A 72,089-nucleotide genomic window follows, 5' to 3' on the forward strand; every position below is an offset into this window, starting at 1 on the left:
GTTTGCTTATTATAGACCTCTGCAGAGTTGTTCCTAGACTTTGTTATCTCGAGTTCTCTCATTTTCCTTTTAAGCCGCTCTTGTCAAGGCCACAGGTGAATTTCAAATGTTTAACTCTGTGGTCAATTTTTAGTTGTTATCTTATTTAATTTATTGGCATCCTTTATCAGACTAGCTCATTTCCTCCTCCCTGAAAAAAATGTTTCACTTGGATTACAGAGTGCTTCTCTTTCCTGCTTCTCTTCCACCTACAGTTCTCCCACATACAAAGTGTGACCTTTGTGTCTGGCTTGATTCAGATGTCATATTTTCTTTTTCAATATTTATTTATTTAGCTCTGTGGCATGTGGGATCTTAGTTCCCAGGCCAGGGATGGCACCTGTGGAGAGTCTTAAACACTGGATCTCCAGGAAAGTCCCCTCGTTTGTGTACTTTCAAGATTCCTCCATTTCATGGCTGTATAGCAGTGAATGTTTTTGTTTTATTTTTATGGCTGCATATGGTAAATGGCTTCCATGCAGTCCGTTTTGAGCATATACCACAGTTTGTTTATCCATTCGTCAATGTTGGGTAATACGTGGATGGTGTACTCTTTGTGGCTATAGTGAGTAATGTTGCTGTGAACACTGATTTTGCATGGACTGAACATTTTCAGTGTTTGTGGATATGTACAAAAGAGGGAAATTCCTGGATCATATGGCTCCTCTATATTTAATTTTTGAGGTACTGACAAACCACTGCTGCAAGAGTGGTGGTACCATTTTACAGCAATTACCTCAACAATATCTGAAGATTCCTTTTCTCCACGTCCTCTGCAGCACTTGTTATTATTCGTCATTTTGATTGGGTGTGAAGTAGTATGGGTGTGAAATAGTATCTCAGTGAGACTGCTTTACATTTTGCTAGGGGCTTCCCTGGTGGCTCCGAAGGGAAAGTGTCTGCCTGCAATGTAGGAGACCTGGGATCAATTCCTGGGTCGGGAAGATCGCCTTGAGCAGGAAATGGTAATCCACTCCAGCACTGTTGCCTGGAAAATCCCATGAATGGAGGAGCCTGATAGGCTACAGTCCATGGGGTTGCAAAGAGTCGGAAATGTCTATTCAAATTCTTTTCCTGGTTGTTAAATGCTTTTCTTTTTTTAATTGTTGTAGAAAACATCTAACTTAAATTTTTACCAGTTTAACCATTTTTGCATGCTAAGTATTTCACACACTTTCATCAGCCTTTTGGAGAAAGAAATGGCAAGCCACTGCAAATCCGATGGAGAAAGGAACCTGGTGAGCTTTCGTCCATGGGGATGCAAAGTCGGGCACACCTGAGTGACTAACACATATACACACACATAGTCACAGTGTTGTTTTGTTGTCGTTGTCGTTGTTTTAGCTGTGCTATGCAGCTTGAATGACAGTTCCCTGGTTGAGGATCATACCCAGGCCCCTGATAGGAAACTGTGGAGTCCTAACCTCTGAACTACCAGGGACTTCCTTATCACATTGTTATGAAACAGATCTCTACACCTTTACATCTTGCAAAATCGAAACTCTGTGCCCATCACTTGTCCCATTAAACAGCAACTGCTCTTTTCTTGCCTGTTGACCTAGACCGTGGACTCCGTCGTTCTTTTTTGTTTCCTCTCGATTGCTTGACTGTGTTAGCTATTTCATACAGGTAGAAACTTACAGTATTTGTCTTTTTGTATGACTGGCTTATTTCATTTGGCTTGATGTCTGAAATGATCATGCATGTTGTAGCATGTGACAGAATTTTCTTTATATGGCTAAATAGTATTTCATTGTATGTATCTATGACATTTGATGGACATTTCGATGGTTCCACCTCTTAGTTGTTGTGCTTCGTGCTGCTGTGAGCACGGCTGTGCAGATATCCCAAGACCCCATGTTAACTTCTTTTGAATTTATATCCTGAAGTGGAATTGCTGAATCGTGTGTCAGCTCCAGATTTTTAATTTTTCGAGGAGCCTTTAAACTGTTTTCTGTAGCAGCTGCACCATTTTAAAATCTGTCCATAACACACAGGGATCCAGTTTCTGTACGTGCTTGCCAACAGTTGTCCTTTCCTTTCCTTCATATGTAAATTGTGTGTGTATATGCACACACAATTTTTTTCATGCCCTTTTCCATTATTGTTTTTCACAAATTATGAATATAGTTCCTTGTGCTATCCAGTACGATCTTGTTTGTCTATTGTATATATTACAGTTTGCATCTGCTAATCACCAGCTCCCAATCTATGCCTGCCCCACTTTTCCCCTCTTGGGAATCACATAGTCTGCTCTCTCTGTCTGTGAGTCTGTTTGTGTTTCATAGATAAGTTCATTTGTGTCATATTTTAGAGTCCATGTAAGTGATACCATACGAGATTTGTCTTTCTCTTTTTTTTTTTAATTTTTATTTTAACTTTATTTTATTTTACAACACTGTATTGGTTTTGCCATACATTGACATGAGTCCACCACGGGTGTACACGAGTTCCCAATCCTGTCCTCCTCCCACCTCCCACCCCATATCATCTGTCTGGATCATCCCTGTGCACCAGCCCCAAGCATCCTGTATCCTGCCTGGAACATAGACTGGCGACTATCTTACATGATAGTGTACATATTTCAGTGCCATTCTCCCAAATTATCCCACCCTCTCCTTCCCCCTCGGAGTCCAAAAGTGCGTTCTATACATCTGTGTCTCTTCTGCTGTCTCTCATACAGGGTTATCATTACCATCTTTCTAAATTCCATATATATGTGTTAGTATACTGTATTGGTGTTTTTCTTTCTGGCTTACTTCACTGTGTATAATCGGCTCCAGTTTCATCCATCCCATTAGAATTGATTCATACAAAGTCTGCCAGCAATAAATGCTGGAGAGGGTGTGGAGAAAAGGGAACCCTCTTACCCTGTTGGTGGGAATGCAATCTAGTACAGCCAGTATGGAGAAGAGTGTGGAGATTCCCTAAAAAATTGCAAATAGAACTGCCGTATGAGCCAGCAATCCCACTGCTGGGCATACACACTGAGGAAACCAGAATTGAAAGAGACACATGGACCCCAGTGTTCATCGCAGCACTGTTTATAATAGCCAGGACATGGAACAACCTAGATGTCCATCAACAGATAAATGGATCAGAAAGCTGTGGTACATATACACAATGGAGTATTACTCAGCCATTCCAAAGAATATATTGTCTTTCTCTTTCTGACTTCCTAAGTATTCTTTTTAATGCTAGTGTAGATTCAAGTATTTACTTAACAACATGTGTTGCTACTGTATAAAATGTGGTTGACTTTTAAAATATTTGTCTTCTATTCTGCAAGCTTTATATTAATTCTGATACTTGTGTTTTCTTCAAGATTTTCTATATACAAAAGTATGTTATCTCCAATATACTTTGACTGTTTCCTTTCCATTCTGAAGGCTGTTTTTTGTTTTTGTTTTTTCTTGTCTTTTTTTTTTTTTTAAACAACAGCAACATTTCTCTTTTGTTACCTGATTGCTCTGGTTATAGAACTGCCAGTATAATGTTGAGCCAAAGTGTGTAATAGACTTCCTTGTGTTGTTCCCAGTCTTAGAGGGAACGCTTTCAGTTTTTCATTATTAAGTGTGATGTTAGCTGTGGGTCTTTTTACAGGTGCCCTTTGATTGAGAAAGTTCTCTTCTGTTCTTAATTATTAAGTGTTCTTTTAAGCCTGGTTCTGAAAAGCTGCTAGATTCAGGGAAATGCTTTTTCTTCAGGCAGATGTGTTATTTGTTTCATTGTTTTAAAATGGCATAATGTTGAGTGACTTTCATATAATGAAGCAACTTTGCATACCTCCCTAAATCCCATGTGATCATGGTATACAGTCTTTTTTATATGTTGTTGGATTTCGTTTGCCAGTATTTTGTTGAGGACTCTTTCACCTGTATTCGTAAGGGATATCAAGGTGTGTGTGTGTGATGCCTCTGTCTGATATTGGTATGAGAGAAATACTGGCATCACTTTGCCTGCTATGTGGGGAAGAGACCTGTGGCGTGAAGGATGAAGCATTGTTGGATTTAAGTTTAGCCAGGATTAGAGGGAGAAATTTAGGATATATCGGTGTGGAATTGGGGTGAGATTATCAAAGAGAGCTCATTCTCAATTTCCTAGGCCTGTGTTAAGTGCTTGACATTGAATTATGCTGTTTGTTAACTAGGTATAGATAGATTATACTTTGAATTTGCTACCTATTTTCTTTGTAAACATTTATGAAATTAGAATTTGTGAATCAGGTGTAATGTGCATTTAAGATACATTTTCTTCAAATTTTACTACAAAACAAGATGCCCTTGAATAGCCGATGCCTTTTAAAAAGAGCTGGTAACCTTAAGTCTAAGAAATAAGCATGTTTGTCTTTAAGAGACAGAAACACCTTTAAAAGTTATAAATTTGCCCAAGAAGATGCAACTGGTGTGTGGTTAACTTAGAATTCCAACTTAATCTTCTTTGACTCCAAAGTCCATGTTTCTGAATGCTGTACAACAGTGCTTTTGTAAAAATACTCGTCCTTTACATGTGATTTCACCTAATGATCAGTCGTGGTGGGTTTTTGGGTTTTTTTTTTTTTCTTTATTTTTTTAAATAGAAGAGGTTAAAGTGAACATGGGACAAAGCTTATGATTCTAGAGACATGTAGACTTGTAGTCATAGGTTTTTCAGCTGTCACTGAGTCTCGTTGACACTCGGTGTCTTTGTCTGTAAGATAAGGATGTTTAAAACTACTCTAGAGTTTTGGAGATAATCAAATAGCCCATTTTTCTGTACTTAACTAATATGTAGTATGTTTATACTTAGGTGGCAGTTTGTATAAAGGAAGCCCTGGGACTTGTGGCCGCACCCTCTAAGAATAAAAAAGTACTCAAAATATGGAACTACCATGTATGTTACGTGAAGAAGAACAAGAGCCAGAAGTACGGAAAAGGGAGGGAGAAACCAAACAAGCAGATGATGATGATGATGATGAAGTGATCTTGGTCGGAGTGGAACATGTAAATGAAGATGCTGACGTGATCTTTGTTGGGATGAGCTCAGCTTCAAAACCAGTCGTTTCAAACGTACTGAGCAGAGATACCCCAGGTTCTTGTTCAAGGAGAAAAAGGTATGGTCACTTCAGGAAAGGTAACGCTGACAAATTACAGCCAGCTAGTCATGTGACTCCTACATCAGAAGCAAAGGCTGTCTTGCCAGTTTCTGACTCTGAATCAAGATCAACAGATAGTCCTATTATTATTGAACCTCCGTCTCAAGCTGATTGTAAAAATATTTCACCACAAAGAGTGCCGAAGTGCTTTTCAAAGGAGTCATGTTCTTCTTTGATTACCTTCACAAGTTCATTGCAGCATCCAGCAGAAAGAGCGGTTTCTGCAGGAGATATGAATAAAAGTCCTCATGTCTCAAAGGTACTTTCCACTTGTGAAACAAATAGCAGAAATCCCAAAAGGCCTAAGCTCAGTGATGGCATTATAGGGGAACATTCTTTAGGTTTTTCCCCTTCAGGTATTTTTCATACAGTGACCACTCAGCAAAGCACACCGGACCGTGTCCATACCTCACTAAGCCATGTTCAGAATGGAGAACCTTGTCCAACACCTTTTCCAAAGGACAGTGTTCATTGCAAGCCTGTAAGACCTTTAGGGGAAAATGGACTGACAAAAACTGATTTTCCAAGTTTATCAAGTCCAGACAAAATTGGTGATCCCACAGAAGGAAAGCTGACTGTGTTACTTGGTGACTTCTACTATGGAGAGCATATAGGAGTTGGGCAGCCAGAACCGAAGACCCACACAGCGTTTAAATGCCTCAGCTGCTTGAAAGTTCTAAAAAATGTCAAGTTTATGAATCACATGAAGCACCATTTGGAACTTGAGAGGCAGAGAGGTGACAGCTGGAAAACCCACACCACCTGCCGGCACTGCCTCCGCCAGTTTCCTACTCCCTTCCAGATGCAGTGTCACATTGAAAGTGTCCACACTCCCCAGGAGCCCTCCGCAGTCTGTCGCATCTGTGAGTTGTCCTTTGAGACAGATCAGGTTCTCTTAGAGCACATGAAAGACAATCATAAGCCTGGTGAAATGCCCTATGTATGCCAGGTTTGCAGTTACAGATCATCATTTTTTGCAGATGTGGATGCACATTTCAGAGCATACCATGGTGACACTAAGAATTTACTTTGCCTGTTTTGTCTCAAAATTTTTAAAACTGCAACAGCCTACGGACATCATCATAGAGGGCACTGGGAAAAGAGTTTTCGCCAGTGTTCCAAATGTCGGCTACAGTTTTTAACTTCCAAAGAGGAAAGGGAGCACAAGACCCAGTGTCATCAAATGTTTAAGAAGCCTAAGCAGCTAGAAGGATTGTCTCCTGAAACAAAAATTGTTATTCAGGTATCACTGGAACCCCTTCAACCAGGATTGGTGGAAGTAGCATCCATTACTGTGAACACATCTGATTTTGAATCATCACCCCCCAAATCTAAAAGTAGGAGGTCAAAAAAAGAAGAAAAAAGTTAATTCTGCTTTCAGTAAGTCTGAAGCAAGTATTTCAGTCAAAGTTAAAAACCCCATTAAAACCAAAAAGATCAAATTATAGCATTATTCAATAATATCAAATATAGGGAAACCGATGGGTAATTTATGTGATTTTGTTTTAAATACAGGAAGTACAATGTCGTTTGATCTGCGTATTGAGATGTTATTTAAAAATCTATTATCTGTTTTTCATATAATTGTCTTAACATGTAAAAAGAATGTGTGCACGCGTGTGTGAGAGAGAGAGAATGAGAGAAGTGGAGAAAGGAAAAGTAAGAACCTATTTCGGTAGCTGATGTTACTTGTAAGTTCGAAAGCTCTAGTATACATATAATCTGTAGAGTGTTTTAGCAACGTAATTTTCAACTGTTTTCATGCCTTGAAGTTCTCAGTATCAGCTATATAGCCAGATTTGAATGTCACTCTCTGAAGTGCCTCTTGGGCTGATCGAAGATAACCTGGCTCTGAAAGCGTGCAGTGGAGAAGTTGATGGAGAAGCTATGATGTGAGTTTGGACCAGACACGGGATTTAATCAGTGAAGAGCTGCGGCTTCTTGTCCCAGCTGAGGAAGAGGCATACATTCACTCCAGGCATAGAGCCAAGGTAGAAGAAACACTGTCTCAGAGTGCGTTTACCTAGCCCAGGGACATCTCAAGGAAGCCAACGGTTAAAATGCCTGTGTTTGGTGAGAGACCCTTGCAAGCATCAAGCAGGCCCTGTGTATCACTGACTGCAGTTGGAGAAGCAGAGATAGTTAATAGAATGAGACCTGGTGCCTGTGGACCTCCTGTTGAGTGATCAAAAGGGGAATTTGATTCCTGGCGTCCCCTTTGCCAGTTGGCTGGCCTGTAGTCCCAATGAGGTAGGCATATCTGTGTCAGACACAGTAGCAAAGCAAGTTAAAATTCCCAAAGGAAAGAGAGCCTTGACGTCCACTTTGATTTGTGCTGGACCCATAGTTTTAACTGCAAAGGATCAAACACAGGAAATCTGTTCAGCTTTTGAATTGGGCTAAATTGAGTTCTCTTACCCTTAAGCTACAATGGAGTTGTCCAAGAATAGTAAATATGGCGGATAAAAATAGTCCAGGGTGATTAAACCCTTTTTAGAACTCTTCCTTATATTTTCCAGTTACATGTGTCTTACCCTAGTTGAACATGTGAAGATTTCAGTTTTGTATCTTATCTTGCCTTGGACACAAATGTAGTAGCGTTAACAGCTAATTCTTGGCGTGTGTAATTTCCCATTGTATCAAACTAATTGAGTTTCAGTCTTTCTTGACACAGTCTGATGTGCAGGAATTGTCTCATGTATTTCAGTAATTATCAGGTCATAGAGTTATCCTTCCTCTAATCTCGCCAACCATCTAATCTGTGATTATACTTGTGGAAACCTTTTTTTCTTGCGGTCTCCAAGGGCTCTTTCACAGACCTGTGGGGTACAACCCCTCTAAGTATTGGTTCCTGAACATCAGCACACTTGGCTGCCTCTGTAGGTTCTTGGAGTTGAGTCTCCTCCTGGAGTTGAATGTCACCCCTTCTCCACTTCTGGCACAGATAGCTAGCAGTCTCTGTGCACCATTCAAGGAAGCTGGGATCCTGTCTGTAGACCTATGCCAGGAGCAATCTCTCCGTTTCCTCTTCCTTTCTCCTCCTCTTTGTCTCTCCCCACTCTCCCCACTCCTCAATTTATTTAAGTCCTCTAAGCTTTCCCAAAATGCTGGAAAGTGATAATCACCAAGGGGTTAGCATCCCTCTCAGAACTGAAGAGGAAGGACTACAGATGATTAAGCTGTAGTGAGTCTATTGTCTCCATTTTAGGTAATTTCCTGAGTGTAAATTCAAATTCAAATAAATTGTGTTTATTTACTCGAAGCTTGATTGGTTTATTTGCACTTTGAATATTTTACTAGGCCTTTCCAGTTAGTTTACTTGGGCCCAAGCACTTTGCTGAGTGTCAGCTTAAACCACTTTTAGCTGTATAAAGAGTGTGTGTGTATTCTGGTCTCAGGTGAAAACTCTGTGTATAAATAAATACGCAGACTATTGCATTCTTATCTCCTTTCTTCGATTTCTGTAGTAAAAAATACGAAATGTTTTAGTTATGTGTTTTTATTGTTGCTGAGTATTATCAACACTGTTACTGTTAGTTGCTGTGAAGTATGCTCCTAAGGAGGACAAGTTGTATTTATTGCCAAATTAAAAGGTTCCAGCAATATGGTCCCTGACTGCTTCCTCTCTTCCATTCTCTGTCCTTCTACTCTACTATTTTCCCCACGAATGTACTCTTTTTGACAACACTGGCCTTGGTTTTCCTGCATCAAATTCCATTTCTTCCCGATCCAGAGACTGCAAGTGCTGTTCTTCGGGAAATGCTCTTCCCGTAGGCCTGCATGGCTTGCTACCTCCCTTGTTTGAGCTTCACCAATGCTGTTCAAATAACACAATCAAATCTCCAACCCCCTCTCTTTCCTCCTCCTCCTTCAAGGCACTTGAAGTCTCTATCCTCTTCTTCCCTCTCCAGCCTAAATTTCCTAAATTTTCACACACACACACACACAGACACACACACACACACACAAACGAAGAGATAATAACCTCAGGGCTTTGCTTCTTAGATTTAACTTGAGTCAGATTCTGTGCCTGCAAATAAAAGATAGTTAATAGTGAGTTGAGTTCTTTCAGGAGCTTCCTCTGTTTTTCTATTGATACCTCTATATTTTGTTCACACAATGACACTTTGTTTTCTTTACGAATATATTGAAGATCTGTCAACATTACTATTTTGTTACTGCCCTTTGTGAATTTCCTTGTCTGCTGTGCTTGTTCTTTCGGGAAAAATTTATTATTTTATTAATGTTGCCAAACATTGTAAGTAAAATTAGTATTTGTAGAAATAATTTTTAAAAAATTATTTCTGCTGTCTTTTTATAAATAACATGGCATATTTTTATTTTTTTAAATAATCGTTTTGGTGTTGGCCAGTTCTGAACTTCTAAATAGTGATGTGTAAATGGGCTTTCTTGTTCTGAGTACCATCAAAAGCAGTGAGTATCTGGCTTAATAAATTTCCGTTTCTGTTTTTAGATCTTGAAGAGAATTGTTTGATTGGATAGTTTACAACATTTGTTGAGACATTTACTTTTCTTTCGTTCTCCGTTCGTTCCTTTCTTTTTCTTGCTTTGTTCCCTTGTCTCTCTTCCTCTTTCTTTCCTTCCCTTTCTTTCTCCAGGTTTTTGCTTGACTGGACCTTTCCTGAAACAAATGTAATTCCACTCAGAGTTGAATATTATCCTCTCAGAATCCCATAATTAACCTCCTTGTCCCCTTATTAGATTTGCCACAGTTGTATCAATGTTTCTGATTTTCTTTTTCCAAGAAGCAGCTCTTGCTTTATTATCCCAACAAGGTTTATTTTTGTTGTTTTCTATTTTTGTTTCAATTCATATATACTTTCTACATTCTTTAGGATTTTTTCCTTTGTAACTTTGTATTTTAGAAGCTTTCTTTACAATTTTTTTCTCTGTTAATGTATTAAATTTACAGTCTTGAATTTCAGATGTATATCAGAGTGATTTAGTTATGCAGATACGTATCTATTCTTTGGTAGGTTCTTTTCCGTTATAGGTTATTACATGATACTGAGGATTTCTTTTTTTTTTTCTTCTCATAGATGGTTTAGGGATTGACCTATCTTTATTTAGCAATTTTGTCTGAATCCCAAATATTTTTATGTATACATGGTTTTTAATTAAAATTTCATTGTCTAAGATTTTTGGCAAGTTGATTCCAAAGATTTCACTATTTTCAGGCTGAATGTTTTAATTTATCGTTTGCTGAGAATTAAGTTTTCCTTGGAGCTCTGAGGGTATGTGTGTGTATCCACTGACATGTCTATACACACATCCTTTTCAGATTCCTACATGTTTTAAGATATGTAAATGTAGTTTCAAAGATATTTTCTGTTTGTATGGTGAAACCATAAAATGTTTTAATTTTAGATATTTGTTCCCCCAAATGAATATAGTATAGAGAGTAAGGTATAAAACTATATTCCTTTGAGAATTATCCTTACTAACAGAACTTGGCAATGTTAAAAAATTATTCATAACACTTCCGAAAGGCGGTAAGGAAAACTTGTCAAGCGCTCAGGATTTCAGTGGGCCCCTGAGGTAAGGTGACAGACATCTTTACAATAAGGGACACAGTTGTGGCTTTCTTACTTTCCGTTTTTCTCCTTTCATTCGTCGGCTGACACGTTGGTGTTGAGAGAGAGTATTCCTGATTGGGGATTACCTGTCCCTGATTGCGGGTGCTGACTTCAGGGCAATCATGGTTTCAGGTTTGCAGCTTTCTGAGTGGCAAGCTTAAAAACAGGCAGGGTGACTTGCTTTCTCCTGCCTTCTTGAAAGAAAAAAAGTAAGAGCACCATGGGTCTTAAGCTGTGTAGAGCTAACTCCTACCACTTGGTGAGGCTAAAATTGGGAATGCACATATCCTAAATTTTTAGCTAGGAAAGCAAAGCAATGCAGGTGGGGGGGTTCCCTGGTGGCCTGGTGATTAGGAATCTGGGCTTTCACTGCAGTGGTCTGGATTCAATCTCTGGTCAGGGAAACGGGACCCTACAAGCCAAGCAGCATGGCCAAATGAATAAATGAATCAAGTGGTTCATTCAGAGACAATGTCCTGTGATTTAACATGTTCACGTGAGATTACTTGCTCATTTCTGTACCCTTAAGGGCTTTATTTCATTAAGTAAGTGAACTCCACTGGATGGGGGCGAGGCACCATCTGAGTTCATTTCATGCGAGTAAACAAGATCATAGGTAGCTCTATGCCCAGCAACTTGTGCCTACAGCTGTGTTGTATACTTATCTTGCTGGTACAGCTTTGAACTTCACAGCATGTTTTGTTTTGGTCACAACATGTGGCTTCATAGGATATTAGTTCCCCAACCAGGGATCGAACACAGGATCCTGGCTGTGAGAGGACTGAGTCCTAACCAAACCACTGGACTGCCAGGCAACTCCTGTGTTTCGGTGCTTTGGATTGGTGTGTGTGTGTGTGTGTGTGTGTGTGTGTGTGTTTAATTTTTGCTATATTTATAGGAGAACTCTTCTGTGTGTAAGTATGATGTGAATGGTATTATAACTTGAAATGTTTGTGTTGTACATACGATCTCAAAATTGAATAGTTTGAAAGAACTTCACACTTGTTATCTCTTGGCCTAGGATCTCTCCTGAGGTAGTAGTCAAGCTTTTGTCTGGCTTGGCCACCTCTGAAGACTTAGCTTGTTGAATCTAAGCTCTCTCACTTGTCTGTACTCATGAAGCCTCAGTTCCTCCTTCTGTGGGCCTCTCCAACGGGCTTCTCTTGTGGAGGCTGCTGTCTTTTCTCAGAATGAGTGATTCAGGAAAGCACTTGCACCCATGATAAAGTGCAGAGTCTTTTTTCAGATGTTACACGTCTTCAGTTGTGTATTTGCTTAGTCTCACAGGTCAACCCTGTGATAGATTGAGAGAGAACTACACAGGGGTGGGAATATCAGGAGATTCGATTCACTTGAAGGCTGGTTACTGTACCCATTAATCCACCATGCCAGCCTTTTTTTTCATATGACCTCAGCTCTGTCAATGTGAGCAAATTATTTGGCTTGCGTACCCTTCTTGTGTGCCGCTACTGCTGCTAAGCCGCTTGAGTCATGTCCGACTCTGCAGTCTCATGGACAGCAGCCCACAAGGCTCCCCCTTTTCTGGGATTCTCCAGGCAAGAGCGCTGGAGTGGGTTGCCATTTCCTTCTCCAAAGCATGAGAGTGAAGTCGCTCAGTCGTGTCCGACCCTTCGAAACCCCATGGACTGCGGCCTACCAGGCTCCTCCATCTGTGGGATTTTCCAGGCAAGAGTACTGGTGTGGGTTTCCATTGCCTTCTCCAGCTTGTGTGCTCTCTGGCTTGATCTACTCAATTCTTGATGTACTCAGTTCTAGACCTACTCATTTCTTGATATTCTAGCAAGTCTCCTCTTTGTCCTGGATTAAGTTTTCTGTTTCTCTGGATGGTTCCCATCAGCAAACAGACTGACTATAATGTGACCTGTCGTTAAAAATCCATCTTTGGGTGACACATCCTGCTTCTGCTGCTTTTTTTTCATGTTTGCTTATTATAGATCTCTGCAGAGTTGTTTCTAGACTTTGTTATCTCGAGTTCTCTCATATTCCTTTAAAGCCGCTCTTGTCAAGGCCACAGGTGAATTTCAAATGTTTAACTCCGTGGTCAATTTTTAGTTGTTATCTTATTTAATTTATTGGCATCCTTTATCATACTAGTTCATTTCCTCCTCCCTGAAAAAAATGTTTCACTTGGATTACAGAGTGCTTCTCTTTCCTGCTTCTCTTCCACCTACAGTTCTCCCACATACAAAGTGTGACCTTTGTGTCTGGCTTGATTCAGATGTCATATTTTCTTTTTCAATATTTATTTATTTAGCTCTGTGGCATGTGGGATCTTAGTTCCCAGGCCAGGGATGGCACCTGTGGAGAGTCTTAAACACTGGATCTCCAGGAAAGTCCCCTCGTTTGTGTACTTTCAAGATTCCTCCATTTCATGGCTGTATAGCAGTGAATGTTTTTGTTTTATTTTTATGGCTGAATATGGTAATGTATGGTAAATGGCTTCTATGCCGTCCATTTTGAGCGTATACCACAGTTTGTTTATCCATTCGTCAATGAATGGATAATACGTGGATGGTGTACTCTTTGTGGCTATAGTGAGTAATGTTGCTGTGAACACTGATTTTGCATGGACTGAACATTTTCAGTGTTTGTGGATATATACAAAAGAGGGAAATTCCTTGATCATATGGCTACTCTATATTTAATTTTTGAAGTACTGACAAACCACTTTTGCAAGAGTGATTGTACCATTTACAGCAATTACCTCAACAATATCTGAAGATTCCTTTTCTCCACGTCCTCTGCAGCACTTGTTATTATTCGTCATTTTGATTGGGTGTGAAGTAGTATGGGTGTGAAGTAGTATCTCAGTGAGACTGCTTTACATTTTGCTAGGGGCTTCCCTGGTGGCTCCGAAGGGAAAGTGTCTGCCTGCAATGTAGGAGACCCGGGATCAATTCCTGAGTCGGGAAGATCGCCTTGAGAAGGAAATGGTAATCCACTCCAGCACTGTTGCCTGGAAAATCCCATGAACGGAGGAGCCTGATAGGCTACAGTCCATGGGGTTGCAAAGAGTCGGAAATGTCTATTCAAATTCTTTTCCTGGTTGTTAAATGCTTTTCTTTTTTTAATTGTTGTAGAAAACATCTAACTTAAATTTTTACCATTTTAACCATTTTTGCATGCTAAGTATTTCACACACTTTCATCAGCCTTTTGGAGAAAGAAATGGCAAGCCACTGCAAATCCGATGGAGAAGGGAGCCTGGTGAGCTTTAGTCCATGGGGATGCAAAGTTGGGCACACCTGAGTGACTAACACATATACACACACATAGTCACAGTGTTGTTTTGTTGTCGTTGTCGTTGTTTTAGCTGTGCTATGCAGCTTGAATGACAGTTCCCTGGTTGAGGATCATACCCAGGCCCCTGATAGGAAACTGTGGAGTCCTAACCTCTGAACTACCAGGGACTTCCTTATCACATTGTTATGAAACAGATCTCTACACCTTTACATCTTGCAAAATCGAAACTCTGTACCCATCACCTGTCCCATTAAACAGCAACTCCTCTTTTCTTGGTTGTTGACCTAGACCATGGACTCCGTCGTTCTTTTTTGTTTCCTTTCGATTACTTGACTATGTTAGCTATTTCATACAAGTAGAAACTTACAGTATTTGTCTTTTTGTATGACTGGCTTATTTCATTTGGCTTGATGTGTGAAATGATAATGCATGTTGTAGCATGTGAAAGAATTTTCTTTATATGGCTAAATAATATTTCATTGTATGTATCTATCACATTTGATGGACATTTCGATGCTTCCACCTCATAGTTGTTGTGCTTCGTGCTGCTGTGAGCACGGCTGTGCAGATATCCCAAGACCCCATGTTAACTTCTTTTGAATTTATATCCTGAAGTGGAATTGCTGAATCATGTGCCAGCTCTAGTTTTTAGTTTCTCGAGGAGCCTTTAAACTGTTTTCTGTAGCAGTTGCACCATTTTAAAATCTATCTGTAACACACAAGAATCCAGTTTCTGTACGTGCTTGCCAACAGTTGTCCTTTCCTTTCCTTCATATGTAAACAACACATATGCACACACAGTTTTTTCATACCCTTTTCCATTATTGTTTATCACAAATTACGAATATAGTTCCTTGTGCTATACAGTATGATCTTGTTTGTCTATTGTATATATTATAGTTTGCATCTGCTAATCACCAGCTCCCAATCTATGCCTGCCCCACCATTCCCCTCTTGGGAATCACATAGTCTGCTCTCTATGTCTGTGAGTCTGTTTCTGTTTCATAGATAAGTTCATTTGTGTCATATTTTAGAGTCCATGTAAGTGATACCATACAAGATTTGTCTTTCTCTTTTTTTTTTTTTATTTTTATTTTTACTTTATTTTATTTTACAATACTGTATTGGTTTTGCCATACATTGACATGAGTCCGCCACGGGTGTACACGAGTTCCCAATCCTGACCCCCCCCTCCCACCTCACACCCCATATCATCTCTCTGGATCACCCCTGTGCACTAGCCCCAAGCATCCTGTATCCTGCCTGGAACATAGACTGGCGACTATCTTACATGATAGTGTACATGTTTCAGTGCCATTCTCCCAAATTATCCCACCCCACCCGCGCCCTCAGAGTGCAAAATTCCGTTCTAAGCATCTGTGTCTCTTCTGCTGTCTCTCATACAGGGTTATCATTACCATCTTTCTAAATTCCATATATATGTGTTGGTATACTGTATTGGTGTTTTTCTTTCTGGCTTACTTCACTGTGTATAATCGGCTCCAGTTTCAACCTTGTCATTAGAATTGATTCATATAAAGTCTGCCAGCAATAAATGCTGGAGAGGGTGTGGAGAAAAGGGAACCCTTTTACACTGTTGGTGGGAATGCAATCTAGTACAGCCACTATGGAGAACAGTGTGGAGATTCCTTTCAAAATTGGAAATAGAACTGCCGTATGAGCCAGCAATCCCACTGCTGGGCATACAAACTGAGGAAACCAGAATTGAAAGAGACACATGGACCCCAGTGTTCATCGCAGCACTGTTTATAATAGCCAGGACATGGAACAACCTAGATGTCCATCAACAGATAAATGGATCAGAAAGCTGTGGTACATATACACAATGGAGTATTACTCAGCCATTCCAAAGAATATATTGTCTTTCTCTTTCTGACTTCCTAAGTATTCTTTTTAATGCTAGTGTAGATTCAGGTATTTACTTAACAACATGTGTTTCTACTGTATAAAATGTGATTGACTTTTAAAATATTTGTCTTCTATTCTGCAAGCTTTATATTAATTCTAATACTTGTGTTTTTTTCAAGATTTTCTATATACAAAAGTATGTTATCTCCAATATACTTTGACTTTTTCCTTTCCATTCTGAAGGCTGGTTGTTTTCTTTTTTTTTTTTTTTCGTTTTTGTTTTTTAAACAACAGCAACATTTCTCTTTTGTTACCTGATTGCTCTGGTTATAGAACTGCCAGTATAATGTTGAGCCAAAGTGTGTAATAGACTTCTTGTGTTTTCCCCAGTCTTAGAGGGAAAGCTTTCAGTTTTTCATTCTTACGTATGATGTTAGCTGTGGGTCTTTTACAGGTGCCCTTCGATTGAGAAAGTTCTCTTCTGTTCTTAATTATTAAGTGTTCTTTTAAGCCCGGTTCTGAAAAGGTGCTAGATTCAGGGAAATGCTTTTTCTTCAGGCAGATGTGTTATTTGTTTCATTGTTTTAAAATGGCATAATGTTGAGTGACTTTCATATAATGAACCAACTTTGCATACCTCCCTAAATCCCATGTGATCATGGTATACAATCTCTTTTATATGTTGTTGGATTTTGTTTGCCAGTATTTTGTTGAAGATTCTTTCACCTGTATTCATAAGGGATATCGGGTGTGTGTGTGTGTGTGTGTGTGTGTGTGTGTGTGTGTGTGTGTATGTGTGTGTCTGTGTGTGATGTCTCTGTCTGATATTGGTTTGAGAGAAATACTGGCATCACTTTGCCTGCTATATGGGGAAGAGACCTGTGGCGTGAAGGATGAAGCATTGTTGGATTTAAGTTTAGCTAGGATTAGAGGGAGAAATTTAGGATATATCAGTGTGGAATTGGGGTGAGACTATCAAGACAGCTCATTCTCAATTTCCTAGGCCTGTGTTAAGTGCTTGACATTGAATTATGCTGTTTGTTAACTAGGTATAGATAGATTATACTTTGAATTTGCTACCTATTTTCTTTGTTAACATTTATGAAATTAGAATTTGTGAATCAGGTGTAATGTGCATTTAAGATACATTTTCTTCAAATTTTACTACAAAACAAGATGCCCTTGAATAGCCGATGCCTTTTAAAAAGAGCTGGTAACCTTAAGTCTAAGAAATAAGCATGTTTGTCTTTAAGAGACAGAAACACCTTTAAAAGTTATAAATTTGCCCAAGAAGATGCAACTGGTGTGTGGTTAACTTAGAATTCCAACTTAATCTTCTTTGACTCCAAAGTCCATGTTTCTGAACGCTGTACAACAGTGCTTTTGTAAAAGTACTCGTCCTTTACATGTGATTTCACCTAATGATCAGTCGTGGTGGGTTTTTGGGTTTTTTTTCTTTATTTTTTAAAATAGAAGAGGTTAAAGTGAACATGGGACAAAGATATGATTCTAGAGCCATGTAGACTTGTAGTCATAGGTTTTTCAGCTGTCAATGAGTCTCGTTGACACTCAGTGTCTTTGTCTGTAAGAATCGGGTGTTTATAACTACTCTAGAGTTTTGGAGATAATCAAATAGCCCATTTTTCTGTACTTAACTAATATGTAGTATGTTTATACTTAGGTGGCAGTTTGAATAAAGGAAGCACTGGGACTTGTGGCCGCACCCTCTAAGAATAAAAAATTACTCAAAATATGGAACTACCATGTATGTTACGTGAAGAAGAACAAGAGCCAGAAGTACGGAAAAGGGAGGGAGAAACCAAACAAGCAGATGATGATGATGATGAAGTGATCTTGGTCGGAGTGGAACATGTAAATGAAGATGCTGACGTGATCTTTGTTGGGATGAGCTCAGCTTCAAAACCAGTCGTTTCAAACGTACTGAGCAGAGATACCCCAGGTTCTTGTTCAAGGAGAAAAAGGTATGGTCACTTCAGGAAAGGTAACGCTGACAAATTACAGCCTGTTAGTCATGTGACTCCTACATCAGAAGCAAAGACTGTCTTGCCAGTTTCTGACTCTGAATCAAGATCAACAGATAGTCCTATTATTATTGAACCTCTGTCTCAAGCTGATTATAAAAGTATTTCACCACAAAGAGTGCCGAAGTGCTTTTCAAAGGAGTCATGTTCTTCTTTGATTACCTTCACAAGTTCATTGCAGCATCCAGTAGAAAGAGCGGTTTCTGCAGGAGATATGAATAAAAGTCCTCATGTCTCAAAGCGACTTTCCACTTGTGAAACAAATAGCAGAAATCCCAGAAGGCCTAAGCTCAGTGATGGCATTATAGGGGAACATTCTTTAGCTTTGTCCCTTTCAGGTATTTTTCATACAGTGACCACTCAGCAAAGCACACCAGACTGTGTCCATACCTCACTAAGCCATGTTCAGAATGGAGAACCTTGTCCAACACCTTTTCCAAAGGACAATGGTCATTGCAAGCCTGTAAGACCTTTAGAGGAAAATGGACTGACAAAAACTGATTTTGCAAGTTTAGCAAGTCCAAACAAAATTGGTGATCCCACAGAAGGAAAGCTGATTGTGTTACTTGGTGACTTCTACTATGGAGAGCATATAGGAGTTGGGCAGCCAGAACCGAAGACCCACACAGTGTTTAAATGCCTCAGCTGCTTGAAAGTTCTAAAAAATGTCAAGTTTATGAATCACATGAAGCACCATTTGGAACTTGAGAGGCAGAGAGGTGACAGCTGGAAAACCCACACCACCTGCCGGCACTGCCTCCGCCAGTTTCCTACTCCCTTCCAGATGCAGTGTCACATTGAAAGTGTCCACACTCCCCAGGGGCCCTCCGCAGTCTGTCGCATCTGTGAGTTGTCCTTTGAGACAGATCAGGTTCTCTTAGAGCACATGAAAGACAATCATAAGCCTGGTGAAATGCCCTATGTATGCCAGGTTTGCAGTTACAGATCATCATTTTTTGCAGATATGGATGCACATTTCAGAGCATACCGTGGTAACACTAAGAATTTACTTTGCCCGTTTTGTCTCAAAATTTTTAAAACTGCAACAGCCTACGGACGTCATCATAGAGGGCACTGGGAAAAGAGTTTTCGCCGTGTTCCAAATGTCGGCTGCAGTTTTTAAGTTCCAAAGAGGAAAGGGAGCACAAGACCCAGTGTCATCAAATGTTTAAGAAGCCTAAGCAGCTAGAAGGATTGTCTCCTGAAACAAAAATTGTTATTCAGGTATCACTGGAACCCCTTCAACCAGGATTGGTGGAAGTAGCGTCCATTACCGTGAACACATCTGATTTTGAATCATCACCCCCCAAATCTAAAAGTAGGAGGTCAAAAAAAGAAGAAAAAAGTTAATTCTGCTTTCAGTAAGTCTGAAGCAAGTATTTCAGTCAAAGTTAAAAACCCCATTAAAACCAAAAAATCAAATTATAGCATTATTCAGTAATATCAAATATAGGGAAACCGATGGGTAATTTATGTGATTTTGTTTTAAATACAGGAAGTACAATGTCGTTTGATCTGCGTATTGAGATGTTATTTAAAAGTCTATTATCTGTTTTTCATATAATTGTCTTAACATGTAAAAAGATTGTGTGCACGTGTGTGTGAGAGAGAGAGAATGAGAGAAGTGGAGAAAGGAAAAGTAAGAACCTATTTCGGTAGCTGATGTTACTTGTAAGTTCGAAAGCTCTAGTATACATATAATCTGTAGTGTTTTAGCAACGTAATTTTCAACTGTTTTCATGCCTTGAAGTTCTCAGTATCAGCTATATAGCCAGATTTGAATGTCACTCTCTGAAGTGCCTCTTGGGCTGATCGAAGATAACCTGGCTCTGAAAGCGTGCAGTGGAGAAGTTGATGGAGAAGCTATGATGTGAGTTTGGACCAGACACAGGATTTAATCAGTGAAGAGCTGTGGCTTCTTGTCCCAGCTGAGGAAGAGGCATACATTCACTCCAGGCATAGAGCCAAGGTAGAAGGAACACTGTCTCAGAGTGCGTTTACCTAGCCCAGGGACATCTCAAGGAAGCCAACGGTTACAATGCCTGTGTTTGGTGAGAGACCCTTGCAAGCATCAAGCAGGCCCTGTGTATCACTGACTGCAGTTGGAGAAGCAGAGATAGTTAATAGAATGAGACCTGGTGCCTGTGGACCTCCTGTTGAGTGATCAAAAGGGGAATTTGATTCATTGCGTCCCCTTTGCCAGTTGGCTGGCCTGTAGTCCCAATGAGGTAGGCATATCTGTGTCAGACACAGTAGCAAAGCAAGTTAAAATTCCCAAAGGAAAGAGAGCCTTGACGTCCACTTTGATTTGTGCTGGACCCATAGTTTTAACTGCAAAGGATCAAACACAGGAAATCTGTTCAGCTTTTGAATTGGGCTAAATTGAGTTCTCTTACCCTTAAGCTACAATGGAGTTGTCCAAGAATAGTAAATATGGCGGATAAAAATAGTCCAGGGTGATTAAACCCTTTTTAGAACTCTTCCTTATATTTTCCAGTTACATGTGTCTTACCCTAGTTGAACATGTGAAGATTTCAGTTTTGTATCTTATCTTGCCTTGGACACAAATGTAGTAGTGTTAACAGCTAATTCTTGGCGTGTGTAATTTCCCATTGTATCAAACTAATTGAGTTTCAGTCTTTCTTGACACAGTCTGATGTGCAAGAATTGTCTCATGTATTTCAGTAATTATCAGGTCATAAAGTTATCCTTCCTCTAATCTCGCCAACCATCTAATCTGTGATTATACTTGTGGAAACCTTTTTTTCTTGCGGTCTCCAAGGGCTCTTTCACAGACCTGTGGGGTACCCTCTAAGTATTGGTTCCTGAACGTCAGCACACTTGGCTGCCTCTGTAGGTCCTTGGAGTTGAGTCTCCTCCTGGAGTTGAATGTCACCCCTTCTCCACTTCTGGCACAGATAGCTAGCGGTCTCTGTGCACCATTCAAGGAAGCTGGGATCCTGTCTGTAGACCTGTGCCAGGAGCAATCTCTCCGTTTCCTCTTCCTTTCTCCTCCTCTTTGTCTCTCCCCACTCTCCCCACTCCTCAATTTATTTAAGTCCTCTAAGCTTTCCCAAAATGCTGGAAAGTGATAATCACCAAGGGGTTAGCATCCCTTTCAGAACTGAAGAGGAAGGACTACAGATGATTAAGCTGTAGTGAGTCTATTGTCTCCATTTTAGGTAATTTCCTGAGTGTAAATTCAAATTCAAATAAATTGTGTTTATTTACTCGAAGCTTGATTGGTTTATTTGCACTTTGAATATTTTACTAGGCCTTTCCAGTTAGTTTACTTGGGCCAAAGCACTTTGCTGAGTGTCAGCTTAAACCACTTTTAGTTGTATAAAGAGTGTGTGTGTATTCTGGTCTCAGGTGAAAACTCTGTGTATAAATAAATACGCAGACTATTGCATTCTTATCTCCTTTCTTCGATTTCTGTAGTAAAAAATACGAAATGTTTTAGTTATGTGTTTTTATTGTTGCTGAGTATTATCAACACTGTTACTGTTAGTTGCTGTGAAGTATGCTCCTAAGGAGGACAAGTTGTATTTATTGCCAAATTAAAAGGTTCCAGCAATATGGTCCCTGACTGCTTCCTCTCTTCCATTCTCTGTCCTTCTACTCTACTCTTTTCCCCACGAATGTACTCTTTTTGACAACACTGGCCTTGGTTTTCCTGCATCAAATTCCATTTCTTCCCGATCCAGAGACTGCAAGTGCTGTTCTTCGGGAAATGCTCTTCCCGTAGGCCTGCATGGCTTGCTACCTCCCTTGTTTGAGCTTCACCAATGCTGTTCAAATAACACAATCAAATCTCCAACCCCCTCTCTTTCCTCCTCCTCCTTCAAGGCACTTGAAGTCTCTATCCTCTTCTTCCCTCTCCAGCCTAAATTTCCTAAATTTTCACACACACACACAGACACACACACACACACACAAACGAAGAGATAATAACCTCAGGGCTTTGCTTCTTAGATTTAACTTGAGTCAGATTCTGTGCCTGCAAATAAAAGATAGTTAATAGTGAGTTGAGTTCTTTCAGGAGCTTCCTCTGTTTTTCTATTGATACCTCTATATTTTGTTCACACAATGACACTTTGTTTTCTTTACGAATATATTGAAGATCTGTCAACATGACTATTTTGTTACTGCCCTTTGTGAATTTCCTTGTCTGCTGTGCTTGTTCTTTCGGGAAAAATTTATTATTTTATTAATGTTGCCAAACATTGTAAGTAAAATTAGTATTTGTAGAAATAATTTTTAAAAAATTATTTCTGCTGTCTTTTTATAAATAACATGGCATATTTTTATTTTTTTAAATAATCGTATTGGTGTTGGCCAGTTCTGAGCTTCTAAATAGTGATGTGTAAATGGGCTTTCTTGTTCTGAGTACCATCAAAAGCAGTGAGTATCTGGCTTAATAAATTTCCGTTTCTGTTTTTAGATCTTGAAGAGAATTGTTTGATTGGATAGTTTACAACATTTGTTGAGACATTTACTTTTCTTTCGTTCTCCGTTTGTTCCTTTCTTTTTCTTGCTTTGTTCCCTTGTCTCTCTTCCTCTTTCTTTCCTTCCCTTTCTTTCTCCAGGTTTTTGCTTGACTGGACCTTTCCTGAAACAAATGTAATTCCACTCAGAGTTGAATATTATCCTCTCAGAATCCCATAATTAACCTCCTTGTCCCCTTATTAGATTTGCCACCGTTGTATCAATGTTTCTGATTTTCTTTTTCCAAGAAGCAGCTCTTGCTTTATTATCCCAACAAGGTTCATTTTTGTTGTTTTCTATTTTTGTTTCAATTCATATATACTTTCTACATTCTTTAGGATTTTTTCCTTTGTAACTTTGTACTTTAGAAGCTTTCTTTACAATTTTTTTCTCTGTTAATGTATTAAATTTACAGTCTTGAATTTCAGATGTATATCAGAGTGATTTAGTTATGCAGATACGTATCTATTCTTTGGTAGGTTCTTTTCCGTTATAGGTTATTACATGATACTGAGGATTTTTTTTTTTTTTCTCATAGATGGTTTAGGGATTGACCTATCTTTATTTAGCAATTTTGTCTGAATCCCAAATATTTTTATGTATACATGGTTTTTAATTAAAATTTCATTGTCTAAGATTTTTGGCAAGTTGATTCCAAAGATTTCACTATTTTCAGGCTGAATGTTTTAATTTATCGTTTGCTAAGAATTAAGTTTTCCTTGGAGCTCTGAGGGTATGTGTGTGTATACACTGACATGTCTATACACACATCCTTTTCAGATTCCTACATGTTTTAAGATATGTAAATGTAGTTTCAAAGATATTTTCTGTTTGTATGGTGAAAACATAAAATGTTTTAATTTTAGATATTTGTTCCCCCAAATGAATATAGTATAGAGAGTAAGGTATAAAACTATATTCCTTTGAGAATTATCCTTACTAACAGAACTTGGCAATGTTAAAAAATTATTCATAACACTTCCAAAAGGTGGTAAGGAAAACTTGATTCAAGGTAAGAGTACTACAGTGGGGTATTATAACATGGGAGAGAGATTGAGCTTATGTCTGACTCCAGCAGGGATGCAGCTGGGATTTATAGCTAAGGAACAGGGTGGGTCCATGGGATTACAAACAGAGATGGGAGACTGAAAAGCAATGGACAACAATAACAGAATGGGTGTCAGTGGACGGAAACTTATTAAGAGGACTATAAGGGTGAGGGTGGATTCTGGCTCAACTGAGAGGATCATTGCTGAGGCTAGGCAAGGCTGATAAGATATTCAGGTGAGTGAAATGATATTTGATCTGATACTGAGGGTGGTCAAATCAAGGGTGGGCTGTGTTTTCTAAAGTGAAGTAGCAGATTCTGGATTAGATTGGACTAGATGGACAGGCAGCCCTGAATAAAGGCATTGCCCAAAGTTGGCAGTGCATTAATGAACGAGTGCTGCATAACCAATTAGCCAAAACTAGCAGCTTGAAACAATATAGTTTCATACTGCTGGTGAAAGTTGGGAATCCAGGAGTAATTCAGCTGAGTGTTGTGGCTCAGTGTCTCATGAGATTGCCATCCTCTGAAGCCTTGCCATGCGCCGGTGGATTTCCTTCCAAGATGGCTTACTCACATAGCTGTTGAAACCAGTTTGCTTGCTGGCTGTTGGGAGAAAGCCTCGGTTCTTTCACATGGGCCTCTCTACAGGGCTACGTGAGTGTTCCCAAGATATGACTAAGCTGGCTTCTAGAGTGAGTGATCCAAGAGGATGAGCAAGGAGGCTGCAGTGCCTTTTATGACCTAGTCTCAGACGCTTCATTGTTCGTTTCTACAATATTCTAACATGAGAAGTGAGCCACTAAGTCCACCACACATGTGAAGGGGAGAAGGAAGGAACCGTGGACATAGTTTAAAACCGCGTGGTACACAGATGGCCGGAAACTGTTTACATGCTTGTATGTCCAAAATGCATTTTCCTGCCAATGCTTTCAAACGATTTATCTGTTATAGCATTAACTTGAAGTTCAGGACCTTGTCGTCTAAGTCAGGTCCAGCTATGGATCAGGGTCCACGTGTACAGTATCTCAAGTGTTCTGTTGCTCAGTTGTGTCGTATTCTTTGCGACCCCATGGACTGCAGCCCTGCAGGCTCCCCTGTCCGTCAACTCCAGGAGCTTGCTCAGACTCAAGTCCATTGAGTCGATGATGCTATCCAACAATCCCATCCTCTGCTGTCCCCTTCTCCTACCTTCATTTTTTTCCGCATCACGGTCTCTTCCAAAGAGTCAGTTATTCGCATCAGGTAGCCCAAGTGTTGGAGCTTCAGCTTCAGCATCAGTCCTTCGAATGAATATGCAGGAGAGATCTACTTTAGGATTGACTGGTTTGATCTCCTTGCAGTCCAAGAGCCTCTCAAGTCTCCAACACATCAGTTCAAATTATACAAGTGTAGTTCCTCTAGACCTGAGGATGTGTGAGCAAAAGAGATGAGTAAATCTGCTCCCTTTCACAGCCGACATACAGTGGTGGTATGTTGGGGCATAGATAACCTTCATAGACACTCCTGTTCCAGAAAGGGGAGGGGAGATGGGAGTCAGTAGTAGCAGTTGTGAAATCCCATGGGTTCTTGTGGGCAGTCCTTTGATTAGTATTTAAGGCCTGGAAACTTCCTCGGCTTCAGTCTCTGATTTTTTAACTCTACCCCCTGACGTGATGCCGTTGCGTGAAAGGTGGCTAGTATATGGTTACATGAAACAGTCTCCCTAGCCTGCTTCCTGCTTGTAGAAGGTAGAAGTCCAGAGCTCCTATTTTGTACTATTGCTGGTCCTTGCAGTCCGAGCTGAACTTAAATATGTTATCTTAAAACCTTGGTGTGTCTCCTGATACTCTTACTGGTGTTCATGGCAAAGCACCCCACTCCAAAGCCACAATCACACATGTCTTCATGATAAGGCTTACTCTGTCTTGGTTTTCTGCTGAGATAGCTGAAGGATAACACCCTGAACCTTGGTAGAAGTCTTACTGTGTGACTGAAAGGATCTCGGAGTGACACCCCTAAACTCTTTGGAGGGTATTGGCCTGACTAAATAATGCCATGAGGCATCCCCTTCCAGCTTTCTGAGGCTTACCAAACAATTTTACAGTCACACTCATCTTTAGAACACCTTTGTTTATAAAAAATAATACGAAGAAGAACTGGACTGTTGGTGGTGTAAAATGTTATATTTAGACCACCTAATCTCAATGCTCTGGATATGATCTTGTTTGAGAGTCATTAACTTTAACATCTTCTGTCGTCTTAAAAGACTGAAAAATTGCCAAATTTTTAGAAAAATTCCCTTCATGTTTTACTACAGGCAGCAAGAAGAGACCAGGAAGCACTTTTGGCTGTTTGGATGGAAATCCTCTTAGATAAGTCAATTAATTAAGTACAGTTTGTCCTCCCAGCACATTAGGTACATTTTCTAGTTTTCATAAACTGCAGGTGTAGTGGACTTTCCTCTTCACACTCCCCAGGCTCTTTCCTCCTGCCTCTCCTTTCTGCCAGGCATTCTAGCTGCACGACTGTGATTCCACTTAGAACGTGTTTGCTCAGTGAGATAACGGGGAGCGATTCCCTGGCTTCAGTGCTTCTGCTGGCCAGAGACTATGTACCTTTCCCTAAGAACTTCATGTTTTTGCTGTCCAACTTCTATCACCTGGCTAGGTCAGTTGCAATAGCTCATACTCTCAAGCGAACTGGCAGGGATTTCTGCCTGCAAATGTGCAGAAACATACATGTGTACACAGTAACATCGCTGAGAGGAAACTTGTCCATATGCAGAAGTACAAGCTTTCTTTTCCAGGAACATGAATTTTGATAAGCACTCAAATTTCTACGCACACATGTGCACAAACATACACGTGTACACAGTAACATCCCCGAGAGGAAACTTGTCCATATGCAGAAGTACAAGTTTTCTTCTCCAGGAACATGAATTTTGGCAAGCACTCAAATGTCCGCACGCACATGTGCACAAATGTATGGGTGAACACAGTAACATCACTGAGAGGAAACCTGTCCATATGCAGAAGTACAGTTTTCTTTTCCAGGAACATGAATTTTGGTAAGCACTCAAATTTCTGCGCGCACATGTGCACAAACATATGTGTGTACACAGTAACATCACTGAGAGGAAACCTGTCCATATGCCGAAGTACAAGCTTTCTTTTTCAGGAACGTGAATTTTGGTAAGCACCCACATTTCTTTGTCCTTGTTTTCTCACTTGCTCATCGATCATGTCATGTTACACTTCTACCTCTGTGCCTTATCCTCAAAGGTTCCAAAACCTTGGCATTTGCTATTGACAGGGACTGGCCTGCAGAGCAGCGGGCAGGGTTGGAAGTTCTTGGCATGAACAGCTGTATAACATGTGCCTGCCTTCTGCATTCTCCCATCACCTTGGACAGCTTCACAGTACCAGTCACGTTGGCCTGATCCATTGCCTGTGCATTCCTTCAGGGGACCAGAAAACAAGGACCTCTGAGCTCAGCTGACTTGAAGAACTGCTTTCTCGGTGTGCCCCTATCTAGGTCATTCCTTGTCAATGTTGTGCCCCTCTTGCTAGCCTACCACCCGTTACAGCCCCCAGCATTCTGAATGAGGCCCCCTGTTCTTCCTATCTGTGTAGCGTTCTGTGTGCACCATCTGCCTGTGCCCCCACGTGCTATCTCCACGTAGCAGGAAAAGGCCAGAAACGCCTGAGCCTCCAAAAGCCCCCAGAGACTGTGACAGGCCTGGGTCTGATGCAAGGTTGTGAAGAAGGTGCACATGGATACAGGGTCTCTTCCGATACCAAGAATGGAACTGGAGGCCATAAAAGTAAGGTGGCATCCCTACACATCTTCCTTTGTGTTTAACACTACCCATGCACATGGAGTCCCCCAACGGATGATGCCCGGGGAAACCTGCAGTTTCTGGGCCCAGAGCTAATGCCTCCGTTGGACAGAAAGCAGTGTTACTATCTGAAATGGACCAAGAGGGCTTGAACCACCCATGCCTCAGTGATTTGCTAAATGCCAAGGCTCTGTTTCAGTTGCTCTCATTAGGCCCAGGTCAGACTCCCTACAGTCATGCATCCCTGCTTCCCTACACAGCACCTGTTGCCAAGGCAGCCAGTGCCCGGTTGGGCCCAGGGACATCCAAGACGGTCACCTGGAAGGCAGCATCCCTCTGAGTGTCACCTGGGTGCAGATCCCCTACAACACAATCAGAGACTCTGCTTGAGCAAGACTACCAGAATCCTCCTTCAGGTGCAGACGTGCACCTTTGCCCTTCAGGCCCCCAAAGCCAGGGGCAAGACCCCAAAGAAAAGAAGGAATTCATGTCAGAACTTTCAGCATGGACCATGGGGTATCTTTGGCAGGACCGCTACTGCCTAGAGTCTGGACCCTGAAAACCAGCAGGCCCTGAACTGTGCCAGGGGCTTCTCTGTCTCCCTCTCCTGAGGTCCCTTGGGACATGCAGTTTACCTACCGCCCTTGTCTTTTCTCTGTTCCCTCCCTCACAGGCATATCCCGGCATAGGGTCACACAGGTAAGCCCACTTGCGCTTTCCTCGCCTTTGGGCACTGCCAGGGAGGCAGGCTGGAAGTGCCTGGAGGCATGCCACGCTCACAGCATGTCTCTCCTAGGATGCCTGTGGTTTTGCAGATACAGCATACTTTAGCACATCTCATGTTTTGTGTCATACCGTGCCAGTGTGTGCCACCCTCAGGGAGGGCGTGTGCTGGCTGCTGGGCTGATCTGGGGCAGCACTGGCCCAGGACCTTCCCAGTTCTCCTTGTCACATGTGTGTGGAACAAGTCTCCAGTGCAGCAGGCAATCTGTGACTCTTTCTCCTTCAGCTCTCTGCCCATCTCGGCAGGACCTTAGCCTCACCATCCCGGGTCTTGCCATAGGCACATCCATCATTTCCAGAGGCCAGCCCGTGGCCCCACACACTGAGGGCTCCACAGGCAGTGGTTTCAAAGCCCCACCCCACGTGATTTGCTCTGTGTGAATCCTTAGACCGTGAAACCCTTTTCCTGATCCAAACACACACAACAACACGGTAGAACTGATGAGCATGTTTTGTATCTGGTCTAATTGCAGATATCTGGAGCCACAGTCTGGAGTTATCACTGGCCATCCTTTCCTCGTTCCCATCCTGGGCAGGGTCAGTGCAGAGATACGGCGACTGACCACCTTCAGCCTGGTCGCCTCATGATTCCTCTTCTGGTTGCTCAGCACCTCCTCTCCTGCCGCCTTCATCTCTGCCTCTGCCCTGGGCTGGACACACACACACACACACAGGCAGCACAAATAAGCACGTGTGTATACACACACACGCTCAGCACGGGGACACAAATGCAAATAACGAACATAGGTGTTTCAGGAGGTGAAGGCGACCGAGGCCAGCAATGGCGGAGATGGCGACAGTAGGCACCATGTCCTGCCCTTGGGGCTCCCTGTTCACCTTCTCCACGAATTCTTCCGTATTTTCCCAAGGCAGCCTGAAGCCGCTTCCAGCGCAGCATGTGTGGTGGTGCTGAGCCACCAAGTGGTGGATGTGGAATTTCACAGAAGATCCCAAAGTCAGCACACAGGTGCACTGGGACCCCGGAGAGGACGCCCTTGCAATTTTAGGCCTTCCCAGGGTAAGGGGCGGGAGTGTAAGGCACAGGCAATCTCAAACTCAGTGAGCAACAGGAGGCCAGGAGATGGAAGGACCCATGGAAGGATGATTCTGACAAAGGAACTTAATTCACCCTGCCTCTAATAGTATCACCTAGCACTCTCAACTCTGCAACCACAACTGATTTGAGGGGACTTGCTTCACTCACAGACACACTGAATCCCCAAGCCCCCAGTCTCAGCAGGCCACTTGCTACATGCGTGGCCCAAATTCAGACTCCGCAGCCAGCGTGCATGAGACTGAGCAAGCCCATTTGGGAAAGGACAGTGTCCCGGCTAGCACAAGGCTGTCCCTTCATGGCCCACCTCCAGACCCCTTCACCACACGTGTTTCTGTCGTGGAAAAATCTTCTCTCCTGGGGTAGTCCTTCAGGAGATCATCCCACTGATCTTCGCTGATAATCTGCTGGCAACACTTTGCTGCTGAGCAAGCTTATCCCTGGGCTGACCAGGATCTGAACCCTCACACGAGCAGCCAAGAACTCCAACAACAATCATCAACTGTATGCAGGACCAAAACAATACCACCTCAGCAATCCTGTTTGATTCTGGGCAGTTGTGGCCTGACAACCAGTTGAGAAAGTTAAGGCTCCTGGTGTCCAGCCTGCAGCTGGTGCTCCCTGTTCAAAGTCCCAGAACCAACGGACTGGAGTGGAACGATGTCCCCTATACCCTGCAGGAAGAGAGGGGAGATGGGTGTGGATCCCAGAGGTGGATCATCCACACCCCTGCACACCCACAATCATCATTCCCGGACTCACGTGTTACCAGTGATGTCAAGGTAATACTCCTTTATGATCACTCTTTTCAAGAAATAGGGGTGGTCTCGAAAGGAAAAGATCAGCTTGCTGCATGACCGTGGACGGCTCGCACCTGTACCTGCTAGGACAGGGAGGAGGGAAAAGGTGCAAGCTTCTAGGGTCCTCAGCTTGCCTCCCAGGCAGGCATTAACACCTTCCACGAAGCCTCTCCAAACTCTCACAGTGTAGGACATGGATAACATGATCCTCCCACACCCCACCAAGTCCCATGCCCAGCTGTCCTCAGTCTCCCTCACTGACATTCAAGTCGATCATGTAGCTGAGAAAGTCTTTATCTTGGTCGCTGATCATGACAGGAACTTGAGGGTGGTTCATAATCTGCTTGAGGTCAAGGAGCCATTTATGCCACATGCTGGGCCCAGAAGAGCCAGGCGCATCAGCCCTAGTCTGGGGTGGAAGAAGGACACGGGAAGAGGCATCTTCAAGGATGCTGGGCACTTCTGCTTACCCAGCCACTACTGATGAGCTCAGGCCCTGCCATACCATCAGACAAGCTCATGGCTCTGTGTTCCTGGTGGTGTTCTGTATCTGAGGTGGTCTGCATTCCCCAGGCAGGGGCTGTTTCTGATAGCTATTATTTCCCAGACCTGTGTATGCTGGGTAGTGGCATGTCACTGCCTACATGGTAGGACTAACAATCGTTGTGACAAACCATGTCTGAAAGCAAAGGGGTTGGGGTTGGCTAGTGTATGTCTACATATGTTCTGTGGGTTTGTGTGTGTGTGTGTGTGTGCGTGTGTGTGTGTGACTCCCATATCTCAGTTATTTAAGGAATCATTCACCTTGACAACAATAACTGTCAGCTAAGGCGGCTCTGGTGTACTGTCTCTGGTCATTTCTGACTTAGAGGCTGTTCCTCCTCAGATGCAGGCCTGAAGTAGACACACAGGGTCATGGCTGCGACACTTACAGGTGTGGCCCTGCCCGGACTCTACTCAGCTGTGCCTTTGGAGCCTGCCAACTGCCCAGTACCACACTTCCTTCAGGGTCCACCATCCTGCCCCCTCGCCTCCACCCCTCCTCCTGCTCCTGCCTCTGCACCTCCCCCTCCTCCTGAGCAGCGGACCACAAGGAGTAGCAGGAAGGATACCACGTTGGCCCAGAAGCCAGGGATGCCCTGGATGATGGCACTCTTCTGAGCCAAGTCCCGCTTCCTCCTCTCATGGCTCTTGCACATGAACCAAACGTAGGCCCTGTAGGTTTTCTCAGGCTCAGAGCTCAGTTCCACTTGCAGGGTCGCCAGTGCCTGCATCACATCTAGTGCCGGGAGCTCACTCGGGCCTCCAGGCCTTTCCTGGCACTGCTCCTCCACCGTCTTCTCCTCCAGCTCCAGGGAGGACCCCTGTCGCTGTTACTCATGCGGCACAACCTCCACATCCTCAGTGATGTCCTCTGGAAGCAGCTGGAAACCCCGTCTGATCCCTGCCACGACTCCGTCCACCTGGGCCTCACCGTCCTCTCCTGCCTCCACTCTGAAGAGGGTGGCATCTTTGCCTGGCGTGGCCACTGGTGGCTGCAACGTCCCAGCCATGCGCAGCATCACCAGGACAGGCCACGGGGCCCCATCCCCCTGAGCACCTAAGGAGCTCACAGCTAAGGAGGTCTGGGGTCCCAGGACGCTCCCGCATTCCTCTCATGCTCCTCTTGGCTCTGGCCATGACCCCAGCCTGGGTCAGACGCTAAGGGACAGGACATAATAGCACCACAGCAAGTGGTGAGCAATGGCGGCCCAGGGTGCAGTAATCCTGTGGGGCCCACTAGCGTTTTTGCTGTGGGGAGTGTGGGGCATGGTTCAGAGGCTATGGCTCGCGTGTGTGTGTGGGGGCCGGGGGGGTGGGTGGCCTGAACTATAGAAACGGACGGTGGCAGCCCAGGACAGGGTGAACGGGCCCTGGGACATCAGCCATACAGGCGGGGCCCTAGGCTGTGAGCCACGCACAGGCAGCTGACCCAAATCTAGATCAGTGGCCGAGAGGGTGGTGGACAGCACACGATGGACACGCCCCTAGACCGGATGGCATCTTCCGTGGTTCCTGGGATCCAGCTCCACTACGTGGCCAGACTCTGATCCAGAGAGCTAGCAGGTTTTGCATCTGCCGCTACCTCAGGCACTGTCATTGATCTGGTTCTGGAAATTCCAGCCACGGTTTCCTGATCCACAATCCAAACAGCACACTCCTGTGTCCCACAGGACCTTCAATATCTGGGAGCTCTCCCTGAGTATCCAGAGGATACACAGGGGTGCCAAGTGGCTGGATACTTTTCTCCATGGGACAGACAGACTGTTGCTGGCCGGATGCTAGGGGAGTAGGGAGAAACCCCACCGTTTGCCACGTTGATCTCCATTGTTCAGGGACACCAGGACCCTAGGGTATAGAGCTCTCTCTTTGTCTCTTTGTCTCTGCTTTGGCATAGCACTGTTTGGAGCAATCCTCCCTTGTGTGTTCCAGGGCTGGTGTCTGTGTGTCTCCTTCTCTTTAAGTGGTGCTGTTGCCATTTGCCACTCTATGGACACCAGCGCTTATAGGAGAAGCTTATCCTTGGAGTGAAGGCAAGCGCTTCTCCTCCTGAGTGAGTTGCACCGACGGGAGATCAGTTATTTTTTCCACAGGTTTCGAGAGTGCTTTCTCCATCTTGAAAGCCAACAGTGGGCAGTCCCTGCTGAACCGCAGAAGGGGTCGGGTAACCCTCCCTCCCTCACTGGACAGACATGAACCTGCACAGGCCTGAGGTGGCTTGGCCACACTTTTCACAGAGGGAGAAATGGGGCATGCTCTGCTGGCATGAGGAAGCTCCCTGAACCTTGTTCAAATTCCTGCCAGTGAGTCGCTAAGGACAACTCCCTGTTAAGTTCCGTGACTCACTGGTGCGGGAGACATGTACGTCTGCCCATTTACCCTATCGAGGCCCTTTCAGGTGGTTCTGTTCTCCATCTGAGAACACGTACCAGCCTGCCCAGTTACCCAATCCTGTGGGGCTGGGGGCAGCAACAGGAACAATCTAAGCCATCCATCGTATAGTCCTGACCCCCTATATATGCTTTCTGCAAAGAGTACAAAGAGTGATGTTTCAGACTGGAAGACTATGCAGGTAGCAAGTGCCTATGCTGCGGTGCTGGTCCATTTCTGAAACCTCACATAAACGGCAAGTGTTGCTCATGCTCACGGTACGGTCAGGGAAAGAATTCCCAGTGTTCGAGAAGGATGGAAAGGCCTTTGTAGCTGCATGTCCAAAGGGCTGTGGGGTCACCCGCTGTGGCTTCTGTGTCTGGCATTGCAGCCTGTTCTGTGTCTTGGCTCCTCTGCACTCTCCCTGGTGGCCCCCAGTCAATTTCTTCCTGCCTCTCCTTTCTGCCAGGCTTCCTGGGTGCACCACTGTGATTCCACTTAGAAACTGCTCACTCAGTGAGATAACAGGCATTGGTACCCTGGCTCCAGTGCTTCTCATGGCCTGAGTATGTACCTTTCCCTATGGCTTTCATGTTTTCGCTATCCAACTTCCATCACCTGGCTGGGTCAGTTCCGACACTTCATATTCACAAGCGTACTGTCAGGCAATTTTGTGCGCACACATGCACACACATGCGTGTGTACACACTAATATCCCTGACAGGAAACTTGCAGATATGCAGAAGTACAAGCTTTCTTCTCCAGGAACATGAGTTTTGGTAACCACCCGAGTTTCTCTGTCCTGGTTATTTTCTTTCACATGCTCATCGATCATGTCAGGTTGCACTTCTAACTCTGTGATTTAGCCTCAAAGGCTACAAAATTTTGGCATTTTTCTCCTGACAGGGACCGATCTGCAGAGAATTGGGCAGGTTGGAAACGCTCGCCCTGGACAGCTGAGTGACAGGCACCTGCGTTCTGCATTCTCCCATCACCTTGGGACAGCTTCCCAGTACCAGTCAGGCTATTCTGATCCATTGTCTGTGCAATCCTTCAGGGCACCAGAAAACAAGGACGTCTGGGCTCAGCTGACTTGGAGAACTGTCTTCTTGGTGTGCACCTATCTAGGTCATTCCTGGTCAAATCCGTGTCCCTTTTGCTAGCCTACCACCCCTTAGGGCCCACAACATTCTGAGTGAGGCCCCCTGTTCTTTCTATCTGTGTAGCTTTCGATGTGCACCTGTCTACCTGTGCTTCCAAGTGCTATCTCCCTTTAGCAGGAAGAGGCCAAAGAGATGTCCGAGCCTCCAAGGGCCCCCAGGGACTGTGATGGGCCTGTGTGTGATCCAGTGCTGTGAGGATCCGTGTGTATGTTTGGCAAAACCAATACAAATATTGTAAAGTAAAATAAATAAAAAATATAAGAATTAAAAAGAAAAAACCAAATTCTTCCCTTAGATGAAGATTGTTTACAACCCAGTGTGTGTCCATTGGCTGGACATGGTCCTTGGAATTTCGCTGATGGGTTTGGACCCTAAACTTCAAAATGATGGCAGAAGGTAGAAAGACATTTAGACGTTGTTCTGCGAAAGCAAGGAGAAAGGCACTACTGCCAAAAAGATGACTAAGAGGGAACAATAATAGTCTTCTATCATTGGAAAAATATAATGGTCCCAGGGAGAGTATTTAGATAATATAAAAAGGATCCTTGGGAAGGAAAATTCAGACTCTCAGGAACATTTTCTACGTCAGGACTTGTGAAATAGTGTTCCAAAAAAAGAGGCAGAAACTGTCTTCACTGAAACATGGAAAGTCAACTGAAAATTGAACATGATAAGAACTCCAGCTGGGCATCGCCAATCTACTTCTTAAAGATGAGTTTGCCAAGATGTAGCTTTAAGAAAGATCTTGAACTGTAGGCCAAGAGCGAACAAGCTATTGCTGCAGGGAAAACATAGATACGTCTCATTAAGTATAATGGTAAGTAATGTAAGCTAGACACAGGGATGCATACTGTATGATTCCGTTCATGTGAAGGTCCAAAAGAGACCAAACTAATCTATGCGTTGAAAGTCAGATATCCTAGTTATCTTTGGAGTGCGGTGATTGGGAGAGACACAAGAGAGTTTTCAGGGTTGCCGGTGATGTTCTGTTTCTTGATTTGGATGCTAATTACGTGGATGTGTTTAGTTGGTGAGTATCCATGGAACTGTACACTCCTGACTTATGTATTTTTCCATATGTATATTGATAACAAAAAGTTATAAAGCTTTTAAAAATATAAATACATAACCATGTATTGAGGAAGGAGCACATAGATAAAGGGCCACTTCTGATACAAGGCGTGCAACCTGAGGCCATAAAGATAAGGTGGCATTTCCACACGTAGTCCCTTGTGTTTATGACTACCCTGACCCACGGAATCCCCCAACAGATGATGACCTGGGAAACCTGCCCTTACTGGGCCCACAGATCAAGCCTCCCTTGGGCAGATAGCAGTTTTTCTATCTCAAAAACAACAAGAGGGCTTGATTCCACCCACCCTCACTGATTTGCTAAATGTGAATACTCTCTTTCAGTTGGTCTCATTAGGCCCAGGTAGGACTCCTTACAGTCAGGCATCCCTGCTTACCTACAGAGCCCGTGTGCCTAGGAAGCCAGTCCTCGGCTGGGCACAGGGATATCGAAGACGGTCAGCCAGGACGCAGCTTCCCTCTGAGTTTCCGATGGTGCAAATCCCCTCTGAAAACACCAGACAGCCTGCTCCAGCAAGACTGCTAGAATCCTCTCTCAGGTGCAGACACACACCTTTGCCCCTCAGGCCCCAAAAGCCACAGGCAAGGCCCAGATGACAGAAGGAATTTACGTCAGGGCTTCCAGCATGAGCCATGGGGTATCTTGGGCAGGACTTTCCCTAGACCCTGAAAACCAGCAGGCCCTGAACTGCCCCCAGGGGCTTCCCTGTCTCCCGCTCTCCTGAGGTCCCTTGGGACATGCAATGAGCCCACCATCCTTGCTTCCTCCCTGTTCCCTCCCTCATAGGCACACCCCGGCAGAGGAACACACGCGTACACCAACACCTGCACTTTCTTCGCCTTTCTGCACTACCAGGAGACTGGAAGTGCCTGGAGGCATGCCACGCTCACACCTTGTCTCTCTTAGGATGCCTGTGGTTTTGCACGGACAACCTACCTGATTAGCATGTCTTGCATTTTCTGTCGCATCGTGCCAGTGTGTGCCACCCTCATGGAGAGAGCGTGCTGGCTGATGGGCTGATCCTGGGCAGCCCTGGTCCAGGACTTTCCCGGGTCTCCTTTTTATGTGTGTGGAACAAGTCTCCAGTGCAGCAGGCAATCTGTGTCTCTTTCTCCTTCAGGTCTCTTCCTTCTCAGCAAGACCTTAGCCTCCTCAACCATCCCAGGTCCTCTGTATCCGCATCCACCATTTCCGCATGCCGGCTCATGTCCGCACAGACTGTGGGCTCCACAGGCGGTGGTTTGAAATCCCCACACCACTTGATTTGCCCTGGGTGAATCCAGAGACCATGCACCCGCTCTTCCTGGTCCAAACACATACTACAACACGGGAGAAATGGTGAGCGTGTTTCTGTATTTCCTCTAATTCCAGATGTCTGGAGCCAAGTTCCTGTGTTACTACTGGCCATCCTTTCCTCATTCCCATCCTGGACAGGGTCACTGCGGAGATACAGTGAGCAACCACCCTCAGACTTGTGATGCCTTGTGTCTCCTCTTCTGGTTGCTTGGCATCTCCTCTCTTGTTGCCTTCATCTCTGCTTTTTCCCTGGACCAGACACACACACACACACACACATACACACATAAACACAGGCAACACAAGCATACACGTGTATACAATTACAGGCTTGATACAGAGACACAAACGTGTACAGGGAACACAGGTGTTTCAGGAGCTGAAGGCACCATGTCCAGCACTGTTGGAGATGGCGTCAGTAGGCACCATGTCCTGCCCTTGGAGCTCCCTGTCCACCTCCTCCCTGAGCACTTCCGTATTTTCCGAAGGCAGCCTGAAGCAGCTTCCAGCGCAGCATGTGTGGCTGTGGAGAGACGCCGATTGGTGGATGTGTAAATTCACAGAAGATCCCAAGGTCGCCGATTGGTGGATGTGTAAATTCACAGAAGATCCCAAGGTCAGCACACAGGTGCCCTGGGACACCGGACAGGACGCCCTTTCAATGATAGGCTTTCCCAGGGTAAGGGGTGGGAGTGTAAGGCACAGGCATTCTTAAACTCATTGACTAACAGGAGGCTGGGGGATGGCTTGACACACGGAAAGAAGATTCTGACAAAGATACTTAATTCATCCTGTTTCTAGTAGTATCACCTGGACTACCGCACTGAGGAAGACTTGCTTCACTTGGACACACCGAGTTCCAAAGCCCCCAGTCTCAGCAGGTCATGTGCTACATGCAGGACCCAAAGCCTGGCTCTGCAGCCAGCTTGCATGAGCCTGAGCATCCCCATTTGGAAAAGGACAGTGTCCTGGCCACGACACGGCTGTCCCTTCAGGGCCCGCCTCCAGACACCCTCCCCGCATGTGTCTCTGTCAGTTACCGCTCAGAGCAGAACTTTCCTTCCTCGGGTAATACGTCACAGGATTGTCCCACATGTCTTGACCAATGATCTGCTGGCAACACAAGCAAGGTCAGCCCAGGGCTGACCAGGCCCAAACACTCTCGTGAGCATCCAAGAACTCCAACATCAGTCATCAACTGTATGCAGGCCCAAAGCAACTCCACCTCAGCAATCCTGTTCGATCCTGGGCAGTTGTGGCCTGACAACCAGTTGAGAAATTTAAGACTCCTGATATACAGCCTGCAGCTGGGTGCTCCTCATTCAAAGTCCAAGAACCAGTGGAGTGGCGTGGAATAACGCGCCCTATACCCTGCAGAAAGACAGGGAACACAGGGGTGGATTCCGCAGGTGGATCATCCATCCCCTAACACACCTACACCTCCATGAAGCCATGTCTTGCCAGTGATGTCAAGGTAATACTCCTTAATGATCACCATGTTCCAGAAGTAGGCGTTGTCCCCAAAGGAAATGATCACCTTGCCGTTGGACCTTGGATGGCTCTGCACCTGCACCTTCTAGGACAGGGATGAGGGTAAAGGTACAAGCTTCTAGGTGCCTCAGCTTGCCTCCCAGGCAGGCATTAACAGTTTCCACAAAACCTCTGCACATTCTCACATCACATGAACATAGATAACATGATCCCCCCAACTCCCCACCAAGTCCCGTACACGCATGCCCTCATTCTCCCTCACTGACCTTCAAGTCAATCTTGTAGTTAAGAAAGTCTTTATCTTGGTCGCTGATCATGACAGAAACGTGAGCGTGGTTCATAATCTGCTTGAGGTCAAGGAGCCATGCAGGCCACATGCTGGGCCAGAAGAGCCAATAGCAACAGCCCTAGTCTTGAGTGGAAGAAGCACACTGGAATAGGAATTTCCAAGGATGCTGGGTACTTCCACTTGCCCAGCCACCACTCATATCCTCAGGCCCTGCCGTGCCATCAGACCCACTCCTGGCTCTGGGTTCCTTGTGGTGATCTGCATCTGAGGTGGTCTGCATCCCCCAAGCAGGGGTTGTTTCTGACTGCTACGCTCCTCCTCCTGACTTGTGTGTGCTGGGTAGTGTAATGTCACTGCTTATCGTGTCAGGATTTGCAGTCCCTGTTGCACACTGTGTCTTCAGGCAAGGGGGTGGTGTGCATGTGTATGTGTGAGTGTGTGTGTGTGTGTATGTGTGTGTGTGTCTTCAGCAAGAAGGCCCTCGGTCTCTGACCTGCTCCCTGTCTTCACAGCAGATGGCAGGCGTGTGTCTGAATCCATCTGGCACTCAGAGCAGATGAGAATAGCAGCCCCTTCCAGCTCCTCTTTGCTTGTGGACCACCTCGTGCCTCTGCATTGCACTAGTGACAGCAACTCCAGGGGCTCTGACTGACGGGCATGGGTCTTGGACTCCCGCTCTCTCAGCTCTTTCCTGGGATCATCCACATTTACAACAATAACTGTCTCTGGTGGCTGCTCTGGTGTACTGTCTCTCGTCATTCCTGACCTAGAGGCCTCAGGTGCTGATCCTCCTCAGATGCAGGCCTGAGGGAGACACCCAAAGTCATGGCTGTGACACTTACAGCTGTGGCCCTAAGGGACTCTTCTCAGCTGTGCCTTTGGAGCCTGCCTCTGCCTCGGACCACACTTCATTCAGGGGTCTCCCACGCCTCCCCTGTTCCCTTGCCCTGTGGCCTCACCTGTTTTAGCAGGATCTTCAGCACAATCATCTTGAAGGTGCCTTTGCCATTCTTTAATTTGGCTATAAAGCTCACAACTTTTAGCGGCACAGTAACGCAGTTTTTCTAACGTGCACTGTTAGAGTTTGATGAACTCTTGTTGAGTTTCTTGGTTTCAGTTAGAAAGCCCTGCATTACTCTTAGGGCTCTAGAAGCTTCTGAAACAAAGGAAAGACTACAAGTATTCCAGACTAATTGGATGATGATATAGATTTCTAAATACTTAACAGATTCTGCTTCCCCGCCACCTAAAAATTTGCCCCCAACTCCTGAAGAGCTTCATGATTTTATTGCGGGAATCTGGTAGAATTGAGATTTCTCAGTGCTTCGTAATTTCATCAGTAAGCTTTTCTGAGGTGAAAAACACATTGGAGTTAGTTTTTAAGTTAGCCCTAGACATAGCAATCAGGGAAAAAGGAAATTAAAGGAATACAGATTGGGAGAAAAAAAAAAATACTGTTAGAAGATGCCATGACCCTCTACACAGAGAACAATAAGGATGTCAGCAGAAAATTACTTGAGCTAGTCAATGAATTGAGTATAGCTGCAGGAGACAAAATTAATACTCAGGAATCCCTTGAGTCCCTTTCATTCTGATACACTAGCAATGAAAAGCAAGAAAGAGAACTTAAGGAAAGTATCTCATTCACCATCCAGGGAAGAGAATCAAATATTTAGGAATACAGTCACTTGAAGAAAGCAAGGACCTGGTACAGAAAACCATAAAACCATGGTGAAAGACATCAAAGATCACACAAATAGAAGAAGACGTGTACCATGTTCTTGGATCAGAAGAATCAGTATAGTGACCACGAGTGTGCAACTCAAGGCAATCGATCAGTACGTTCATTCACATTGATATTCTCATATTCAACTGTGAAATCCCTATCAAAACACCAACGGTGTGTTTCACTGACCTAGAACAAATAATTTCACAATCTGTGTGGAAACACAAAAGACCTCCAAAGAGGAAATCACTCTTGAGAAACAATGGAAACGGAGGAATCAGACTTCCTGACTTCAGACTATACTACAAAGCTACTCATCAAGAGTATAAGGTCCTGGGCCAAAGACAGATATACAGACCCATGGAACAAAATAGGGAGTCCAGAGACGAAGCCACACACCCACGGCCTCCTTGTCTTTGACAGAGGAGGCATCAATATGCAACGGAGCAAAGACAACCTCTTGAACAAGCGGGTCTGGGAAAACAGTCAACCACATTAAAAGAATGAAATGTTTGCTAATGGCACACACACAAACAAATGCAAAATGGATTAAAGACCTAAGTGGAAGACCGGAAACTATCATGTTCTTAGAGAAAAACACAGGCAGAACACTCTCTGACAGAAATCACAGCAAGATCTTCTCCTCAGTGACCCACCTCCCAGAGTAATGGAAATAAACACAGAAGGAAACAACAGTGACCAATTTAAATGTCTAAGCTTCTGCACAGTGAAGCAAACTATAAGCAAGGTGAAAAGACAGCCTTCAGAACTGGAGCAAATTACAACAAAGCACACAGCTGCCCAAGAGTTAATCTCCCACATATACAAGCAGCTCATGCAACTCAATACCAGAAAAATAAACAACCCGACCAAAAAGTGGGCAAAAGAACTAAATAGACATTTCTCTAGAGAACATATACTGATGGCTAACGAACACAGGACACATGCTCAACATCACTCATTATCAGAGTGATGAGAGTCAATACCGCAATGAGATGTCATCTCACACTGGTCCCAAGGACCATCACCCAAAGTCTCAAGCATGAAACCCTGGAGAGGGAGTGAAAAGGTAACCAACTTACACTGTTGCTAGGAATGAAAACTGGTATAGCCACAATAAACCATATGATTTCTTCAAAACCTGGAAATGGAACTGTCCTATGACCAGCAATCACCCAAGCATACACCCCAAGGAAAGCAAAACTGAAAGAGACACATGTACGCCGCTATTCATCCCACGATTGCTGGGGTCCAGCACAGGCAGGATCCAGGCAAACCCTCAGGAGAAACGGCGAATGATTTAGAGAGAGATAAGGAAAGAATGTTGTAGATAAGAAAATAGAGGGGAGAAAGAGGCTGTTATTCCTTGGCCAGGCAAGAGGGAGCGTCTGTGTTCCAAGGGATCAGCCTGAAAAAGAGAGGGAGGGAGAGGGAGAGAGAAAGAAAGAAAGAGGAAAAAAATAAAAATGTGGGATGACCAAGCTTCTTCAGTGAGCAAGGCCCATTATTTTACTTTCAAAGGGACTTTTATACCTTCAGTTGTACGTAGAGGGAAGTGAAAGATGCAAAGTCATAGAGTCAGGCCAAACATTACATCTGTTTTGTCTCTGTCAAAACCACGATTTTTTTTTCTGCATACCTTTCCGAGAAACAATACTGTGTACGTTATCTTCTGGCCTTGGAGGCCTGTGAACATTTTATGACCCTCTTTAGATAAAGGCTCTTCAACCAGAAAACTTATTTTCCCTTGAAATGTGTTTTCTTTCTATTTCTAATCTATGTCCGCCTCAGAAAGTATTAAACAAGTTACATTTCTCACAGAGGAAAGGTGCAGTGAGTTACAAGAAAGAAAGAACCAATTAGCTCAAAGGTCTGATGTGGTTAATTTCAAGGCTACACTTCTTCTTACATTACAACTATGTTAACGAATGCACTCTCAGGTGTCCGATGGATAAGAGATATGGGAACTCAGCGACAAGCTTCGGCCCAATAATGAAATCCTACGCCAGCACTACTCTAATAACTTTTAATTCTTTGGAAGGCTCTATGTTTCAGGCTTCCCATGCTTCTCACAGTTGGGAGGCTGTGAACAATCCTATGCATAGCTGCAAGAGTCTGGATAAACCTGTCAAGCAAGCTAGAATGCTAACAGTGGGGGTTTGATTTGAAATATTCCTCTCATGTCCAGGAGACTTATTAGCTAGATAGAGCCCTAAGCTGATTTACTCCAGAGAAAGGTGGTTGTGGATAGCCCCCTGTATGTCAGGAGAGTTGGTGAAAGGCACAAAATAGTGAGACAGACAGATTCTGGTTTGGGGGTAGATGCTCGAGCAGGTCTAGGGAGACCCTCGAGTCCTGAAGCCTTGCTTTAACAGTTCATTCCCCCATGACCTTGTCATGGGTGGGATCTCCCGTGCTGGCTCCCGGCGCACGACTGTTTACGATAGCTAGGGCATGGAAGCAATCTAGATATCCACTGCAGGTGAATGGATAAGAAAGTGGTGGTATATATACATGGTGGACTATTACTCAGCTGTGGAAAGGAATGCATTTGAGTCAATTCTAGAGAGGTGGGTGAAACAGGAGCCTCCTCTACAGAATGAAGTAAAGTCAAAAAGAGGAATACAGGTCCTGGGTAGGAATGCATATGTATGAAATTTGGAGAGATGGTCCTGATGATCCAACATGCAGGGCAGCAAAGGAGACAGACATGGAAAGAACAGACTGTGGAGAGGGCAATGGTGGGGTGATTTGAGCGAAGAGCACTGAAACATATACGTTACCATACATAAACAGATGACTGGTGCAAGTTCAGTGCATGAGGCAGGGCACCCAAAACCAGTGCTCTGGGACAACAAAGAGCAATAGTCTGGGGAGTGAGGTGGGAGGAAGGTTCTGGATGCAGGAACACATGTGTACTGGTGACCTACTCTTGTCGATGTAAGGCAAAAACTAACCCAATATGTAAATTTAATGTCTTCCCATTAAAATAATTTGAAAAAAATGAAAAGATTGCTTTCTGAAATTTCAGTGTTGGGAGCACAATGGTCCAGCCTCTCTTCTGATCCTATGTAACAATGTCTGGTTTGAATGAGGGTAGTGGAGCCATCCCATGTTGAAAGTCAGGAAGGGCAGTGGGAGGAGATACCCCTCATCCAAGGTAAGGAGCAGCGGCTGAGCTTCGCGGCAACAGCCGTGAAGAGATACCTCACGTCCAAGGTAAGAGAAACCCAAGTAAGACGGTAGGTGTTGCAAGAAGGCATCAGAGGGCAGACACACTAAAACCATACTCACAGAAAACTAGTCATTTTAATCACACTAGGACCACAGCCTCTTCAAACTCAATGAAACCAAGCCATGCCCACGGGGCAACCCAAGGCGGGCGGGTCATGGTGGAGAGGTCGGACAGAATGTGGTCCACTGGAGAAGGGAATGGCAAACCACTTCAGTATTCTTGCCTTGAGAACCCCATGAACAGTATGAAAAGGCAAATGGTAGGATACTGAAAGAGGTACTCCCCAGGCCAGTAGGTGCCCAATATGCTACTGGAGGTCAGTGGAGAAATAACTCTAGCAAGAATGAAGGGACGGAGCCAAAGCGAAAACAATACCCAGCAAAAGGAAAAAAAGGAGAATTACACACCAGAACATTCGGCACACCTAAACCACACAACTAACAGCCAAAAGCCAACAGAAAACAACCAAATTACACGCCAGAGCAGCATTCTGCATGACTCAGCCCCGCCAACTAGCAGCCCCAAGAAAAGGGAGAAAAGCCGCTTGACATACCAAAGCAATATAATAGCACACAAGCAGCCCCAATGCAACGGGAAAAAAAAAAATGCTGAATTAAACATCAAAACAACATTCAACCCTACTAATAGCTTCAAATGGAGGGAAAAAAGCCACTTTATACACAAAAGCATCATTCCGCACAACCAGCAGCCCAAAAGACGAATTACACACCAGAACAACATTCTTCATGATTAAGCCACCCCAAATAGCAGCCCCAAGCCCATGGAGAAAACCAGAGGTACACACCAGACCAACATTCTACGCGACTCAGCCCCCGCAACTAGCAGCCGCAAACAAAGGGATAAAAGCCGCTTTACACACCAAAGCAATAGAACGGAGCACAAGCAGCCCAAAGGCAACAGGGAAAAATAATTTAAAAAGCCGAATTATACACCAAAGCAACATTCAGCCCGACTAGCAACCCCAAGTGGAGGGAGAAAAGCCGCGTTACCCAGCAAAGGAACACTCCGCACAACTAGCAGCCCCAAGCCCACAGAGAAAAGCCGAATTACTCATCAGAGCAACATTCTGCACTATTAAGCCCTCGCAACCTGCAGTCCCAAGCAAAGAGAGAACAGCCTTACACACCAAAGCAATAGTACAACGCACTAGCAGCCCCAAAGCAACGGAAAAGAAATAAAACTGAATTAAACACCAAAACAAAATTCAGCCGGACTAGAACACGCAAGTGGAGGGAGAAAACCCGTGTTACCCATCAAACCAGCATCCCACACAACTGGCAGCCCCAAGCCAATGGAAAAAAGCCGAATTACGCACCAGAGCTACATATTTCACGTCTAAGCCCCCGCAACTATCAGCCACAAGCCAACAAATTACACACCAGAGCAACATTCTCCCTGACTCAGCCCCGCAACTAGCCGCCCCAAGCCAACGGAAAAAAAAAAAAACAAACACCCGAATTACAAACTAGAGCAACATTCTGGACCACTCAGCCCCAAGCCAAAGGAGAAAAGCCCCTTTACACACAAAAGGAATAGCACGGTGCACAAGCAGCCCCAATGGATCGGGAAAAAATGTAAAAAGCGGAATTACACAGCAAAGCAACATTCAGCCCGACTAGCAACCCCAACTGGAGGGCGTAAAGACGCGTTACCCCCCAAAGCAGCATTCCACACAACTAGCAGCCCCAAGCCAATTGGAAAAGGTGAATTACACACCACAGGAATATCCTGCGCGATTAAGCCCCCGCCACCTGCAGCCCCAAGCCAAAGGAGAAAAGCCTGTTTACACACCAAAGCAACTGTCCAGAGCACTAGCAGCCCCAAGGCAACAGGACAAAAAAAAAAAAAAAAAAAAAGAAGAAGAAGAAGAAAGAATTAAACACCACAACAACATTCAGCCAGACTAGAACATCCAAGTGGAGGGAGATAGGCCTTGTTACCCACCAAACCAGCATCCCACACCACTACCAGCCCCAAGCCAAGGAACAAAAGCCGGTTTACACACCAAAACAATACTCCGGTGCACTAGCAGCCCCAAGCCAATGGAAATAAAGCCAAATTACACACCACAGCAACATTCTGCACAACTAAGGCCCCACAACTAGCAGCCCCAAGCCAACGGATAAAAGCTGAATTACACACCACAACAACATTCTGCAGGACCAAGCCCCCACAACTAGCAGCCCCAAGACAAAGAAAAAAACCCAAATTACACACCAGAGCAACATTCTGGACGACTAAGCCCCCGCAACTAGCAGCCTCAAGACAAGGGAGAAAAGCCGGTTTACACACCAAAGCAATAGTACGCGCACTAGCAGCCCCAAGCAAATGGGAAAAAAAGCCAAGTTACACACCACAGCAACATGCTGCACAACTAAGCCCCAGCAACTAGCAGCCCCAAGTGGAGGGAGAAAAGCTGGTTTACACACCAAAGCTATTGTCTGGCGCTCCAGCAGCCCAAGTCATCGGAAACAAACAAACAAACAAAAAGCCTATTTACCCACCAGACCAACATTCAGCCCCACTAGCACCCACAAATGGAGGAAGAAAAGCCACGTTACCCACCAAAGCAGCACTCAGCACAAATAGCAGCCCCAAGCCAATGGAAAAAAGGCAAATTACACACCAGAGCAACATTCTGCACGACTAAGCCCCACAACTAGCAGCCCCAAGTCATAGGAGAAAAACCGTTTTACACACAAAAGCAATAATATGCCCCACTAGCGACTCCAATGCCAAAGGTTAAAAAAAAAAAATACGAATTACACACCAGAGCAACATTCAGCCTGACTTAGCAGCTCCTTGAGGAGAGAGAAAAGCCGCGATACCCACCAGAGCATCATTCCGCACAACTAGAAGCCCCAAACCAACGGAAAAAGCCAACTTACACACCAGAGCAACATTCTCCACGACCAAGCCCCCACAACTAGCAGCCCCAAGCCAACAGAAAAAAAATGAATTACACACCAGAGGAATATTCTGCACAACTAAGCCCCGCAAGTAGCAACCCCAAGTCAAGGGAGAAATGCCCGTCTACATGCCAGAACAATAGTTCTGCACACTAGCAGCCCCAAAGCAAGCGAAAGAGAAAAACAACTGAATTACACACCAGAGCAACATTCAGCCTGACTAGCAGCTTCTTGTGGAGGGAGACAAGACGTGATACCCACCAGAGCATCATTCCACACAACTAGAAGCCCAAAACCAACGGAAAAAAGCCAAATTACACACCAGAGCATCATTTTGCACATCTAAGCCCCCACAACGAGCAGCTCCAAGCCAACGGAAAAAAACCTGAATTACACACCAGAGCAACATTCTGCAGGACTAAACCCCCCTAACTGGCAACCCCAGGTCAAGGGAGAAAAGCCGAATTACACACCAGAGCAACATTATGCACGACTAAGCCACCGCAACTAGCAACCCCAAGTCAAGGGAGAAAAGCCAGTTTACATGCCGAGACAACTGTTCTGCACAGTAGCAGCCCCAAGGCAACGGGGGGAAAAAAAAAAGCCAAATTACTCACCAGAGCAACCTTCAGCCCTTCTAGCAGCTCCTTGTGGGAGGAAGAAAAAAAGTGATACCCACCAGAGCATCATTCCGCACAACTAGCAGCCCCAAACCAACAGAAAAAAGCCATATTACACACCAGAGCAACATTCTGCACGACTAAGCCCCTGCAAATAGCAGCCCCAAGCCAACGGAAAGAAACCCGAATTACACACCAGAGCAACATTCTGACGACTAAGCCCCCCCAACTGGCAGCCCCAAGCCAATGGAAAACAGCCGAATTTCATACCAGAGCAACATTCTGTACGACTAAGCCCCCGCAACAAGCAGCCCCAAGCCAACGGAAAAAAGAAGCCGGTTTACATGCCATAGCAGTAGTAAAGCGCACCAGCAGCCCCAAGGAAACGGGGGTGGGAGAGTCGAAATAAACAGCAAAACAACCTTCAGCCCTACTAGCAGCCCCAAGCGGAGGGAGAAAAGCCGCGTTACACAACAAAGCAGCATTCCACACAACTAGCAGCCCCAAACCTACGGAAACAATCCAAATTACACACCACAGCAACATTCTACGTGACTAAGGCCCCGCAACTAGCAGCCCCAAGCCAACGGAACAAAGCCGAATTACACACTAGAGCAACATTCTACACGACCAAGCCCTTGCAACAAGCAGCCCCAAGCCAACAGAGAAAAGCTGACTTTCACACCAGAGCAACATGCTGCATGACTAAGCCCTCACAACTAGCAACTGTAAGCCAATGGAAAAAAGCCGAATTTCACACCAGAGTAACATTCTGCATGACTAAACCCCGCAACAAGCCGCCCCAAGCCAATGGAAAAAAAAAAAAAAAAGCCAGTTTACATGCCACAGCAGTAGTAAGGCGCACTAGCAGCCCCAAGGAAACGGAGTCGGTGGGCGGGGGGGAGGCGTTGGCGGAAAAGTCGAAATAGCAAAACAACCTTCAGCCCGACTAGCAGCCCCAAACCTACGGAAAAAATCCAAATTACACACCACAGCAACATTCTGCATGACTAAGGCCCTGCAACTAACAGCCCCAAGCCAATGGAAAAGAAGCCGAATTACACACCAGAGCAAAACAACATTCGGCCGGACTAGCAACCCCAAGTGGAGGAGGAAAAGACGTCTTACCCACCAAAGTAGCATTCCGCACAACTAGCAGCCCCAAGCCAAGGGAGAAAAGCCAGTTTACACAGCAAAGAAATAGTCTGGCGCACTGGCAGCCCCAAGGCAACGGAAAGAAAAAAAAAAAATTCGAATTACACACCAAAACAACATTCAGCCCAACTAGCACCCCCAAGTGGAGGAAGAAAAGTCGCGTTACCCGCCAAAACAGCATTCCACACAACTAGCAGCCCCAAGCCAACGGAAAAAAACCCGAATTACACATCAGAGCAACATTCTGCACGACTAAGCCTCCGCAACTAGCAGCCCCAAGCCAAAGGAGAAACACAAGTTTACACACCAAAGTAATAGCCCAGCGCACTAGCAGCCCCAAGGCAACGGGAAGAAAAAAACAAAAAGTCTAGTTACACACCTAAGCAACATTCAGCCAACTAGCAGCCCCACTCCAGTACTCTTGCCTGGAAAATCCCATGGACAGAGGAGTCTGGTAGGCTGTGGTCCATGGGGTCGGGAAGAGTCGGACACGACTGAGTGACTTCCCTTTCACTTTTCACTTTCATGCTTTGGAGAAAGAAATGGCAACCCACTCCAGTGTTCTTACCTGGAGAATCCCAGGGACAGGGGAGCCTGGTGGGCTGCCCCAAACCAATGGGAAAAAAGAAAGAAAAAAAAACGAATTACACACCGAATGCAACCAACATTCCGCCCTAGTAGCCATAAGCTTGTGGAGAAAAGTCCAGCCTTATATACCAAAGAAAAGTTACAATGGAAAAACAGCTTTCTCAGTCCCAGGGTAGGAGTATATGTCCAGTATATCCTCCCACAGCCAACATCCAGACATTTCAAACCCCCTTCTTTGCCCCACCCCCACTCCCACCCTCCCTCCTGTCCCCCAGCTCTCCATTCAGACAAAAGAACCCTCGAACTTCACCGGCTTTCCATTGCTACTTCAGGCACTGATTCTCCAAGGAATAAAAATTAAAGATACTTTTCAAGAAATAAACTAATAAGACTTTTAAGGGTAATGTACACACACACACGTATATACATACACTCAGCTACTAGCTCTTATGGGGAAAAGCCTGACAGGAAAATTCAGTCTGAGTTACCATTTTTCTCCAGTAAAATACTGATGCTATACCTATAAACATGTTCTTGTAAGGTGTAAATCCGGTTTTCCATCTTAAAATGCCTTTCTTTTGTTACCTTTCTTTTGTCTCGTTCTTCCGAACACGCAACACCAAACCTCCTCAGTCGACCACTAGCTAAACTAATGTTAAACGCAGCCCTGCCTCTTCCATCAAGAGCATAAGGAACCGGATGTATGGCGTGAGGAGACAAGCGTAAGGGACCTTTATGTATCGCGAGATGAACCGCAGAGACAGTACGGCGGGAAGAAAATACAGAGGCAGAGGAGGGGTAAATGGAGACCTTTGAGGGACAGTCTAAAAAAAATAAAAATAAAAAGAGCCAAATATTCTACTAGATTTACCAATCGTGTTAACTTAATCACTATAAAATACAGAAGAGAACTTTTACCATTACCTGTTTTTCATAATTTATTGCCGTCTCAAACGTCACCAATATCATCACTCTTGCATGGCATATTGTTTAATTGTGTGTGATTTTCCTTTTCCGTAATACAAAAGAAAAGTAAAAATAAGAAAAAATAATGAAAATATTTAAAATATTTAGGAGTTGAAAGCCTTAGTGTCTTTGCAGTAAACATATTTGGAACTTTGTCATTAAGCAAATACAGGTAATGTTTTACACTAAAAATCCCAAAAGTAACAAAATGAGGAGATCCACTACGGACAATTTCTGCAATTTCTGTCACCTCAGTTTCTGTATAATAAACACAATTTTCAGCTAATACATGTCTATACCTGAAAAAACTCTGCTGACAGACTATTTTTCCCTAATATAAAATTCTTCCTTCTAGGAGTTAACATGAAAAATCATATCTAACAGAAGAAAATGGACTTAATGAAGGACAGGACTAACACTTATTTTCCAAGGGTTTCTCTAGAATTTATCTATGTAGTTTATATAGCCATTTAATATATATACATAAATATTTATACATGTATATATATATTTATGCTTATGTAAGATTTCATATATACATATATATGTAAGTATATTAAATTTTACTATTCTTAAAAAGCAATACTATAGCTCCTTTTTCAGCGCTTATGTCTTATTTTAATACTGATGTCTACTAATCTTTATATTTCCCCAATCACAGAAATACTTAGAATTTCTTAGTAAGCTGTTATAAATAAGTAATACAGTGTGACTGGTTCTTCTAAAGTAGTGATTGATCTTTTTAATAATCTTCTTTAGTTGAATCCCTGGAGAAGGAAATGACAACCCATTTTGGTATTCTTGCCTGGAGAAGCCCATGGATAGAAGAGCACTGGGGCACTGGCAAGCTCCAATCCATGCAGTCTCAAAGAATGGGACAGAACTGAGCAAACATACTGTAGGTAAATGGGGCTTCTTTGATGACTCAGTGGAAAAGAATCTTCCTCCAGTACAGAAGACCTGAGTTTGATCCCTGGCTCAGAACAATCCCCTGGAGAAGGAAATGGCCACCCTCTCCAGTATTTTTGCCCAGAGAGTTTCACGGACAAGGAGCCTGGCAGGTTATAGGCCATGGAGTCGCAAAGAGCCAGAGACAACTAAGCAGTCAAGAACACGTAGGTAACAACTCAGTAGTGAAATCAGGCACCAAGGGTAAACACACCTTAATATATTTATATAAGATATAGTTTAGAAAATAATTTTTAGAGTAATGCTTACCAGTCTATTAGTATTAATGTCTTACTACAGAACCATTCTAATAGTATATGTCTATATTACTACATTCTTACTTGAAAGTTTTCCTATGGCTCTATTAGTATTAGTGATTACCTTTTTTCATTTCAACAGGTAAAATGGGCCCTTTGTTTTAATTTAATATCTCTTTTGGAAAGTAAATGTCATTGCTTAATTTTACTGATATTGCAGTAACTAATGTCACAAAACTTAAAACATGTAAGCAATTACAGTCAACTAATAATCAGATGATAATTAGTTCAAATAAAGAATTATGACATTAACCAATGAGAGTACACATTGGAAAAGCATTCCTGGAAATAAAGCATTATGATAGCTGCCATAAAAGGCATAAGAACATGCTCCAATGATTTAAAAAATGATTAATACACATGATTGTTATTTGTCACTTTCTGTATACTTATCAGAATAAATCAGCCATTTATTGTGATACAAAGATGTACACTGCAGTGCAGACACAGTGTCCCCTGCCCTGGGAATGCCTGGGTAGGAACTGGCGGCCAGGAGTGGAGCAGCTCAAAGGGGCCGGAGGCCAGTGGTGGGTAAGGGTTGCAGCTGGAGCCAGAGCCAAGATAGAGAAGCTACTGAGTCCTTCATGATGAAATATTGGGAAACGCCTCTTTCTCTGCTTTGTGTAGTTGATAGTTTGGATAGTGAAGCGATGGCTGAATGTCAAAACCTTTCGGCAGGACCTTGCAAGGGGAATCAGACTCTGTCTGGGGAATTTGTACTGTCTCAAAGTTGGATGCTTGAATTCAACAAAAGAGGGAGGAGCAGCATCAAAAAGGGGCAGGCAGTAACCTGGCTCAGAGAGAAGACCAGAGCACAGAGAGGAAGCAGGAAAGTGAGCCACATGTTGTTGGGAGAACTTTTCACTGCTGCACTTGTGATGATGGAGTTTTCTGATTCAGTCTCCTCTTGTTTTATGAACTTTTTAATCCTGTGTTTCAGTCAGTAGTGGCCCATATTATTGGTAATCCATCTCTACATGGAAATTTTTGGTCATGGCTGAAGTTCTTCTTCAGGGCAATTATCTGATCGCTCTCTGTGCTCCCCCTCTTCATTCTTAGCAATCTTGTCAACATAATTTGGTTCCAGGATTTAGCTGACCTGGCATTTGAGGTGTCAAGGAGGGAACCTCACCCATTCTCTAACAGCAGAATTACTGCTGATGTGCTCTTTAGCCTTTCACTGTAATCGCTCTTCCTCCTCCAGGATATGTTTGTCAGCCTTTTTACCCTTCATTTTGGCCAGTTGCTTAGTCTCCTGCATACATCTCTTCTCTGTTCACTTCTGTACCCATTATATTGCTTTGAAAATTGTTGGTTCAGTAAAGGAATTGGAATGCACCAGCGATATCAGCATAGAAAGAAACTGGCCTTACTACTTTGGATTTGGTTTACCCCTGGGTTTCCAATGTAAGATGGCAATGCGCTCTCCTGCATTGTGGCTGCCTCTTCTCTATCCTTTTTCCTTTATTCATTATCAGTGCCAGTAAAACAAAGACACCTGGCAAAGCACATCTTTTCAATTGAATGTCTTCTTCTTGGTGGTTTTCTTAAACAGCAGAGTTTTCCATTAGATGCTCTACCTGTGGGCTCTCCTGAGTAGCTTTATTTCTGCAAAGAAGTTCCCTCACCACACCCATCTAACGCCAGACTGAAACTGCTGCCAGCCACTAAGTTATCTGCCATCTGGAGGGGGTGGATGGGAACAGAAAGACTTCATGGGAACTCTTTTCCTCGTTCACCACTTCCCCCTCGACCCGCTGCCCCCAAAGAAAGTGGAGCATACCCTTTGAGGGCTCTGCCCATGTTTCCCTTATCTCTGAAGAATCTGAGGAATCCAGATTTTTATGTTAGGTGCATGTAAGGCAGAATCTTCCTGACACCACCATGGACTTTAAACACTTGAGAGTCTGAAAGGACCACTGATTTTTCTCAACCCTTTTCTAGTATTTGCCAGCCCCAGACCAGCACTGATCTGAATCCTCTTTCTCCCTGTGTCATTCCCCACTCCCACTTCCCCTTCCTCTTCCTACATTTCACCACTCTTGGATGAATAGATATTTGTGATGCTAGCTGTTTTATTTTGTTATTGCTGTTTTCCTGTGAATCACATACATAAGCATACATATTGCCAACAAATTTTGAAAACTCAGCATTGGCCACAGGATTGAAAAAGGTCAGTTTTCATTCCAATCCAAAGAAAGGCCCACTAGTAAAGTAATGCTCAAAATTCTCCAAGCCAGGCTTCAATAGTACATGAACCATGAATTTACAGATGTTCAAGCTGGATTTAGAAAAGGCAGTAGAACCAACCACAGGTCTAATTGCCAAAATCTGTTGGATCATAGAAAAAGCAAGCGAGTTCCAGAAAAACACCTATTTTTGCTTTATTGACTATGCCAAAGCCTTGAACAGTGTGGATGACAACAAACTCTGGAAAATTCTAAAAGAGATGGGAATGCCAGACCACCTGACCTGCCTCTGGAGAAATCTGTATGCAGGTCAGGAAGCAGCACTTAGAACTGGACATGGGACAACAGACTGGTTCCAAACAGAGAAAGGAGCACATCAAGGCTGTATATTGTCCCCATGCTTATTTAAATTATATGCAGAATACATCATGAGAAACTCTGGACTGGATGAAGCACAAGCTGGAATCAAGGAGATTAGCAGGGAGAAATACCAACCACCACAGGTAAAGAGATGACACCATCCTTATGGAAGAAAGTGAAAATGAACTAAAGAGCTTCTTGATGAAAGTGAAAGAGGAGAGTGAAAAAGTTGGCTTAAAACTCAATAATTAGAAAACTAAGATCATGGCATCTGGTCCCATCATTTCATGGCAAATAGATGAGGAAACAGTGGAAACAGCAACAGACTTTATTTTGGGGAGCTCCAAAACAAATGCAGATGGTGACTGCAACCATGAAGTTAAAAGGCACTTGCATCTTGGAAGAAAAGTTATGGCCAACCTAGACAGAATATTAAAAACCAGAGACATTAAAGGTCTGTCTAGTCAAGTTATGTTTTTGTTTTTGTTTTTTCAGTGCTCATGTATGGATGTGAGGCTTGAACTACAAAGAAAGCTGAGCCCTGAAGATTTTGATGCTTTTGAACTGTGGTGTTGGAGAATACTCTTGAGAGTCCCTTGGACTGCAAGGAGATCCAACCAGTCCATCCTGAAGGAAGTCAGTCCTGAATATTCATTGGAAGGACTGATGTTGAAGCTGAAACTCCAATACTTTGGCCACCTGATGCGAGGAGCTGACTCACTGAAAAAGACCCTAATGCTGGGAATGATTGAAGGCAGGAGAAGAAGGGGATGACAGAGAATGAGATGGTTGGATGGTATCACCGTTTCAGTGGACATGAGACTAAGTAAACTCCAGGAGTTGGTGATGGACAGAAAAGCCTGGCGTGCTGGAGACCATGGGGTCGCAGACTCAGACATGACTGAGCAACTAAACAGCAAAAAATCTGGGATCAGACCCAGGTCTCCCACATTGCAGGCAGATTCATTACAAGCTGAGCCACAAGCAAAGCCCAAGAATACTGGAGTGGGTAGCATATCCCTTCTGCAGTGGATCTTTCCCACCCAGGAATCGAACTGGAGTGTCCTGTATTGCAGGCTGATTCTTACCAACTGAGCTGTGAGGGAAGCACCACCCCCCCCCCCTTTTTTTAAATAAGTCAAAAGCATGAAACTTTTTCCAAAATTATATTTTTGGGATATTTTGCATAAAGTAAATCACCATTGTATATTCATTAACAATATGCATAAAAAGGAATTGGGAACACATGATAAAGCACAAACAATTATACTGTACATTAATAATAGAAATAAATGAAAAAAATAATTGTAAGAAATCTTTAGTACACTATTATAATAGTAATTTGGAAAATGAAATGGCAAGTCATTTAAAAGAAGGTGCTTACCAATAATTATTCAAGATGAAGTAGAAACTACAAACATACTTGATAATGAATTCTAGGGATTGTCTGAAAATTTTGCTGCAAAGCCGCTATCTCGATGGTAAATCTAAATATATAAATAAATGCTATTTTCATATTATTGATGCTTTCATAAAACTCAGATAACGAAAGTTGTCTGACAATGCTGTTTACAGATATAGCCTTTGACGAATGCTAATGAATTAGGAACAGGCAATAATCCCTAAAAGTAATAAACGCTACACACCAACCAGCCAAAAAAAAAAAAAAAAAGAAGATACTAATAAATACTTATGTTTCACTAGCAACTTTATCGAGAAGGCAATGGCATCCCACTCCAGTACTCTTGCCTGGAAACTCCCATGGACGGAGAAGCCTGGTGGGCTGCAGTCCATGGGGTCGCTGGGAGTCCGACACGACTGAGCAACTTCCCTTTCACTTTTCACTTTCATGCATTGGAGAAGGAAATGGCAACCCACTCCAATGTTCTTGCCTGGAGAATCCCAGCGATGGCAGAGCCCAATGGGCTGCCATCTATGGGGTAGCACAGAGTCGGACAGGACTGAAGCGACTTAGCAGCAGCAACAGCAGCAGCAACTTTATATAGTGTTTCATCTACTTATGAATTTAATTGTTTCATTTCATTATTGCCACAATTTCACAGTTACATTAAGTGACTTATTCTCATCCTTATTATAAAGAATAAAAATAGTTTTTCTTGTCCATTACTTAACTACTGACTTTGACCAGACTTTAGTCAAGTTTTTCTCCTCACAGTGCCCTAAATTTTGACCTGTGCTCAACTTTTGGCAAGCAGTTCCATACTAAGGTCAGAACATCCTCCCTAGCAGCTTATACTGAGAATAAGCTGGCAGAAAGAGATATTTCCTATTAGAAAGACCATATTTTACTCCCTGCTCACCCATTTGCTTGTGCCCTTCTAAGCTTCTTACTAGTTTCTCCTATTGCTCATTCCATATCTTTAAAAAAAACTTACTTTAAGAGTTCCTTTTGATTTTAAAATATTTGCAGATTCTGAGATGGAAATGTTCTTCTATTGAATTCTTTTTTCCCCCCACAATTACCTATGTTTAAATTTTAGTACTATTTTTCATCATGTGATATTTTTGTACCAATTTTGATATCTGTTAAATACTGCATTTAAGAAGTTTTGTGTTGATTACTGATTTTTTTTTTTGATCCAACAATAACATTTTGCACAGGAGGGAATACCACCCCCTAAAGCAAGCCTGCTGTTGCCGCTGCTAAGTCACTTCAGTCGTGTCTGACTCTGTGCAACATCATAGACAGCAGCCCACCAGGCTCCTCCGTCCCTGGGATTCTGCAGGCAAGAACACTAGAATGGGCTGCCATTTCCTTCTCCTCAATTCTCTTTTTAAATAAACTCCTTACTGATGTCTGTTTGTTTTCCAGTTTTCAAGTGCTATGACACAAATGAGTTTTGACATCCTTTATCCTCCTAATAATAGTGAGAAAAAATAGGGGTTCTAACCCAGGATACCTATCTCTCAATTCAAAGGATATAAACATTATTCTTGAGTACAACTACTTCACCCTATTTGGGCAGACAGGACTATGAGATAGATAGTTCTTTATAGGTTGTTCCTGTTTCCTGGAACTTGGGCCTGAGCAGATGACATCAGGAGAGATGGTCAGCTTCTACCCAAGATATCAGAACAAGACCCTCAATCTGAGAAATTCCCTGTCTTTTTATCCTTGCCATTTTAATTGTCTTTCTTTGCTGATTTTTCATCTCTATCCACTCCACCACCACTTTTGCTGTTCTTAAAACTTTTCCCATTACAACAGTAGCTGTCAATTGCAAGCTTTACATTATATTAGCTGTTTTAAAACTAATTTTTATCAAAGTATATTTGATAACAATGTTATGTTAACTTCAGGTGTACAGCAATATGAATCATTTACACATATACATCTATCTGCTCTTCTTCAGATCATTTTCCCATAGCCATGACAGGATATTGAACAGAGCTCCTTGTGATATACACTAGTAAGTCATTATGAGTTATATACATATAGTAGTGTTTATATGTCAGCCCAGTCTCTTAATTTATCCCTTTTCCTTTCTTTCCCTCTTGATATGTTACCTCTTTATCTACCTCTGCACATGAACCATTTCTTCTGTAAGAATTCCTCTGTCCCTCCAATGTACTTGACTCCTTCATTTGATTTTTCTATCCACTTTCCTTCGGAAAACCACAGTTTCTCGAAATTCCTATGCTGAATAAAGGGCATCATTTGTCTTGAAAGTTAGTATGGTGTAGATTTAGATTTCTTCTGTGGATTTCAAAAGGAACGTGTATGAACCTCAATAATTTTTAGAATGAGTAATGTATACTTCCACTGTAACATAATCAAAAGGTGTTTCAGGGATCTTGCTGTTTTTGATTATACTACTTTGCCACAAAGCACATGTTCCTTGTCTTGTGTGAATATAGTATACTGAGATGGTCCTAAATATTTATTGTAAACTTTACTTGGAACTTTTTATTGTCTTGCAATTAAAAACCTGGGAACTTTCATCCTCCAAAATGGATAGCATACTACTTCCATCAAAACAGGTCATATGAACTCTAAAATATGAATCCTTTGGAGAACCATTTTAATGAACCCTAGGTAACTCCTAATGAGAAATATTTATGACAACCATGTGTACGTTTCACTTTAAGCTCACTTGTTGGTTTTATATTACTTTTTGACCTTAAGTAATTGTCCTTTTAATTACATTCCTAAGAAGACTTTTCATCAACAATTATTAGTCCAGAATATGCTCTACTGATGATACACCTAATATTTTGAGGATGACAGTATGAAGATAATTCACATTTTCCTAAAGTGAGTCTGGGAATCTCAGGTTAAATCTGGGTTAGCTGAAGTGGGCTAATGACTTCTTAATTAGGGCTTTCCTAATAGCTCAGCTAGTAAAGAATACACTTGCAATTCAGGAAACCCTGGCTCAATTCCTGGGTTGGCAAGATCCCTTGGAGAAGGGATAGAATGGCTTCCCTTGTAGCACATATTGTAAAGAATCCACATGCAATGTGGGAGACCTGGGTTTGATTCCTGTGTTGGGAAGATCTCCTGGAAGAGAGCATGGCAACACACTCCAGTATTGCTGCCTGGAAAATCTCCATGGACAGGGGAGTCTGGTGGGCTACAGTCCATAGGGTTGTGAAGAGTCAAACACAACTGAGCAACTAAGCACATAGGGCTGAATTGAAGTGAGTTTCAACTACAGTCAGTTCAGAGTTAAAGGGCTCCACCCACGGCTTCGCAGGTAAAGACTTTGCTTAAAATAAAGGATACATGGGGTACAGGTTTGATCCTTGGGCTGGGAAGATCCCCTTGGGGCAGGAAGTGGAAACCCACCCCAGTATTCTTTCCTGGGAAATTCCAAGGACAGAGAAACCTGATGGGCTACTGTTCATGGTGTCACAAAGAGTCGAACATATCTGAGAAACTAAGCACAAAGCACAGGGTTCCTAAATTGGGATGATATCTTCGGAAGTTAAATAGGATTCTAGGGCCAGTAGGGTGTCTAGTGTACCATGAGTTAAGTTTGAGGTTACTAGAACAGTGTTTGATTCCCCTGAAGTGGATTTATGCTCCTCTGAAGTGGTTCTGGAAAATTGTAAATTGCTTCTGGAATCTTCTCACCTGAGTCTGGCCCACTGAGGATCTGAGATCCCTGATGTGTGACTCAATATGTCTGGAAATAAGCTGGTTCCCTAACACAACTTTCTTGTGCTTAACAGTAGCCCTGTGGATCCTGGGTGTGGGCCTAGAATCCCCTGAAGCAGAACTTGGGTCTCCTATGAGGCTCGGTCTTCTAAGTTTGGTCACAGATCTTCTGAGCTGAGTCTGGATACCATAATGTTTTGGAGTTTAAGGAGGTGGTCTTGAATGCTATGAGGTGAACAGAGATTCCTAGGTGTGATTTGAGGCACCATGGAAAGGAATAGGCCTCCAATTGTCTGGTCTTATGATGTTTGATTGTGTCTGAATACCCATACATGGATCTTGCATTTGGAAACTTAGTCTTGCTGATATACGAGTTCCTGAGTTAGACGGAAATGTCTGGAGATCTAGGTCTCCTGATAGGTATGACCTAATGAAATAGGCCTGAGTCCCTATGTCCTGAATTTTAGTCCACTGTATTGGGTTTGAGGCCTCCTGGTGTATTGTGTAGTGGGCTTGAGCTTTATTTTCATCTCTTGATTAGATATGTCATCCCTAGAGTGTTGTCAGGAAGTGCTGAATCTGTGTGTCCTGACATTGGTTTGGGAACTTAATCAGGGTGCTTTGAATTTTGTACTGGGCCTCCCTGGGTATCGTTTGTGGATACCTGCAGTGTTAGAAACCTAAGATGGGCCTGATGTTTCTCTTCTGATCAGAGTCTGGGTGTGCTGCAGTCTTTTAAGATGGTCTGGGATACCATGAAATGAATCCCGTTATCTTGAGTTGAGAGCTGGTCTGCTGAGATGGCTTGGTAGCTTTGGAGTTCTGGATGTGGAACTGAGCATCCTGAGGTGGATATCTCATTTTTAGCCTTTGATCTTGGACTCTGGGCCCTAAAGTATGTCCAAGAACCTCTGAATATAGTATGTGTCTTCTGCTGTGGTTCTGGGATTCAGTGAGTTAGTTAAGAAATCCCTTTAAAATATTCCAGGGTTCCCTATCCTTAGTCATTGTTTAATATATGTCTCTTGACCCAGTTTGAAGCTACATCCTCTAGTATGAACGAGTGGTCCACCAGTGTGCATTTGAGGCACTCTGAGGTGGGTCTGGTACCTCTTGATGTGCCTTATTGTCTTCAGTAATGCTGGTGCTCCTCTTAGAAGGCTCTAATATCTTTTGAGGTGGGCCTCTCATCTTCTAATTACACCAAACTGGAACTCAGGTCCAGAATGTCACATTCATAAACCTAATGGGGAGCTAGGATTCCATGGAGTATTGTCTGGGGAGTCCTGGATTCATGTTAGACTCTTTATGAGGCCTTTTAGCACTAGATTTGGCTATGGTATAAACTTGAGAGATAGGTCTGTGGCTTCCTAAATTGAATCTGGGTTTTCCTGAGCTGAGCCGATTTTCCGTAGGTAAGTTACCGCTTTTCCAAAATGGCTCTGACATCTCTTAAAGTGATTTTATGATCTCCAGAGCTTAGTAGTCCCCAAGATGGCAGTCTAGGGTCCTAGTATACTTGTAGGGCATTGAGGGTGCCTGGTACTCATAGAAATTGAGGCTTTCTGGACTGGGGCTAGATACCATGGTATAATTTTGGGGTTCCATGATTTGAGACTGGGGCTCCCAAATTGTTCCTTGGGCCCACTGTTACATTATTAAAGATATCCGAGCTGAAATCTGGTTCCCAAGGTGACTCTGGGGTCCACAGAGATAATTCTGTGGTCTGAGATGACCCTGGATTTCCTTGGAAAGTCTGGGGTCTCTTGAGCTGAATGTGTATCATGGATCTTCTTCTTCCCGTTTAGTCACTACGCTGGCTCTGACTACTCTTCGTGAGCCCGTGGACTGTAGCCTGCCATGCTCCTCTGTCCATGGGATTTCCTAGGCAAGAATAGTGGGGAGGGTTGTCATTTCCTCTTCCAGGGGATCACTCTAACTCACGGTTCAAACCCCTATCTCCCGTGTCTTCTTCATTGGCAGGTGGATTCTTTCCCTACCAAGTAAAGAATCCAAGGTGAATATTAGATCTTCACAAATTTTACATGCTTATTTCAGAGAAGATTATGGGTACCCTGAACTAAGTTAGACATCTTTTGAGATTGGATGTGATCCAGGCGGCCTGGATATCTCAAACAGAATTGGGGTTCCTAGGTGGCTTTGGATTGCCAGATTTTATTTTAAGTCACCCTAATATGAATGTAGGAGCCCTTGAAATTAATCAAAACTCCTTTAGGTGTGTCTAGGATTCCTCAGGCTTAGGTGGGCTTAGGGTTTCCACAGAAAGGAGGTAGATTCAGTTGAATCTTAGTCCCATAAAGTTGACTAATTTTCCCAGAAGAGTGTATGGACTCCTTAGGACAATGTGACATTCCCTAAGATGTGTTTTGGATAGATCTGGGATTTTTAAACTGAATATTGTTTTCCACAGCTGAATATCAATTCTCTTGTGGTTCGTTAGAGTCACCTATGCAGGCTGTTGATCATCAGAGGTGTTTATGGAAGTTCTGAGCATGTTGTATGTGCTCCTTGAGCTAGATGTGAATCCTGAAAAGTTTGTCATTGGGTTAGTAGGTAGATCTGATGTCTTCTGAGCAAGTTCACTTAAGTTGTGAGAGACTGACTTATCTTTTGGACTAGGGGATCATTAGGTATTGTATGTGAATCTGGGGTATTGTCTAGGAATGCCTAAGTGTAGCTCTCTTTAGTAAGTTTTAAACATTCTGAGAGCTCAGCAACCAAGGATAGGTATCGGTCCATTGTCTTGGATCTGGAACTCTTAAGTTTGAGATGTTATCTTGGGGATGCCTGATCTGTGTCTCTCCCTGAGATGACTGTCAGTCTCCTGAACTCAGTCTCTGTATCACAAGATGGATATGGGGTTCCTAGACTTGGATATAGTGGCCTGAATTTTGGTCTGAATCGCACTGGGTTGTTGTATTAAAAAGTCCTGAGTTGTATACCTGAGAAAATCTTAGGTCTCTTGAGATGAGTGTATTTGCTTCAAGGTCAGTCTAAGGTCTCTGGATGTGACTAGATCTTATGTTAATAGTATTGCATGAGTTCTTCTGAACTCAGTTTGTCTCACTTGAATTGGACTTGGGTCTACTAAGTGGGACTAGAATACCCTTGGATGTGTCTGGGGTTTCATAATATATAATTTTTATTTTATGGTGAGCTTGTCGCAAGTAAGATTAGTGTGAACCAGAACCCTTCAAAATGGATCTGGGGCACGGAGGTGAATTCGGGGTACAGTGAAATAGATTATCTGTAAATGTCTAAGCCTACTTGGGACTACGTACGGTAGGTCAACGGTGGTAAAACTGGGTTCTTCAGAGTATGGGTCCTTGTGGAGGAACTCGTATTTTCTCCACCAGGAATGTTTGGAGTGTTTTCAGGGTATTTCTAAGCAGCATCTGATACTAGGAGTTCAGTTTGAAGTCTGCTAAACTGAGCCAGATTACTTGGCAAGGTCTAATTTGTGCCTGGGAATGTTTGATCCCTGCTGAAAATATTGGTTTATGAAGTGGCTTATCAGAATCCTTTGATTGTTTCTAGAATTGAGTGAATTTGGTCTAATTCCTATGTTGTCAATCTGGGGTTTACTGGGAATGATTAAGTCACTGAGGAAGGTCTAGTCTCTTTGAGTTGAATTTGATTCCTTGAACTGAGTGTGGATATTTTGCCTTAGTATTAGGAGCCCAAAGAGTGTTTAGGGGTCAACCTAGATATTTTCTGGGGATTCCTAAGCATTTCTGTGATTCATATGAGTAAAGAATCTCCAGAAGTTTGTCTGATTTCTGTAGGAAAAGACTCAGTCTTTTATCTAGAAGTTGACTAAAAGTCAACAGAAGTTGACTGTGCTGTATGCTTAGTTGCTCAGCTGTGTCCAACTCTTTGCAATCCCAAGGACTGTAGCCTGCAAGGCTCCTCTGTTCGTGGGATTCTCCAGGCAAGAATACGGGAGTGAGCTGGCAAGAATACTCACTGATGCTGACTACATATTCCAAAATATAAGGAGCTCTTTGCTCCTGGGATAATAAGAGATCTCATACATTGTTTTCTTGGGATGAATGTGTTAAATCTTAGTCCGCTACTGTGAGTCTTGATTTTTAATGGAGGATTTGTCTTCCTTTGATGAGTCTGGTTTCCCTGACCAATCTCTGTTCATGCATTGACTCTCTGTTCTTGTACTGAATCTGATACCCTGAGAGGGATATGGGTCCCTGAGTGATATTTTGCATTCAAAATATGTTATCTGGTAATAATGGAGTAATCTGAGTCAACATTTCTGAATTACCTGATGTTGGCCAGTAGCCCTCTCAAGTGTTTTATCAGAGACCTGAGCTGACTGTTTAAGTCCTGATCAGGTCTAGAGTCCCTGAATGTTACTAGATCCTTTGACATATGTGTGGAGGTCATTAAGACACCTTTGCAGTCCTTTGAAGTAGATTTCTACTCTTGAATTACTATGTGAACATGATTTATGTTAGTATTTAAACCCCAAATTGTGCTTTTTTCTGTGTGTTTTTATTTAGGTATGTCTGAAAGTAAAATGAAAGTGTGAGTTGTTCAGTGATGTCTGACTCTTTTTGACCCCGTGTTCTGGGGCCTACCAGGCTCCCCTGCCCATGGGATTTTCCAAGCAATAAATCTTCTGTATAACAGGATTTCCCACTGGAGTGGGTTGCCATTTCCTCCTCCAGGGAATCTTGCCAACTTAGGGACTGAACCTTCAGGTCTCCTGCATTACAGTTGGATTCTTGACCATCTGCTACCAGGGATCAGAGTTCGGTGGGTGTTCAGTTCACTTCAGTCGCTCAGTCATGTCCGACTCTTTGCGACCCCATGAGTCGCAGCACACCAGACCTCCCTGTCCATCACCAACTCCCGGATTTCACTCAGGCTCACGTCCGTTGAGTCAGTGATGCCATCCAGCCATCTCATCCTCTGTCGTCCCCTTCTCCTCCTGCCCCCAATACCTCCTAGCACCACAGTCTTTTCCAATGAGTCAACACTTCGCATGAGGCGGCCAAAGTACTAGAGTTTCAGCTTTAGCATCACTCCTTCCAAAGAAATGCCAGGGCTGACCTTCTTCAGAATGGACTGGTTGGATCTCCCTGCAGTCCAAGGGACACTCTCAAGAGTTTTCTCCGACACCACAGTTCAAAAGCTCAGTTCTTTGGCACTCAGATTTCTTCACAGTCCAATGCGCACATCCATACATGACCACTGGAAAAACCAGAGCCTTGACTAGATGGACCTTTGTTGGCAAAGTAATGTCTCTGCTTTTCAATATGCTATCTATGTTGGCCATAACTTTTCTTCCAAGGAGTAAGCATCTTTTAATTTCACGGCTGCAGTCACCATCTGCAGTGATTTTGGAGCCCCCCAAAATAAAATCTGACGCTGTTTCCACTGTTTCTCCATCTACAGGTGGGTGTATATCTGTAGAATTAAGTCTAGTTTTCTTATATAGATCTCTGTTCCTTTGATTACTTCAAATTTGTCTTTCTTATATCTTTCTATCACATGGCTCTGGAATGAGAATTCTTGATCCCTTCTAAGGAAGGGCTCATGCTAAAGCTGAAACTCCAATACTTGGACCACCTGATGCAAAGAACTGACTCACTGGAAAAGACCCTGATGCTGAGAAAGATTGAAGGCAGGAGGAGAAGGGGATGACAGGAGATGAGTTGGTTGGATGGCATCACTGACTCAATGGAGATGAGCTTGGGTAAACTCCAGGAGTTGGTGATGGACAGGGAGGCCTGGCACACTGCAGTCCATGCAGTCACAAAGAGTCAGACACGACTGAGTGACTTGAATTGAACTGAACTATGCATAAATGTTTATAATGGCTATATAATCTGTTAAACTTCTCCCTTGATCATTATGTAGTGTCCTTCCATTTCTCTTTTAATGGTTTATATTTTCAACTCTATTTTGTTTAATGTGAGCATTTCTACTCCTGCTTTCTTTGGATTTCCATTTTCATGGAATAACTTTTTCATATGGAAAAGCCCCTCACTTTCAGACTGAATGTATCCCTTTGTCTGAGGTGGCTTTATTGGAGAGTATGTATGTTTGTTTGTTTGTTTGTATGTTGTTGTTTTTAATCCATTCAGCCAGTCATGTCTTTTGGTAGGAGCATTTAATCCATTTACATTTAATGTAATTATAGGCATATGTGAACCTATTGCCATTTTCTTTATAGTTGTGGGTTTATTTTTTGTAAATCTTTTATTTACCTTGTGTTTCCTGATAGAGAAGATCCTTTAGCATTGTTGAAGTGCTTGTTTGCTGGTAGTGAATTCATTCAGCTCTTGCTTGTCTGAGAAGCTTTTGATTTCTCCTTCTAATCTGAATGAAATCTTTGTTGGGTAGGGTAACCTTGGTAATAGGTTTTTCCTTTTCATCATTTTAAGTATGTCCTGTCATTCCCTTCTTGCCTGCAGAGTTTATGTTGAAAGATCAGCTGATATCCTTATGGGGATCCACTTCTTTGTTATTTGTAACTTTTCTCTTGCTGATTTTAATATTTGCTTTTTTGTGTTTAAGTTTCGCTAGCTTGATTAATACATATCTTAGAATGTTTCTCCTTTGGTTTATCCTGCATGGGACTCTCTGGGCTTCCTGGACTTGGATGACTATTTCCTTTCCCAAGTTAGGGAAGTTTTTGACTATAGTAGCTGTCTCAACTATTGTCTTATAGATTTTCTTTTTCTCATCTTCTTCTGGTACCCCTACAATTTGGATGTTGGTGTGCTTAATATTGTCCCAGGTTTGAGATTTTCCTCATTAGTTTTTATTCATTTTTTAAAAAGAGAGATAAGGTTTATTCAGGGAAGAAACACACTCCTTAGACAGAGTATGAGAGATCTCAAAAGGCAAGAGAGGCACCAGGATTTGGGGTTGTAAGTTTTTATAGGGGTGGGAAATTTATTCTGCTTTGCTTTGGTTATTTCCATCACACTATTCCAACTTATTTATCCATCCTTGTACCTCAGTTATTCTGCTATTGATTCCTTCCAAAGTATTTTTAATTTTACTTTTTATGACTATTATATCTGGTTAATTTTAATTCTGCTAGATGACCTACACCTATGTATGGAAATAGCAAAAACAGTGCTAAGAGGGAAGTTTACAGCAATTCAACCTTACTACAAGAAACAAGTGAAATATCAAATGAACAATCCAAACTACACCTGAAGCAACTACAGCAAGAACAAGAAAACTCAAAGTCAGTAGAAGAAAAGGAATCATAGAAGAGAGAGCAGAGGTAAATGAGCAAGAAATGAAGAATGTGGTAGAAAACATCAGTAAAAGTAAAAGTTGGTTCTTTGAGGAGATGAACAAAATTGATAATCACTTAGCCAAACTTCGCAAGATAAAGGGGCAGAGATTTCAGACTAATAAAATTCAAATTGGAAAAGTAGAAATCACAACAGTGTATAAATACAGATAATCATAAAAAGCTATTACAAGTAATCATATAATGATACAATAGACAACAAAGAAGAAATAGACAGATTCAAAGAAAAGTACGTGACTGAAGAAACATTTTAGAAAGGGAAAAGAGATTCATGACAAGTGATGATTTCAGCTGTAAGTAAAAATCTCCCAAAGCACAAAAGCTCAGGTTGCGAGAGCTTCATTAGCAAATTCTATCAAATTTTCAGAGAAAAACTAACACCTATTTTTCTAAGACTTTTCCAGTCATGGAGGGAAGAGCATTTTCATATCTATTCTACAAGGCCACCATCACCCTGATAGCAAAACCAGACAAAGATCACAAAATAGGAAATTATATCAATACAATTCATAAATATAGATGTAAAAATTCTCAACAATTCTAGCAAACAAACTCCTACAACACATTAAAAGGGTCATACGCAGTATGATACTGGCACAAAGACAGAAATATAGATGAATGGAACACAATGGCAAGTCCAGAGATAAATCCACGCACCCATGGACACCTTATTTTTGACAAAGAAGGCAAGAATATATAATGGAGAAAAGACAGTCTCTTTAACAAGTGGTGCTGGGAAAACTGGTCAACCACTTGTAAAAGAATGAAACTAGAACACTATAAGACCAGAAACTATAAAACTCCTAAGGAGAACATAGTCAAAACACTCTCCAACATAAATTACAGCAGAATCCTCTATGACCCACCTCCCAGAATATTGTAAATAAAAACCAAAATAAACAAATAGGGCCTAATTAAAATGAAAAGTTTCTGCACAACAAAGGAAACTATAAGCAAGGTAAAGACAGCCTTCAGAATGGGAGAAAATAATAGCAAATGAAGCAACTGACAGACTTATTAATCTCAAAAATTATACAAGTAACTCTTTCAGCTCGACTTCAGAAAAATAAGTGACCCAGCCAAAAAATGGGCCAAAGAACTAAACAGACATTTCTCCAAAGAAGACATACAGATGGCTAACAAACACATGAAAAGATGCTCAACATCACTCTTTATCAGAGAAATACAAATCAAAACCACAATGAGGTACCATTTCACGCCAGTCAGAATAGCTGCTATCCAAAAGTCTACAAGCAACAAATGCTGAAGAGGGTGGGCGGAAAAGGGAACACTCTTACACTGCTGGTGGGAATGCAAACTAGTACAGCCACTATGGAGAACAGTGTGGAGATTCCTTAAAAATTGGACATAGAACTGCCTTATGACCCAGCAATCCCAATGCTGGGCATACACACCAAGAAAACCAGAATTGAAAGAGACATGTGTGTCCCAGTGTTCATTGCAGCACTGTTTATAATAGCCAGGACATGGAAGCAACCTAGATGTCCATCAGCAGACGAATGGATAAGAAAGCTGTGGTACATATACATTCAGCCATTAAAAAGAATACATTTGAATCAGTCCTAATAAGGTGGATGAAACTGGACCCTACTATACAGAGTGAAGTAAGCCAGAAAGAAAAAACACCAATACAGTATGCTAACACACATATATATGGAATTTAGAAAGATGATAACGATAACCCTATACGTGAGACAGCAAAAGAGACACAGATGTATAGAACAGCCTTTTGGACTCTGTGGGAGAGGGAGAGGGTGGGATGCTTTGGGAGAATGGCATTGAAACATGTACAATATCATATGTGAAATGAATCCCCAGTCAAGGTTCAATGCATGATACAGGATGCTCAGGGCTGGTGCACTCACTGGGATGACCCAGAGGGATAGTATGGGGAGGGAGGTGGGAGTGGGGTTCAGGATGGGGAACCCCTGTACTCCCGTGGTGGATTCACGTATGGCAAAACCAATACAATATTGTAATTAGCCTCCAATTACAATAGATAAATTTATATTAAAAATAAATAACTGTCATCACCCACACAAAAGGTAAAAATATAAATAAATAAATAAAAGGATCATATATTATGATCAAGTGGGGTTTATTCCAGGGATACAAGGATTTTTCAACATATGCATATCAAATAATGTGATATAATATACCGTATTAACAAATTGAAATGTAAAAGTCATATGATCTGCTCAGTAGATACAGAGAAAACTTTCAGTGAAATTCAACATCCAGTTTTGATAATAATTCTCAAAGAGGGAACCAAATTCAACATTTGTTGTTGTTCTGTTACTAAGTCTTATTCAATTCTTTGCAGCTCCAGGGAGTGCAGCACACCAGGATTCCCTGTCCTTCACTATCTCACAGAAACTTGCACAAACTCCTGTCCATTGAGTCAGAGATGCCATCCAACCATCTCATCCTCTGTCACCCACTTCTCTTCCTGCCCTTGATCTTTCCCAGCATCAGGGTCTTTCCAAAGGTATCATTTCTTTATTTAAGGTAGCCAAAGTATTGGAGCTTCAGTTTTAGCATCAGTCCTTCCAATGAATATTTACGGTTTATTTCCTTTAGGATTGACTGGTTTGATATCCTTGATGTCCACAGGACTCTCAAGAGTCTTCTTTAGCTTCACAGTGCAGAATTATCAATTCTTTAGTGCTCAGCAGTTTTATGGCCCAGTTCTTACATCACTGCATGACTTGAAAAAACTATCTCTGACTATATGAACCTAAAGCGATGTCTCCACTTTTTATACACTGTCTAGGTTTCTCATAACTTTTCTTCCAAGGAGAAAACATCTTTTAATTTCATGGCTTCAGTCACCATACACAGTGGTTTTGAAGCACAAGAAAATAAAATCTGTCACTGTTGCCACTGTTTTCTCCACCTACTTGCCATGAACTGATAGGACTTACATGGTCTTGAATGTTGAATTTAAGCCAGCGTTTTCTCTCTCTTCTTTCATCCTCATCAAGAGGTTCTTTAGTTCCTCTCAACTTTCTGGCATTAGAAACCTATAATCTGTGCATCTTAGGTTCTTTATATTTTCCCCAATAATCTTGATTCCAGCTTGTGCTTCATCTTGCCCAGTATTTCACATGATGTTTTCTGCATATAAGTTAAATAAGCAAGGTGACAATATACAGCCTTGATGTATCATTTTCCGATTTTGAAACAGTCTGCGGTTCCCTGTCTGGTTCTAACTGCTGCTTCTTGACCTCCACCCACATTTCTCAGGAGACAGGTAAAGTGGTCTGGTATTCCCATCTCTTTAAGAACGTTCTACATTTTGTTGTGATACAGTCAAAGGCTTTGACATAGTTAATGAAGCAGAAGTAGATTTTTTTCTGAAATTTCTTTGCTTTCTAAATGATCCAGTGAATGCTGGCAATTCAATCTCTGATTCCTCTGCTTTTTCTAAACCCAGTTTGTATGTCTGGAAGTTCTCAGTTCATATTCTGCTGAGGCCTAGCTTGAAGGATTCCAAGCATAAACTTACCAGTGTGTCAAATGAGCACAAGCGCACTGTAGTTCAAACATTCTTTGGCATTGCCTTTCTTTGGAATTAGACAATTGACATTTTCCAGTTCTGTGGCTACTTCTGAGTTTTCCCAAGTTGATGGCATATTGAGTGCAACACTCTAACAGCATCATCTTTTAGGATTTGTAATAGCTCAGTTGGAATTCCATAAACTTGAGTATATATTGTTCTTTGTAATGCTTCCTAAGGTACACCTGACTTAGCACTCCAGGATGTCTGGCTATAGATGAGTGACCACACCATCATGGTTATCCCCATCATTAGGATAGAACTCTTTTGTATAGTTCTTCCTTGTATTCTTGCCAGCTCTTCTAAATTTCTTCTGCTTCTGTTATGTCCTTATCATTTCAGCCCTTTATCATGCCCATCCTTGATGAACGTTCCCTTGATATTGCTAAGTTTCTTAAAGGGATCTCTAGCCTTTCCCATTCTATTGTTTTCCTCAATTTCTTTGCACTGTTCACTTAAGGAGGTTTTCTCATTTCTCCGTGCTTTTCTCTGGAACTCTGCATTCAGTTGGCTATATCGTTCCCTTTCTCCCCAAACGTTCATTTCTCTTCTCCCCTAAGCTATTTGTAAAGTATTCTGAGACAACCATTTTGCCTTCTTGTGTTTCTTTTTCTTAGGGATGGTTTTGGGTCACTGCTTCCTATACAACGTCGTGAAATTCTTTACATGGTCCCTCTGGCACTCTGTTTACCATTTCTAATTACTTGATTAATCACCTCCACTGTGTAGTCGAAAGGTATTTGAGCATCTTACCTGCATGGCCTAGCGGTTTTCCCTACTTTCTTCAATTTAAGCCTTAAATTTTCCAATAACATGGTCATGACCTGAACCACAATCAGTTCCAGATTTTCTTCTGTTAACTGTATAGAGCTTCTCCATCTTAGGCAGCAAATAATGTAGGCAATCTAATTTTGGTTTTGACCATGTGGTGATATAAATGTGTAGAGTCATCTCTTGTGTTCTTGTTTGTTGAGGGTGGTTCTATGACCAGTGTGTTCTCTTGGAAAAAAATTTGTTAGCTTTTGTCCTGCTTCATTTTGTACTCCAAGGCCAAAATTCCCTGCTTACTTCAAGTTTTTCTTGACTTTTACTTTTGCATCCCAATCCCCTATGATGAAAAGAATGTCTCTTTTTGGGGGAGGGGCAGGGTATTAGTCCTAGAATGTCTCATAGGTCTTTATAGGACCATTGGCATTAGTAGTTGGGGAATACACTTGGATTACTATGATACTGAATTTTTTATCTTGTAATTAAACTGAGATCATTTTATCACTTATGAAATTGCAGCCAAATACTGCATTTCAGACTGTTTTGTTAACTCTGAGGCCTACTTAAAGGCTGTTTATAACAAACCTACTGCTAACATGGTGAAAAATTAAAACACTTCATCTGAAATCAGGAACAAGACAAGGGAGTCAACTCTCACCACTCTTATTCCTCATAGTTGTGGAAGTTGTGGTTCTAGCCACAGCAATCAGAAAAGAGAAAGAAACAGAATCCTGATAGTAAAAGAAGTAAAACCCTCTGTTTGCAGATGACATTTTTTCCCTTTTCGCCGCAAACCTAAATGGTGCCACCAGAAAATTAGTAGCACTAATCAATGAATACACTAAAGCAGCAGAATACAAGCGTAATAACACACAAATCAATGCACTGATATACATTCAGAAATCTAAGATCATGGCATCCAGTCCCATCATTTCATGGCAAACAGATGGGGGAAACAGTGGAACTAGTGACTGATTTTATTTTTCTGGGCTCCAAAATCACTGCAGATGGTGATTGCAGCCATGAAATTAAAAGATGCTTACTCCTTGGAGGTAAAGTTATGACCAAGCTAGACAGCATATTAAAAAGCAGAGACATTACTTTGTCCACAAAGGTCCATCTAGTCAAGGCTCTGGTTTTTCCAGTGGTCATGTATGGATGTGAGAGTTGGACTGTGAAGAAGGCTGAGCGCCAAATAATTGATGCTTTAGAACTGTGGTGTTGGAGAAGACTCTTGAGAGTCCCTTGCACTGCAAGGAGATCCAACCAGTCCAACCTAAAGAAAATCAGTCCTCGGTGTTCATTGGAAGGACTGACGCTAAAGCTGAAACTCCAACACTTTGGCTACCTCATGTGAAGAGTTGACTGATTTGAAAACCCCTGATGCTGGGAATGATTGAAGGCAGGAGGAGAAGGGGACGACAGAGGATGAGAAGGTTGGATGGCGCCACCAACTCAATGGATATTGGTTTGGGTGAACTCCGGGAGTTGGTGATGACCAGGGAGGCCAGGCATGCTGCAGTTCATGGGGTCGCAAAGAGTCAGATACGACTGAGCGACTGAACTGAACTGAACCTCCTGACTAGTGAGCCACAGAAGCCAATGAGTAAGTTCACTGGGGGTGTCTGGGAATGATTTTCCTCCATGATTAGAGAGGAGTACCTTGAGGCCTCTTTCCTCCTTACTTTCCCTTTTCATTTGAATGCTGGCATGTTAGTATGTGGTGTATGGAGCTGTGGGAACTGTTTGAAATCATGAGGCAATGTAGCAGAAGTGAAAAGCCAAAGATGTATAGAAAAGTAGAGCAAAATGATGGAAAGTGATACTTGGTGAATTTTTGGACCAACTGAAACAATCTAAGGTACACCTACTTCTAATCTTGTTAGGTGAGCGACTGTTTAAGTCTTCGTTACAGCTAAAAGATACTGAGCCTCCTCAAGACAGTCACTGGCCTTCAATTATTAACTGAGTGAACAGAGGGTGCTTGATGAATATATATGAATGCCTCCACTTGGGGGGCATTCCGTGGTATATCTGCTGCCCTGTGAGGTTCTGTGTCTACAGGGTAGAAACTATACAAGTGTCCTTTTG

At 42.8% G+C, this 72,089-nt stretch overlaps 4 pseudogenes; 3 read left to right on the top strand and 1 right to left on the bottom strand.

Annotated features, from left to right (window-relative positions):
- The first annotated feature begins 4,898 nt into the window (after nucleotides 1-4,898).
- LOC128071062 (zinc finger protein 280B-like) lies at nucleotides 4,899-6,187 on the top strand (annotated as a pseudogene).
- Nucleotides 6,188-17,654: 11,467 nt separating this feature from the next.
- LOC128071088 (zinc finger protein 280B-like) lies at nucleotides 17,655-19,273 on the top strand (annotated as a pseudogene).
- Nucleotides 19,274-29,433: 10,160 nt separating this feature from the next.
- Nucleotides 29,434-39,168, bottom strand: LOC128070974 (testis-specific Y-encoded protein 1-like; annotated as a pseudogene).
- A 786-nt stretch (nucleotides 39,169-39,954) lies between these two features.
- On the top strand, nucleotides 39,955-51,850 carry LOC128070975 (etoposide-induced protein 2.4 homolog; annotated as a pseudogene).
- The last annotated feature ends 20,239 nt before the right edge of the window (nucleotides 51,851-72,089 follow it).

The sequence above is a fragment of the Budorcas taxicolor genome, chromosome Y (assembly GCF_023091745.1).
Source record: "Budorcas taxicolor isolate Tak-1 chromosome Y, Takin1.1, whole genome shotgun sequence".
Lineage (NCBI taxonomy): Eukaryota > Metazoa > Chordata > Mammalia > Artiodactyla > Bovidae > Budorcas > Budorcas taxicolor.